Here is a 72,089-nt window from a genome sequence, read left to right as displayed (position 1 = left end):
ACTCATGGGAGATGCCTACCAATTTACAAGACCATCCACTTACTACATTTCAAAATACCTTATGATATACCAGCAGCAGTCAGGAATAGGTATATTCCCATTATGCTCAAACAACCTCCTACCCAATAGACCTGGAAAAGGAGGGTAAATAAAATACCTTTGATGAACCTCAGCTCTGGCTGGTAACACAACAGCCAAACCTCAACAGACCAGTACCCCATGACTCAAAACAGAGATGTACCTTAACACCCCACTTTGTATCACCTCAGATTGTATGCTTTCAAAACAACTTCTATTGAAGCCAGCCAGACAATCTCAATCTGAAGAGAACCATTCTCATACTCTTGAGAAGTAAGTTATCCGATCCAAACACATTATGGCATAATAGACACTAGTTCGAGTAAAGAGCGTTTTCAGTTCTGTTCTGTGATCTTGCAATTGGATGAACCAGTATTTTGGAAGGTAAACACATTATTTTAAACAAACAATCCACGCCGCGCGTTAATTGCTTGGCAACCGAGCTAAGCGGCGGACCAAGCATCGCGTCACCATGGGAACAAATAAAATAGTCCCAAAATGGCGCCCGCTTTCATTTTCGCAGCCAACGCGAGTGACTTCAGTTCTTGACAAGTAAGTGGCGTTTCTCGCTCTTGCTCACTGGGGATATATGGAACTTTGGTTCCGGTCGTATATATTAAGAGGTTTTTAACACATAGCATGAATAATGTACGTCTGATCAGGAGAGTGATTACAGACGCTATGTAAAGGAGAGAGTCAGGCTGTGCTTGCACAACCGTGCATTACTTAATTACGGCAAGCGGACTAGTGAATAAGATTACTTTAGGAAAATAGTTGGCTTATGATTTCCTTGTAACTGGGTGGTATATCCAAGCATTCAGAGATTACTCTTATAATACGTATGTGACTTTAATGAAATAAAGTCTGGAGCGTAGCGTTTTACATGTAAACACTTAGGACTCAAAAAACTTTCTTTATATCGTTTTTTTGCCAATAGATTACATTATAATGGGATTTGACCCAATACATTATTGATTGAATGTGGAACTATTGACCCCCGGTGTGGGTAAGTTATGGCATGTTGTAGCCGTGGTTTTAAATTTGCAACTAAGTATGAGGTAAACCGTGACTAACGTACTATCCGTTTCTTGTCTCCTGTTTGTCTGTAGGTCCCTCTCATCCTCTCGTTTCCCCTTCTTTCTCTCCTAATCCCCTACCCACATTTTTCTTCATGTTATACAAACCATAAATGTATGCTTTGGTAATGCCAAAATAATGTTCATGTTTGCATATGATGCTTTCTGTTTTTCATTATACTTTCCTATGGGGGATGTTTTTCTTTTTGAAATGTATGGTGCAATACATAACTTTATATAATTGCTATGTTGGATTGTTAATTTGTAATATGAAATCTTTCCGTGCACCATTTATATTTTAATGTACCTGCTTACCTGACTAGTTTGATTACACCAGCCCTGATTTGAAAAAGGCCGGCAGAGGCCGAAACACGTGTTATTATAAGGGCAAATTTATGACTATAGATGATAATAAAATGTATCTCTCTCAAACTCTAAAAGACGCAATGTTCTGGATCTTTTTGGATGCTTTTGCATATTTTTGTTACTATTTATGACGGGTTCCTTCTGGCTTACCGTCGATCCAGTGACCTGCGATAATACACGATTAATTTTGTGGCTATTAGGGGTTACTCCTGTCCCCATTTTTTGGATTTGGCTTAAGGTATTTTTGTCTGAATCTAATGCTGAATGAGTCGCCCAATAGACCAGCTGTACCATTAAGCCTTACATTTCTTTTCTAAACTTTAATACTGCAGCTTGGCAACCGGGCAGACCACCTGTTTTTGAACAGGATAACAATGGCAGCTTATCTCAAAAATAGATAAGAAGAAACTAAACATTTGTTTACACAGAAGGGAGATATTACACATGCATTTTCTAACTTAAATAAACGTCAAGAGGATCTTCGTAGCAAATTTATTTGCTTGGAAAGAATATCAAAGAAAGAAATCGATAAATATTGGGAAAAAGTCTCCTTGGAAAACTATGTTAAGAATGACCTAGTCCCACAAGGTCTAAGAATCCTCATTTTTCCTAACTTCAGTAATAATGAGGACACTGATTTAGCGGAAGCATGGGAAGCAAACCTAAGCAATAGCTCTATGAAAATGATCGTCTTACTAATAGAACATGCCTCAAGGGAACATAAGAGGGCAATAGAAGGGATTGGGAACATTAAAAAGGAAATTAAGGAGATGAAATCTAGCGAGGAGACGAAACTTAAGAACTATGAAAAATGTATGACATTCTGCAAATATATCAAGATGAGGTTAAAATCAGAAAACTAAGGAAAAACTATAGAGATGATGGCGATTATAAAGAAGACAGAGTATACATCTTTCAAATCAAGTATGACAGCTATACGAAACCATCATCAAAAAGCTCTACACCTAATACGTCAACTGCCAGTTCAGAGGCTGACTCTGAACCAGATATAGCTGATACTGAAGTACCACAATCTAAACAGGATAAAGGTTATATGAATCAAATCAAAAGATATAAAAAGGGTAATAGAACCCCACTACAAAAAACGGTCCATTTTCAATTACCTCCGATGGTGAACGCACCAATCTTACCACAAGGAGGAGAGGAAGGAGGGGGGGATGCAGGCAGCAGAGAACAAGAGACCACAGGAGAAAACAAAAGACAAACGAGGGCCAGCTCGAATGAATCCAACAAAAACAAATAAACAAAGATTTGGTGTTAAATTTTTCTAGAAGACTGATCTCAGAAGACGAGAGAAAGTTGCTCAATAAAGGATTGTCTTTTGCACCGACAAAAAAGTTAAATGAGGTTGACATACATATTGATTTGTTTAAATTCATACGTAAATTAAGATTAAAAAAATTCTTTGCAACTAAAGAAACATTGACACCTACGAGTGATCTCACCATACAGGACATAGAAGATACCTCTATCTTAAGATCACTAACTGAAGATGAAAATTTTGAGATGCACAATCTACTTCATGAACTAAGAATCAAACCAGATCTTTTGAGTATAAAAGATTTCAAAACAAAATCTAAATTTAATCCACAACTGTCATCTGATAGTCTCATTGACACTTTCTACAAATTGGTCACACAAGATTTATATGGATTATCTGCAAATACAAATAAGAACTACAACCAAAAACAATATGATCTAGACATCTCACTAAGGGGGAAAGACAAGCCCTTAAAAACTTTATCTGAGGATACATCAATAGTCATTAAAGAGGCCGATAAGGGTGGAAACATCATGATAATGGATAGAGAAGATTATCTACGCATGGCCACTAACCATTTATCATCACCAGGATGCTATAGACAACTGAATCTATCAGATCGACAAACAATTCTTAACCAAATTGATGAATCAATAATGAGCTGGCATAGAAAGGGCCTTATTACAGATGAAGAACGTTCCTACTTTATCACACAAAATCCTGTAACTCCAATAATGTACTTCTTACCGAAAATCCATAAAAGTTATCAAGGTATACCTGTGGGCCGCCCAATATTAAGCGGTATCGGGTGGGTCTCAGAGAACCTATCTGAATATCTAGATGAAATTCTGAAAGCACGTGCTACCCAAGTCAAATATTACCTACGGGACTCTTCGAGCCTTATACAGACACTCCAAACATTTGTTTGGCAAAATGCATTTTTACTTGCAACCCTGGACGTTAAGGCGTTATACACGTCCATACAACACAAATGGGCACTGGCAGCAATTGACCACACCTTCAAAGGTGATTCTGCATCCTACTACTGTCAAATTGAAATGTTGAAAGAAATGTTACAGATAACTTTGGACTCAAACCTATTTACTTTCAATAATTGCCTATTTCAACAACTGAAAGGAGTGGCAATAAGGGACTAAGGATGCCCCATCGTTAGCAAATATCTTCATGGGGATGTTGGAAGAGTACACAGTATTTCAAGACCCGGCATTTCAAGGTCAAGTCAAATTTTGGACAAGATACATTGACGACATTTTCCTTATATGGGATGGTTCGGATACTACATTAAAACAATTCACAGAAAGATTGAATCACAACCAATTTGAAATAGAATTCACAGGAGAACATAATGCGCAATCAATAAACTTCTTAGATCTCACTATTCACGTTAAAGGTGATCATTTGGAAACATGGACGTTTCGAAAACCCACGGAAGTAAATTCAGTTTTACATGCTTACAGTTGTCACCAACGCTCCACTATTCATAATATTCCATTTGGTGAATATATCCCAGCAAGGCGCAATTGTAAAGATGATCAGAAATTCAAAAAAGAATGCAACTTTTTGAGGACTCGTTTCAAGCAAAGAGGTTACCCCAGCAAGTGTCTACAAAAGGCATTTGAGAAAACAAAGAACTTACAACAAGAGGATACACTGATCCCTAAAAAACCTTCAAAAGTCAAGCAAATGAAACTCATGTTCATAACTCAATTCAACAAAGATCACCAACAAATCAGAAAAATTTAAAAAAACATTGGCATTTACTACATTTAGATGAACACTTGTGTGAATATATTGATGACAGTCCAACAATCATCTTCACAAAAGCAAATACTCTTAAAACAATTATCTGCCCATCCCTGTTACCAGATACACATATGGATAAAGAAATTACTTGGCTTACCAAAACTGATCCAGGTTTCAGAAAATGTGGTTTCTGCACGATGTGCAAATTTGCAGGTGACAAAATCAGAAGATTAGAGGGCCCTAATGGAAAAGTGTTTACAATTATGCATCCAATTAATTGTAGACCAAAATATATGTTGTTTATGCCATAAGATGCACCTGTTCAAAAATTTGTATTGGTAGTACTGAAAGAGAACTTAGAATTAGAATCCGTGAACACCTGGCCAAAATTGGAAGCCAAGATCCTAACCTACCTCTTGCAGTACATTGGCAGAAGAATCACCAGTTGGATGATAAGGCCAACATACAATTTATTGGTTTACAATATGTTACAATGAATAAGAGGGGTGGAGACAGAGTTCAAGCATTACGAAAAGCAGAAGCTAGAATAATTTGTCTTTTTAATACCACTGTGCTGGGTTTAAATCTAGACACTGAAATGGCATCATTTTTATAATAACAAAGACACAATGAATTTCATTATTGTGATTATAATGTACGGAAGTGACACTGTATTATTAACAGATAATTATTGTTCCAGTCTTGTATCTACAGTCTATTACTTGGGATTTTCTCCAGTAATGTCTATGTGAATAATGTGTTTATTTCCCTATTACACTCCTCAATGTTCTTGACATGACTGCCTGTAATTAGTATACAGTCGGGTACTGCCCCCATTGTACAGATGAGAATAATGTGCTTGTTTACCTATAACACTTATTAATGTTTTTTATATGACTGCCTTTAAATAGTATGTAACAGTAGGATAATGCCCGCCTATTACAGATGAGACATGACTAATGCTAATTATCTTAACCAAATTAGTGGTTCTATGCCTTTAAGTTATCCCTAATATAGACTAAGATGACGTATTCTAAGTAACTGATTCGATCCAAACACATTATGGCATAATAGACACTACTTCGAGTAAAGAGCGTTTTCAATTCTGTTCTGTGATCTTGCAATTGGGTGAACCAGGATTTTGGAAGGTAAACACATTATTTTAAACAAACAATCCACGCCGCGCGTTAATTGCTTGGCAACCGAGCTAAGCGGCGGAACAAGCGTCGCGTCACCATGGGAACAAATAAAATAGTCCCAAAATGGCGCCCGCTTTCATTTTCGCAGCCAACGCGAGTGACTTCAGTTCTTGACAAGTAAGTGGCGCTTCTCGCTCTTGCTCACTGGGGATATATGGAACTTTGGTTCCGGTCATATATATATATATATTAAGAGGCTTTAAACACGTAGCATGAATAACGTACGTCTGATCAGAAGGAGAGTGATTAGAGACGCTATGTAAAGGAGAGAGTCAGGCTGTGCTTGCACAACCGTGCATAACTTAATTACGGCAAGTGGACTTGTGAATAAGATTACTTTAGGAAAATAGTTGGCTTATGATTTCCTTGTAACTGGGTGGTATATCCAAGCATTCAGAGATTACTCTTATAATACATATGTGACTTTAATGAAATAAAGTCTGGAGCGTAGCGTTTTACATGTAAACACTTAGGACTCAAAAAATGTTCTTTATATCTGTTTTTTGCCATAGATTACATTATAATGGGATTTGACCCAATACATTATTGATTGAATGTGGAACTATTGACCCCCGGTGTGGGTAAGTTATGGCATGTTGTAGCCGTGGTTTTAACTTTGCAACTAAGTATGAGGTAAACCATGACTAACGTACTATCCGTTTCTTGTCTCCTGTTTGTCTGTATGTCCCTCTCATCCTCTCCTCTTTTCCCCTTCTTTCTCTCCTAATCCGCTACCCACGTTTTTCTTCCCCTTATACAAACCATAAATGTATGCTTTGGTAATGCCAAAATAATGTTCATGGTTGCATATGATGCTTCCTGTTTTTCATTATACTTTCCTATGGGGGATGTTTTTCTTTTTGAAATGTATGGTGCAATAGATAACTTTATATAATTGCTTTGTTGGATTGTTAATTTGTAATATGAAATCTTTCCGTGCACCATTTATATTTTAATATACCCGCTTACCTGACTAGTTTGATTACACCAGCCCTGATTTGAAAAAGGCCGGCAGAGGCCGAAACACGTGTTATTATAAGGGCAAATTTATGACTATAGATGATAATAAAATGTATCTCTCTCAAACTCTAAAAGACGCAATGTTCTGGATCTTTTTGGATGCTTTTGCATATTTTTGTTACTATTTATGACAGGTTCCTTCTGGCTTACTGTCGATCCAGTGACCTGCGACAATACACAATTCATTTTGTAGCTATTAGGGGTTACTCCTGTCTCCATTTTCTGGATTTGGCTCAAGGTATTTTTGTCTGAAACTAATGCTGAATGAGTCGCCCAATAGACCAGCTGTACCATTAAGCCTTACATTTCTTTTCTATACTTCCTGATCAATGTCTGCTTCAATACACAGCACAGACATCTACAGCTTGTTTTGTGAGAATAACACACTTTCTTTTCATTACCTACTGGACAATTACTAAGCTGGAAAAGGCCGTCCCACCAGAATTCAAAATTAAATTCATCAACCAACCCAGAAAATGTGGAGGACAGATTGCACTCTTGCACAGTCTCCATCGACACAAAAGTAGCACCCTTGACATCATTGACTGCGGATCCCTCCTATCACACTGCACCATCTCACACATGTTCACACATTTTTTTATTTAAGTTACATACCACCTTGCTGCAACCACTAATTTGCAGACAACTTTGTGGATGTGATAGCTAACCTCTCGGTCAACCTTACATTTCTTTTCTATACTTCCTGATCAATGTCTGCTTCAATACACAGCTCAGACATCTACAGCTTGTTTTTTGAGAATAACACACTTTCTTTTCATTACCTACTGGACAATTACTAAGCTGGAAAAGGCCGTCCCACCAGAATTCAAAATTAAATTCATCAACCAACCCAGAAAATGTGGAGGACAGATCGCACTCTTGGACAGTCTCCATCGACACAAAAGTAGCACCCTTGACATCATTGACTGCGAATCCCTCCTATCACACTGCACCATCTCACACATGTTCACACATTTTTTAATTTAAGTTACATACCACCTTGCTGCAACCACTAATTTGCAGACAACTTTGTGGATGTGATAGCTAACCTCTCGGTCAACCGTTAACATTTCACCCTCCGTAAGAGACTATGTGGTGGTCTAGGAATGAGAGCCTGACCAAACTGAAACATGGTTTGGCCTAAATACCTTTATTGAAAGAAAAACCAACCTAACTCTGCCTAACTAAGGTAAGTTCCCTACCAAAACAAACTAAACTCATGCCTGTCCAAATTAAAGCTCTGTCAAAGTCAAACTCCTCACCTATACCTACCACTAGAACAGAAAGTACTAAGGCAAGAGTCTTCACGACCCAGGAGAATGAATGCCTTCCCCTCGGTACAAGTCTTTAAAAAAAAGAAATGGGGTTCCAAACAAAGCAAATGCCTTTTCCAATTCAGAGGTGTCAAAGAGTCAGGAGAATGTGTCCATTCTCCTAACTTCCACACAACTTTTCTTTAGACTGATCTCCAGGCTACCTTAACCTGAGTCTGTGCATTAACTTGGGCAATTCCCTCCAAGGGTTGTGTTCTGGCTCCATGTAATAACTGTTCTTTTGACTGCCCCCACTGGGGCGAGACAGCGGCTTCCTGAGCACTCTTTGGTTCTTTACTTCTACAGTTTTGTAGAACTGCTCCAGCAGTTACTGCACAAAGTGAGTGACTTTGCTTTCTTCTGCTGACTTCACTTTCTCACGGTTCCCCCGGTTCCCTCCTGGACTTTCAACCATTCCTGTTACCTTGTTCCTGAAGAATGTTTCAATGGTTCTAACTGGGACCATATCTCGACCCATCTGCTTCTTCCTTCTTCCACGATGGGCAAGCTTGGCTTCGTGGCAAGGTACTGTAGGTGGTCTCGGCTCATCTTCAGGATGGGGCAGTTCACCCTTTACAGTTAACAGTTTCCTTGAAACAGGCAGAACTTTGTGCAAATGGCAGCTCCGGCCATACAGAGAGTGTACTGGCCAAATCAAACCCATTAGACACCAAATAGTATCATCTCAAAGCACCCAAAAAGAAATGTTCCAAATAGTCAATAAATTCAAGAATCCATCACCCTGACCCTATCACAAGTCTGGGATTCCATTTCTGCCCACCTCAATGAAACACATTCTACAGATTCAAGTCTACTTGTCCAAAAACAAGAAGCCTATAGCAACACCCAACCACAAAACGAAATCAGAACCCAACAAAGCACCCACACAGACTATGGGGCCTTCATGACTGCATAAGCCAAGCATTTTGTGAGAAAAGGACGACTGCCCTGCAGGAGTACATGTATTTGTAATGGTTTCTAAACTCCTACTCAGCCCAACACCACTAATAGAACAGCATTATTCTCAATCAAAGGTTAAACAGGCACAACATGAATGGCATACCTCCTTCGCCCCTTAAAAGTATCATGGGTTGAGGGCAGCCTATACTCTTCGTATGGGTGTAAGCAGCATGAAAGCATCCAAAACAACAATAGCATGGCAAGTACAAAAATAGCAGATATGTCCAATCAATGTTCTATAAAATTAAGACTTTAAAAGGCCAGACAAACTATGAAAAACACTAATTACCCACACATGTAATGAAATGCACAAAGAATACACACTTTGGAAGAAAAAGGCAGCCTGGGTATTCAAGATCAGATAACAAGTAATATAGTTGTGTAGAAAAGTCAATCAAATTGAAGAATATGCCTTTAAGGGGGAATATAGGGGGCTCTTAAATGTCATTAGGGCCCATAATACAAGGCCATGGTTACAACGAAGTAATATATGTCTTCTTATCTTCTTTCAGGGTCTCAACTGCGTGAAGTTGTATTTGTGCTGGCCAGCTGGCTCCACGGGATTCAGCAAAGTGATGCTTTTTGACGAGCGGCTTGTGGCTCAAAGATTGGGAGGAGGTGTAGTGCAAAGGCTTGATGGGTTCTCGATGCGTCTAAAGTGGAGATTCGGCTTCAGTGGGAGCTGGCTCGACTGGCTTCAACAACACAGCGGGTTTCAACATGCCGTAACAGCTAGCGGCTCAAAGGAGTTTGGAACAGGAAGCAATGTTTGGGTCGGCAAAGTTGAAAGAATTTCAAAAGGCAGCTCTCTTGCGTCTTTGCAGTGGCTCAAAGGTTCTCAAAGCACGTTCAGTGGCTTGGAACTAGAGAGCCAAAAGCAGCTTATTTATGTCCTTTGGTGCTGGGGGATGCTTCACTGGGACCCTGACGAAAGAGGAGTTTGTCGTCTGGTCTTCCAAGCTGGAAAGTTTGCCTGATGTTATTACAGGGCTTGCTTCTACAGCAGGCAGAGTCCTGGGTGCCAGTGTCCAGCTGCAGTCAGGCTGTCCCCAACAGGTCACTTCAGATATTCCTCTTACGCGATTAGGAAGACGGTCTGCACTTGCCTTAGGAATCACTGTTTTGCCAAGGAAATCACTACAATGTTATAGATACAAGAACAATTGGTCAGTAAAAAAAATGTTATGTGCCTGCATACATTTCACTACTGGTTCTCACGCAAGCATTCATTTCAATGGTGGATGTGAATTTCTGGAGCAAGGCTCCAGTGAAATCATCATCAAGATGGTTCTTTCAAGAGGGGTGTCAAAGGATAATCAATTAAGGGGGGGCTTGCCTCCTTACATAGGGCCTCATCACAAGTTGGGCTGTATTCCCGGCTGTAATACCACCGACTGTAATAGCCCTAGCACCGACCGGCCCAGTGGTATTACCACCAGATCACGGGTTGGGCCTTAACGGTAAATCCCCATTCCTGATTGGGTCCATTGGATCCAATGGGGAATTTTAGGTGGTAATACTGCGGGCTAATACAACCGGCTGTAATACCGCCAAAAACAGGGATTTTCACCTCCAGAAAAAAGCTGGAGGTAAAACAGACGATTTAACGCCCAACTCGTGATAGTGCCAGCCCTTAAATGAGGCGGTAATACCGTTACCACTGCATTTAAGGGCTACAGCCCAACTCGTGATGAGGCCCATAGTCTCTTTGCCACAGTGGATGAGTTAATTCCAAGTCTTCTGTAATCCTTGCCGTTGTAACAAGGGTGTCAGCTCCCAGAGTGCCTTGTCTGCAGGAAATTAGGAGGTGTGTGAGGAAGGAAGTGCAGGCCTGGCAAATCCAAAGTGGCTGGTCTCTTCCCCAGTTCTCTTCTCCAAGTTACACTGCCCTCTCCTCCTCCCACCTGGTCTGATTGAGATCAAAAGGACTCAAGTAATTCTCTTCTTGTTGCGACTTCTACATTGTGTTGCAGATACCCCTTTTAAGCTCCTAACTCACGCCCATCCCCTAGAGGAGCGATGCCATGTCAACACCTATCAGCAGAGAACAAAGAGCATCCTGGGAAAGGCTCACCAAACGTTGCGGATGAAACATCTACGCCACATGCAATACACAAATGGCCCTGCAGCTGCAGGCCAAGTGGAAACAAAAAGAGGACATCGGATTGGGTTGTACGTTTTAACTGTACTTCGTCTTCTGCCACTATATCAAAACTTGACATTGCTTTTTTTTCTTTAGCCAAAGCTCAGTCACCAGACAAATGAGGTCAAGTTTAAAGTATTTTGAACATGGCTGAAAGTATTTTTAAGGCAGCCTGTGGCTGTTGAAATTATCTTGGGTCCGGCAGGCTGTTTAAGGAAGGCACATGGTACTCTGTAGCTGCCATGTCGCCAAATGCCATTACAGCTGTTAATGTGTCAATAGACAGGGCCCAGCAAAGTACACTTGTGAACTAAACATTTCAGGATGTAGCATTTTGAAAGTGTGGCCCATTTAGCAGAGCCCACTTTTTAAGAGAGAAAACCACCATCATTTTGCATAGCAAAAATTCAAAATAGCGGTGGATTGCACACTCTTGCAGATGGCATCCTGAATATCACTGATCACCCTGCCAGCCACCATTCCATTTCTAACACTCCTTTCACAGCAAAAGTATTAGATGAGTTAATCTATCAACAACTTCGCGATCACATGTAGACCAATAATAGGCATGAATCACAACATAGATTCAGAACAATGAAGGGTACCAGAAATCAATGCCATCACCCCCATGGGGCACAGTTAAATATAATGCTGACACAGACACACCAAGTGCACTCATGCTTCTGTATAGATTGGTGGGTTTCAATAGCATCAGCCCCAAAGTCCTCTACTTTTGTAAAACAGGCTGGAGAGAGCACACTCTGTTGGGTGACGTCTTATTGTTGCAAATAGGACAGAGACCACCTACATGTCCATCTTTAAAGTACCCCTACACAATATCATCTGTTGAGTGCTATGGCGAGTTGTGAGAAGTCCCCATCTTATGTGAGGGGCACAAGCTGCTAGGCACTGGTTTTGCCCGGCTGCTACCCAATGTGCCTCTCAGAGGGTGGAAAGAGTAGGATCTTCTAGAGTAGCCACGCTAAATAAGGCTCAGTTTTACAACCGCCAAGGTGTTACTGACTCCTGCTGCTAAATACCTCAAGGGATTTCTAGCCAGGATTTCTTCAGAAGAACCAGAACAAAACTCTCAGGCAACTCTGCCTAGTACTGCTTTACTATCTGCAAGAAAGTCAGAGCATCAAGTGGCAAACTCTTCCACTGTTAGACCCATGACAACCACTGAAAGAATCTCACACAGGTTAACCAGCATAGAGGTTGCAAATTAGAGCGTGAAGCCCACGCAACTCAAACAAAGAAGTTATTGACCTTAACACTGCAGTCAGAGTTGCCACTATAAAGCCAGCGATTACCCTATGCACAAATTCAGAATAGCGTGGATGCCAGTACAGGAAACAGATGAATTTCAAGATGGTAAGAAACAAAGATTAGGTGAAAACCCAATCATACAGCCGCTCTCTGAAATCCCATACTGGGTTTTATATTAGTTGTAATTTCACTATGTATAGTTCCTTCGATCCAATTCTTGAAAAAATACAAAAGTCAAATTTATAGTGATTTTTCAATGTTGAAAATTATTTTATGGAAAGAAGTGACTAGTAGCCACCAAAATTGTTCTTTGTGAGGAAGAGATTGCCATAAATCACTCTATCTGAAGACTTATTTTTGTGCCAATGCATTTCGGAATATAACAAATTCCTTCATCAGGGCAAGTCTAAAACAATAAACACATAACATTCACATGCAATTGTGCCAACCATCCCAAGATTAATATCCAATATAGAATAATTCCCACATTAGAAACAACGTAAGTATATAAATATCAGTATGAACAATCATCATCCAAATAGTTGAAAAATATGAAGGTAAACACATACCCGACAATGTAATGAGCCGGATCAGAAGGCAGGTCAAAAGATATAAAATAAGAAACAAATCAGTACAAAGGCAAGTAAAGTTATCCTATAACAAGATGGAGGGAATCGGGTCCATTACCTGATGTAGGTGAGTAATGGCGAAATCTATGTTTCAGAGGTCAGGCTGCTCCACCGTGTACGGCGAGTAGGTGCTGTGAATGGTAAAGTGAATATATATAAAGGACCTATTCTGGGTACAGAGAGACCTGTTTAGTGACAAGAGTATTACCATTCATCCTGCAGATAAGGGAGGAGCCTTGGTTATTCAGAATACATGTGACTATGATGCTGAATGTAGAAGACAGCTCCAAGACCAGACTACATATGCTAGTTTGGCCCATGACCCCACCCTTTCGATTAAACAGAATTTGAAGAGCCTCCTAGATAAAGCATTTGAATTGGATTGGATCAACGAGCATACACAAAAATTTCTCTCGAAAGAACATCCTAGAATACCTAATTTCTATACGCTGGCAAAAATCCATAAAGATGCCATCAAACCACCAGGTAGACCAATTGTTGCAGGGATAGAGAGCATCAACCAACCTTTAGGGATTTATATAGATTTCTTCCTACAGCCATTGATACAAGAGACCAACACCTACACAAGGGATACCACCCACTTCCTGCAAAAGCTTAGCTCATTGACACCTTTGCCTGAAGATCTGTTGTTTACTATAGACGTGAAGAGTTTATACACCTCTATACCCCACGACCTGGGAATGGAGGCTGTAGAATGGCTGTTACTGAAAGCACCCGAGATACGGGCCCAGAAGGAATTCATACTGGCATTATTACAATTCATTGCTGAGAACTCCTATTTTCAATATGGCAACCAATTTTTTCTACAAACTGCAGGGACTTCAATGGGAGCTACCATGGCACCCTCATATGCCAACAGTTTCATGTATAAATTTGAAACAGACCATGTATTGAATAAACAGGAATGGAACAAGGACATCCGCATCTGGACGAGATACATAGACGACATCTTTGGAATTTGGAAAGGAACCAGAGAGTCTTTTGAAACATTTTTTGTGTATCTAAACAGCATCGACCAAAGGGTACAGTTCACTAGAGAGATCTCAGATGAAATCATAACATTCCTTGATGTACAAGTCAGAAAACAACTCACTATCTACAGCACTTCACTGTTTCGGAAAGAGACTGATCGGAATAATCTCCTGCACCGACTCAGCTTCCATCAGCCGAGCCTACTGAAGAATCTACCGTACAGCCAATTACTTAGGGTCAAGAAAATAGTGAGTGATCCTGAAGACTACAGAATGCAACAGATGGAAATGAAAGAAAAATTTCTGGCCCGGGGATATAAGCAGGGTGAACTCGATCTGGCATCTGACAGAGTTGATGCCATATCACGAGAGACTCTATTATCAGAACAGAATCCCAAAAGTAAGAGAGAATTGAAGTCACCAGTATTTGTATCCAAGTTCTCTACCCAAAGTAACAAAATCAAGAAAACTATTATGAAGCATTGGGAGATTTTCAAGAATGATATTCGAGTTCAAGATATTTTTAGTGAAAGACCAATCTTTGCATACCAACGCAGTAGGAACCTAAGGGATGAATTGGTGCAGACGAAACCTACAGTCAGGGAACCTATGACACAGCGAACTGGGACATATCCTTGTTTACAGTGTGTCAACTGTAATTTTGTTATTAAAGGAAACTCCATTAACCATCCAAGGACGGGGCAGAAGATTATGCTTAAGACTTTTGCTACATGTGACAGTAGTTATATCATCTACGGCATTAAATGCCCGTGTGGGAAATTTTATGTGGGACAGTCAACCCGAACAGCTAAATTGAGGTGGGGTGAACACCGATCTTGTATTCGTAATGCAAACATTAATTCAGCTGTGGCACGACATTGGATGGCCAATGGACATAACGTGTCCCAAATAAAATTTGTAATTTTGGAAGCTTTAACCAAGAACAGCCCTCATGAGGATTTATGCCAACGTTTGAGTCGCAGAGAGACATATTGGATTGACAAACTTGGCAGTCTGGCACCCAATGGGTTAAATGAGGAGATCAACTTTCACTGTTTTCTCTAATTGTTTTTTCTAATTGTTTTCTTACATTGCATTTAGCATCATTTGGTTTAGATTGACACCAGTACGTATATGACCTGAATGTTGAGGGTCACTTGAATGTATATGAACAAGAGATGTTTCCCATGTTTAAAAGATGTCCTGCATGCTGCGCATCCTGGAGTTCCCCCAGGACCCGAGGTGCCGTCTGTCTAGACGACACCACTAGCGGCATTAAGGCACATACTATTAATATAAGGTACAGCCCTAGGGTTGCTCCCTAGGCTCCATCCATCCTACTTAGGTACGTTCATAATTAGTATAGCCTCATCTGAGGTGCTCATATAACAGCCATTACTTTTATCCAAATGGGTTCATTCAATCTTAGTATTTTTTCTATGTCCATGGATGACAGATTACTTATTTCTTTTTTGATTCTTAGGCGATGACTTTTATCATTACTGCCCCAGGAGGTCCAGTAATTAGATATTTTGATCATATTGAGTTTATTGATCAGTTCTCGGACATGGGTCACGGCTCGTGTTCATAGAGCCGTGATCACGTGTCTTACACAACTGAGTTGCTTGGCTGCGCACCGATGCAAGGAGGACATTCTGCCTTCAATCACGTGTCTTATTAAACCAGGTTGCTCGGCAACGCGCCGATGCAACAAAGACAGTCTGCTTTGAGCAGACGCTGAGAGAACTTCTCCGCTTCGTTCTTTACATATGGTGAGTTACAATTCACGCCTGTTTATTTCTATTTAGCGTTTAGCTACACTTTGAATAGGTCCTTTATATATATTCACTTTACCATTCACAGCACCTACTCGCCGTACACGGTGGAGCAGCCTGACCTCTGAAACATAGATTTCGCCATTACTCACCTACATCAGGTAATGGACCCGATTCCCTCCATTTTGTTATAGGATAACTTTACTTGCCTTTGTACTGATTTGTTTCTTATTTTATATCTTTTGACCTGCCTTCTGATCCGGCTCATTACATTGTCGGGTATGTGTTTACCTTCATATTTTTCAACTATTTGGATGATGATTGTTCATACTGGTATTTATATACTTACGTTGTTTCTAATGTGGGAATTATTCTATATTGGATATTAATCTTGGGATGGTTGGCACAATTGCATGTGAATGTTATGTGTTTATTGTTTTAGACTTGCCCTGATGAAGGAATTTGTTATATTCCGAAATGCATTGGCACAAAAATAAGTCTTCAGATAGAGTGATTTATGGCAATCTCTTCCTCACGAAGAACAATTTTGGTGGCTACTAGTCACTTCTTTCCATAAAATAATTTTCAACATTGAAAAATCACTATAAATTTGACTTTTGTATTTTTTCAAGAATTGGATCGAAGGAACTATACATAGTGAAATTACAACTAATATAAAACCCAGTATGGGATTCCAGAGAGCGGCTGTATGATTGGGTTTTCACCTAATCTTTGTTTCTTGCTGTATTTTTTGGGTTTGGGTGTCTCCAGGCCTTTTTCAGCCAGCTCCTGCATAGAGGATCTAACTTCCTAACAAAGACTTATCACACTAGAAACTTTTGATAACGCCAGAAGGATTCGATACTCCTGTGGTGCCCACTCAAATTTGCTTCCTGCTTCTTTCCTTCCCTCTTTTGGTGAGACACACAGCAGTGGTGGCACACAATTTCAAAAAAGATTACCCAACATACTGAACATGTCATTTGAGGACATTGAAGGTTTATCCAACATATGTGCAGAAACTTTAGGTTTCTCAACTGAGGAAGCATCTGCCATTCTTGAACTCATTAGCGAAACGTCTATTGGTGCTCATGGTACTACACCAAAGGATCCGGCCAAACGAATTAAACAATTAGAGTATCTTATACGAAAGGAGATAAACAGGAAATTACACGCAATTACCCTTGGACGATATTTCAAAAACCAACGCATCCCAAGGGGGCTTCGCATACAGCTCCGACCGACCCTATGCAAAGAGAGTAAAGAGTTTGTTCGAAGGTGGGAATCTATACTGAATAAATGTTCACTAGACCTCATCTTGCTAACTATCCAAGAGTTATCAAAGAATTTAACAACCCTGGGTACAGAAATTCAGGAGATAGAGAAGGAATTAGTTGATACACTTGGAAGAGAGGAATATGACACTTTACTACTAGAGATTAACACTAAACTTGAGAACTACAAATCTGAATTGGAGCAAAAGAAGATTAAAAAATTCAAGAGGGATACCTATGATTATATCAATGACGAGGTATACACCTGGATGGACAAATACGGCCGAGCAGCACCAAAGAAACCTTTTGGATACACATCTGACAATACCTCCAGTTCCGATTCAGAAGCCCAGAGAGAGTCTGATATTCCAGCAGAACAAACCACAGAGAATCTTGCACAGACAACAAGCCCTTTGGCACAAGCTCTGTCTGCTGTATCTTTTTTAGGCGCCCGCCGAAAAGAACCCGCAGGGGGAGGAGGCAACACAAGAATCAAACCCCTAACGAGATTACAGCAGAAGAAAAGTTAGTCGTTAACATTTCGGGGAGGCGACTCAACAAGGCAGAGGAAGAGACTCTACAGAAAGGTCTCAGCTTCGTACCGACTTACGGTACCACCTTGTTTGACACGAAGATAGAACTATATAAGTTTGTTCGTAAACTTAAACTTAAAGTCTTCTTTAACGAGTTGGAGACACAAGAAAGTCCGACCGAGATTCCAGACTTTCAAGAATTTAGAGTCAAAAGTGGGTTTGTTCCACCCATTACAGTACCATCCATAGAAATATTCCAGAGACTAGTCACTCGGGACCTTGAACGTATCAGCTACAGAAATCCTCCGTACAGGAACTTAAAACCACACGAGATGAGATTGATTAGAGACCTGTTTAGTGACAAGAGTATTACCATTCGTCCTGCAGATAAGGGAGGAGCCTTGGTTATTCAGAATACATGTGACTATGATGCTGAATGTAGAAGACAGCTCCAAGACCAGACTACATATGCTAGTTTGGACCATGACCCCACCCTTTCGATTAAACAGAATTTGAAGAGCCTCCTAGATAAAGCATTTGAATTGGATTGGATCAACGAGCATACACAAAAATTTCTCTCGAAAGAACATCCTAGAATACCTAATTTCTATACGCTGCCAAAAATCCATAAAGATGCCATCAAACCACCAGGTAGACCAATTGTTGCAGGGATAGAGAGCATCAACCAACCTTTAGGGATTTATATAGATTTCTTCCTACAGCCATTGATACAAGAGACCAACACCTACACAAGGGATACCACCCACTTCCCGCAAAAGCTTAGCTCATTGACACCTTTGCCTGAAGATCTGTTGTTTACTATAGACGTGAAGAGTTTATACACCTCTATACCCCACGAGCTGGGAATGGAGGCTGTAGAATGGCTGTTACTGAAAGCACCCGAGATACGGGCCCAGAAGGAATTCATACTGGCATTATTACAATTCATTGCTGAGAACTCCTATTTTCAATATGGCAACCAATTTTTTCTACAAACTGCAGGGACTTCAATGGGAGCTACCATGGCACCCTCATATGCCAACAGTTTCATGTATAAATTTGAAACAGACCATGTATTGAATAAACAGGAATGGAACAAGGACATCCGCATCTGGACGAGATACATAGACGACATCTTTGGAATTTGGAAAGGAACCAGAGAGTCTTTTGAAACATTTTTTGTGTATCTAAACAGCATCGACCAAAGGGTACAGTTCACTAGAGAGATCTCAGATGAAATCATAACATTCCTTGATGTACAAGTCAGAAAACAACTCACTATCTACAGCACTTCACTGTTTCGGAAAGAGACTGATCGGAATAATCTCCTGCACCGACTCAGCTTCCATCAGCCGAGCCTACTGAAGAATCTACCGTACAGCCAATTACTTAGGGTCAAGAAAATAGTGAGTGATCCTGAAGACTACAGAATGCAACAGATGGAAATGAAAGAAAAATTTCTGGCCCGGGGATATAAGCAGGGTGAACTCGATCTGGCATCTGACAGAGTTGATGCCATATCACGAGAGACTCTATTATCAGAACAGAATCCCAAAAGTAAGAGAGAATTGAAGTCACCAGTATTTGTATCCAAGTTCTCTACGCAAAGTAACAAAATCAAGAAAACTATTATGAAGCATTGGGAGATTTTCAAGAATGATATTCGAGTTCAAGATATTTTTAGTGAAAGACCAATCTTTGCATACCAACGCAGTAGGAACCTAAGGGATGAATTGGTGCAGACGAAACCTACAGTCAGGGAACCTATGACACAGCGAACTGGGACATATCCTTGTTTACAGTGTGTCAACTGTAATTTTGTTATTAAAGGAAACTCCATTAACCATCCAAGGACGGGGCAGAAGATTATGCTTAAGACTTTTGCTACATGTGACAGTAGTTATATCATCTACGGCATTAAATGCCCGTGTGGGAAATTTTATGTGGGACAGTCAACCCGAACAGCTAAATTGAGGTGGGGTGAACACCGATCTTGTATTCGTAATGCAAACATTAATTCAGCTGTGGCACGACATTGGATGGCCAATGGACATAACGTGTCCCAAATAAAATTTGTAATTTTGGAAGCTTTAACCAAGAACAGCCCTCATGAGGATTTATGCCAACGTTTGAGTCACAGAGAGACATATTGGATTGACAAACTTGGCAGTCTGGCACCCAATGGGTTAAATGAGGAGATCAACTTTCACTGTTTTCTCTAATTGTTTTTTCTAATTGTTTTCTTACATTGCATTTAGCATCATTTGGTTTAGATTGACACCAGTACGTATATGACCTGAATGTTGAGGGTCGCTTGAATGTATATGAACAAGAGATGTTTCCCATGTTTAAAAGATGTCCTGCATGCTGCGCATCCTGGAGTTCCCCCAGGACCTGAGGTGCCGTCTGTCTAGACGACACCACTAGCGGCATTAAGGCACATACTATTAATATAAGGTACAGCCCTAGGGTTGCTCCCTAGGCTCCATCCATCCTACTTAGGTACGTTCATAATTAGTATAGCCTCATCTGAGGTGCTCATATAACAGCCATTACTTTTATCCAAATGGGTTCATTCAATCTTAGTATTTTTTCTATGTCCATGGATGACAGATTACTTATTTCTTTTTTGATTCTTAGGCGATGACTTTTATCATTACTGCCCCAGGAGGTCCAGTAATTAGATATTTTGATCATATTGAGTTTATTGATCAGTTCTCGGACATGGGTCACGGCTCTTGTTCATAGAGCCGTGATCACGTGTCTTACACAACTGAGTTGCTTGGCTGCGCACCGATGCAAGGAGGACATTCTGCCTTCAATCACGTGTCTTATTAAACCAGGTTGCTCGGCAACGCGCCGATGCAACAAAGACAGTCTGCTTTGAGCAGACGCTGAGAGAACTTCTCCGCTTCGTTCTTTACATATGGTGAGTTACAATTCACGCCTGTTTATTTCTATTTAGCGTTTAGCTACACTTTGAATAGGTCCTTTATATATATTCACTTTACCATTCACAGCACCTACTCGCCGTACACGGTGGAGCAGCCTGACCTCTGAAACATAGATTTCGCCATTACTCACCTACATCAGGTAATGGACCCGATTCCCTCCATTTTGTTATAGGATAACTTTACTTGCCTTTGTACTGATTTGTTTCTTATTTTATATCTTTTGACCTGCCTTCTGATCCGGCTCATTACATTGTCGGGTATGTTTTTACCTTCATATTTTTCAACTATTTGGATGATGATTGTTCATACTGATATTTATATACTTACGTTGTTTCTAATGTGGGAATTATTCTATATTGGATATTAATCTTGGGATGGTTGGCACAATTGCATGTGAATGTTATGTGTTTATTGTTTTAGACTTGCCCTGATGAAGGAATTTGTTATATTCCGAAATGCATTGGCACAAAAATAAGTCTTCAGATAGAGTGATTTATGGCAATCTCTTCCTCACGAAGAACAATTTTGGTGGCTACTAGTCACTTCTTTCCATAAAATAATTTTCAACATTGAAAAATCACTATAAATTTGACTTTTGTATTTTTTCAAGAATTGGATCGAAGGAACTATACATAGTGAAATTACAACTAATATAAAACCCAGTATGGGATTCCAGAGAGCGGCTGTATGATTGGGTTTTCACCTAATCTTTGTTTCTTGCTGTATTTTTTGGGTTTGGGTGTCTCCAGGCCTTTTTCAGCCAGCTCCTGCATAGAGGATCTAACTTCCTAACAAAGACTTATCACACTAGAAACTTTTGATAACGCCAGAAGGATTCGATACTCCTGTGGTGCCCACTCAAATTTGCTTCCTGCTTCTTTCCTTCCCTCTTTTGGTGAGACACACAGCAGTGGTGGCACACAATTTCAAAAAAGATTACCCAACATACTGAACATGTCATTTGAGGACATTGAAGGTTCATCCAACATATGTGCAGAAACTTTAGGTTTCTCAACTGAGGAAGCATCTGCCATTCTTGAACTCATTAGCGAAACGTCTATTGGTGCTCATGGTACTACACCAAAGGATCCGGCCAAACGAATTAAACAATTAGAGTATCTTATACGAAAGGAGATAAACAGGAAATTACACGCAATTACCCTTGGACGATATTTCAAAAACCAACGCATCCCAAGGGGGCTTCGCATACAGCTCCGACCGACCCTATGCAAAGAGAGTAAAGAGTTTGTTCGAAGGTGGGAATCTATACTGAATAAATGTTCACTAGACCTCATCTTGCTAACTATCCAAGAGTTATCAAAGAATTTAACAACCCTGGGTACAGAAATTCAGGAGATAGAGAAGGAATTAGTTGATACACTTGGAAGAGAGGAATATGACATTTTACTACTAGAGATTAACACTAAACTTGAGAACTACAAATCTGAATTGGAGCAAAAGAAGATTAAAAAATTCAAGAGGGATACCTATGATTATATCAATGACGAGGTATACACCTGGATGGACAAATACGGCCGAGCAGCACCAAAGAAACCTTTTGGATACACATCTGACAATACCTCCAGTTCCGATTCAGAAGCCCAGAGAGAGTCTGATATTCCAGCAGAACAAACCACAGAGAATCTTGCACAGACAACAAGCCCTTTGGCACAAGCTCCGTCTGCTGTATCTTTTTTAGGCGCCCGCCGAAAAGAACCCGCAGGGGGAGGAGGCAACACAAGAAACAAACCCCTAATGAGATTACAGCAGAAGAAAAGTTAGTCGTTAACATTTCGGGGAGGCGACTCAACAAGGCAGAGGAAGAGACTCTACAGAAAGGTCTCAGCTTCGTACCGACTTACGGTACCACCTTGTTTGACACGAAGATAGAACTATATAAGTTTGTTCGTAAACTTAAACTTAAAGTCTTCTTTAACGAGTTGGAGACACAAGAAAGTCCGACCGAGATTCCAGACTTTCAAGAATTTAGAGTCAAAAGTGGGTTTGTTCCACCCATTACAGTACCATCCATAGAAATATTCCAGAGACTAGTCACTCGGGACCTTGAACGTATCAGCTACAGAAATCCTCCGTACAGGAACTTAAAACCACACGAGATGAGATTGATTAGAGACCTGTTTAGTGACAAGAGTATTACCATTCGTCGTGCAGATAAAGGAGGAGCCTTGGTTATTCAGAATACATGTGACTATGATGCTGAATGTAGAAGACAGCTCCAAGACCAGACTACATATGCTAGTTTGGACCATGACCCCACCCTTTCGATTAAACAGAATTTGAAGAGCCTCCTAGATAAAGCATTTGAATTGGATTGGATCAACGAGCATACACAAAAATTTCTCTCGAAAGAACATCCTAGAATACCTAATTTCTATACGCTGCCAAAAATCCATAAAGATGCCATCAAACCACCAGGTAGACCAATTGTTGCAGGGATAGAGAGCATCAACCAACCTTTAGGGATTTATATAGATTTCTTCCTACAGCCATTGATACAAGAGACCAACACCTACACAAGGGATACCACCCACTTCCTGCAAAAGCTTAGCTCATTGACACCTTTGCCTGAAGATCTGTTGTTTACTATAGACGTGAAGAGTTTATACACCTCTATACCCCACGAGCTGGGAATGGAGGCTGTAGAATGGCTGTTACTGAAAGCACCCGAGATACGGGCCCAGAAGGAATTCATACTGGCATTATTACAATTCATTGCTGAGAACTCCTATTTTCAATATGGCAACCAATTTTTTCTACAAACTGCAGGGACTTCAATGGGAGCTACCATGGCACCCTCATATGCCAACAGTTTCATGTATAAATTTGAAACAGACCATGTATTGAATAAACAGGAATGGAACAAGGACATCCGCATCTGGACGAGATACATAGACGACATCTTTGGAATTTGGAAAGGAACCAGAGAGTCTTTTGAAACATTTTTTGTGTATCTAAACAGCATCGACCAAAGGGTACAGTTCACTAGAGAGATCTCAGATGAAATCATAACATTCCTTGATGTACAAGTCAGAAAACAACTCACTATCTACAGCACTTCACTGTTTCGGAAAGAGACTGATCGGAATAATCTCCTGCACCGACTCAGCTTCCATCAGCCGAGCCTACTGAAGAATCTACCGTACAGCCAATTACTTAGGGTCAAGAAAATAGTGAGTGATCCTGAAGACTACAGAATGCAACAGATGGAAATGAAAGAAAAATTTCTGGCCTGGGGATATAAGCAGGGTGAACTCGATCTGGCATCTGACAGAGTTGATGCCATATCACGAGAGACTCTATTATCAGAACAGAATCCCAAAAGTAAGAGAGAATTGAAGTCACCAGTATTTGTATCCAAGTTCTCTACGCAAAGTAACAAAATCAAGAAAACTATTATGAAGCATTGGGAGATTTTCAAGAATGATATTCGAGTTCGAGATATTTTTAGTGAAAGACCAATCTTTGCATACCAACGCAGTAGGAACCTAAGGGATGAATTGGTGCAGACGAAACCTACAGTCAGGGAACCTATGACACAGCGAACTGGGACATATCCTTGTTTACAGTGTGTCAACTGTAATTTTGTTATTAAAGGAAACTCCATTAACCATCCAAGGACGGGGCAGAAGATTATGCTTAAGACTTTTGCTACATGTGACAGTAGTTATATCATCTACGGCATTAAATGCCCGTGTGGGAAATTTTATGTGGGACAGTCAACCCGAACAGCTAAATTGAGGTGGGGTGAACACCGATCTTGTATTCGTAATGCAAACATTAATTCAGCTGTGGCACGACATTGGATGGCCAATGGACATAACGTGTCCCAAATAAAATTTGTAATTTTGGAAGCTTTAACCAAGAACAGCCCTCATGAGGATTTATGCCAACGTTTGAGTCGCAGAGAGACATATTGGATTGACAAACTTGGCAGTCTGGCACCCAATGGGTTAAATGAGGAGATCAACTTTCACTGTTTTCTCTAATTGTTTTTTCTAATTGTTTTCTTACATTGCATTTAGCATCATTTGGTTTAGATTGACACCAGTACGTATATGACCTGAATGTTGAGGGTCACTTGAATGTATATGAACAAGAGATGTTTCCCATGTTTAAAAGATGTCCTGCATGCTGCGCATCCTGGAGTTCCCCCAGGACCCGAGGTGCCGTCTGTCTAGACGACACCACTAGCGGCATTAAGGCACATACTATTAATATAAGGTACAGCCCTAGGGTTGCTCCCTAGGCTCCATCCATCCTACTTAGGTACGTTCATAATTAGTATAGCCTCATCTGAGGTGCTCATATAACAGCCATTACTTTTATCCAAATGGGTTCATTCAATCTTAGTATTTTTTCTATGTCCATGGATGACAGATTACTTATTTCTTTTTTGATTCTTAGGCGATGACTTTTATCATTACTGCCCCAGGAGGTCCAGTAATTAGATATTTTGATCATATTGAGTTTATTGATCAGTTCTCGGACATGGGTCACGGCTCGTGTTCATAGAGCCGTGATCACGTGTCTTACACAACTGAGTTGCTTGGCTGCGCACCGATGCAAGGAGGACATTCTGCCTTCAATCATGTGTCTTATTAAACCAGGTTGCTCGGCAACGCGCCGATGCAACAAAGACAGTCTGCTTTGAGCAGACGCTGAGAGAACTTCTCCGCTTCGTTCTTTACATATGGTGAGTTACAATTCACGCCTGTTTATTTCTATTTAGCGTTTAGCTACACTTTGAATAGGTCCTTTATATATATATTCACTTTACCTTTCACAGCACCTACTCGCCGTACACGGTGGAGCAGCCTGACCTCTGAAACATAGATTTCGCCATTACTCACCTACATCAGGTAATGGACCCGATTCCCTCCATTTTGTTATAGGATAACTTTACTTGCCTTTGTACTGATTTGTTTCTTATTTTATATCTTTTGACCTGCCTTCTGATCCGGCTCATTACATTGTCGGGTATGTGTTTACCTTCATATTTTTCAACTATTTGGATGATGATTGTTCATACTGATATTTATATACTTACGTTGTTTCTAATGTGGGAATTATTCTATATTGGATATTAATCTTGGGATGGTTGGCACAATTGCATGTGAATGTTATGTGTTTATTGTTTTAGACTTGCCCTGATGAAGGAATTTGTTATATTCCTAAATGCATTGGCACAAAAATAAGTCTTCAGATAGAGTGATTTATGGCAATCTCTTCCTCACGAAGAACAATTTTGGTGGCTACTAGTCACTTCTTTCCATAAAATAATTTTCAACATTGAAAAATCACTATAAATTTGACTTTTGTATTTTTTCAAGAATTGGATCGAAGGAACTATACATAGTGAAATTACAACTAATATAAAACCCAGTATGGGATTCCAGAGAGCGGCTGTATGATTGGGTTTTCACCTAATCTTTGTTTCTTGCTGTATTTTTTGGGTTTGGGTGTCTCCAGGCCTTTTTCAGCCAGCTCCTGCATAGAGGATCTAACTTCCTAACAAAGACTTATCACACTAGAAACTTTTGATAACGCCAGAAGGATTCGATACTCCTGTGGTGCCCACTCAAATTTGCTTCCTGAATTTCAAGATGGTGGCAATGCTATAGGTCGCAATTGTAGACGTGGGATGAAAATTTGAGGTAGATCGCCAAATGTATTATTTCAGTCCAGGTTCCACTCTTATAGTACAGAAAGTGCTGTGATTGGTATTAAAGATAGACTTCTTGGCATGACGGCTCAGGGGGATCAATAACACAACTCATGCTACTGAAGCTAACCGCTGCATTCGACACTCTGAACCACTCAATTCTCATACTTCGACTGCGTGAGGTATCTGGAGTGTCAAATCATGCTATTAAATGGCTGCCAGCATTTCTAAGTGGAAGAATGGCTCAAGTAAAAGTTGACGATCAGGTTTCTGAAAGTTTAAACATTGAGCATGTGGTGTGTGAGCTTGCCTCTTTCATCTACTGTTCAATGTGCATTTTAAACCCCTGTATGACTGGCTACTGTCACAAAATATTATCTTCCAGAATTAGGCAGATGATATGCAATTTATCCTTCCTCTGCATAAGGAAGCTATCTCCAACTTGAAATATATTTAAAATATTTTTCAAACTATAAAGAGGGACCAGCCTATTTGATGGGCCAGATATTACACAGCCTTAATGCCTGTAGAAATATTTATCAATGGATTAATGTATTGATTATGCCAGGGCAACACTATTAGTTTAATCTTCATAATGTACAATACCACCCCATAATGCTGGGCAATAAACAGACCGGTATTGCTCAAAACTCTAAAAGTGTATTTAAAAATTAAAATAAAATTAAAGTAAAGTGGGTCTTCAGCTTTACACCAAGGAAATCATTGCAGTGTTATAGATACAAGAACAATTGGTCAGTAAAACGAATTGGATGTCCCTGCATAAATCTCACTACTGTTTCTCACGCAAGCATTAATTTCAATATTCAATTCTACATATGTATTATACTCTAAAAGATTCTAGGCATTTTAAATACACTCCTAGTTTTCCTTATATCTATGCAACAAAATTTACTTCAGTGATTCATTGCTGCTTTCTGGCCAGCATCTGCAGTTATTAATACATATTCATTTCACTTGATTCCCTTGCATGTGTGTGGGGTTCTGAATGTATTGCTTATGTGTAAGTCCTTTACATGTAGACCAAGGCCAGCTTGCATACAACTCCTACAGGTTTGGATTAGTAAAATAATGCTGAAGGATGTTTCACTCTTCTCTGAACACGTGAACAGTCTCATCAGAATATGTATGTGCACTTTTCAATCTACAAGTGCTTTTGGGCTGGCGATGTACTATTCTCCAGTAACAGATACTATGTTAAAATACCCCTGCCCTTTCACATTACACACAGCTCTGTATTCATTCAAAGATAAGGGACTGTAGGGGTTCAACACACTACACGCTTTTCCATGAATAGGATGAATTCTGTGTGCTAAGTTTGGTTTGACAAAAATCTAATTTAAGACTAGGGTCACAGTGGCTGCAAATTTGCATATCACAGAGAATAGCTTGTTGCACACACTATGAGCCAGATTCTACATCAGCATGATCCAAGGATTCTATTTTGACTTGATATGCAATATGCATTCAAGTGCATAAACTGCTGTCAATTTTAAACTGCACCTCTATATAAAAACGCATTGGGTTTTAAGGAAATTACACTTTATAATCAATATAAATGGGAGGCAGAGTCATATTTAACACGGCACCCGTATCTTTGCCAAATTAGAATTTCCCTTTAGTTCCCAGGATTTTACCCTGGATAATACAAGGACAATTTGCATTTCAAATGTGGCTGCTCAGTGGGAAATCGGTTTAGACCCTCAATATGGATTTGCTGCATTAAGCAAGGCCCTTTTCAGCTGGCTTCTGGAACCCAAGCCTGCTCATCTCTCCAGTCTGTCCGCCAACCAGTCCCCAGGTCTCGGTTCTCCCAAGCCATCTCCAGTTGTATATAGAAATAGGATTCTATATCATTCCTTCATATTTTCCTAATCGTCTCGTTCCCTATGTGCATGCTATTTTATATCTTTAACTCCTCTGCACACTTGTGACCTGAAAGGAGGGACCCTTCCCTCTGAGTCCAATGACTGAAAAGTTGGAAGGGTACGCCCCTCCTAAACATATGGACAGGCTTTTCTCTCATGTCAAATAACTCTGTGTGAGATTAATAAAATCTACATTATTCTAACCTGCATGTCTGAGGAACCAATTGAAACGTTAACTGTTCCCATGTTGAGATATTGCCAGAGATAATTATTTCCCCATTTATCTCCACATTTTTCCATTACGCCACAAGTGGATTTTATGTAGGTTGGAAAGCTGCACACTGCAATTAGTCTCATGTTTGGTGCCTAGAAACACTTGTGTACAGGCCCATTATAAATGCCATATCATGTTTCTAAAAGCTTCCCTTATAAAATAATCATTTTTCAAATGATTAAAGATTTGGGTTTACAATGCCATATGTAGCTTTACTATTCAGTTTGAAAGTGAAGAAATTCTGACTATGGACCGCATATGGTATTGTTGGTACATCTCTCTGCACAGTCTCCTTCCTGATATGAATACATGTCAAGGCAAAGTGTCTTTTGCTTGATCACAGGGATCAATCAGCTCTCTTTTGTGACCTGGGTTAATGGGTTTATAGGATGCCTGGGTTCGATAAATGGGGCCAGTCCCTTTGAAGCTGTACACTAGGCCTGACATCTGGCCATGGTTTATTTGTCTAATGTTCAGAACCAGTTTCAACATGATGAATATAGACAGTGCTGCGTGGCCTCATGTCTTGTGATGCAAATTCCTAAACTGGGGTTGGACATTAGAAAGGTGAATTCTTGTTCAGTTGAAGTTAAATCCAGCACCACGTTCAAGCAAGCCTCATTTCAAATTAAATGAACTACAACCTTATTCAAAGTGAAGTGCGTGCATGGCAAATGACTTCAAATGAGGTTTAATTTTTTTACCCTACATTTCACATTATTTTAGGCAAACAAAATAGATAGCAAGTACAGTGACTGAAAAGAAAGAAACACATTTTAAAATTGCAGATAATGTTTTCTCTAGACATGGCATACAAATTATAGGAATATGCAGAGAGGTAGAATGCTGCTTAAGCTTCAAGGCTGTGAATGTAAGTGTTCTGACACCCCGGCTGAGTTCCTTTGCTGATAGCCACATGCTTGGGCCTTAGTATTTTTTTTTACTTCTAGCAAACACACTCTTTTTACATGTGCACAGTTTCAACCTTCCTGTGCATTTTTCTTCATGCCCTTCAATATTTATCGGGCAATAATTGAAGAGATGTGCAATATCCATTTGCGTCTTTTAAGCATTAAATCAATCCTTTTATATTTCTACATGTAAAAGTTCCTGTTTGGTTCTCGGCCTGTTCTGCGCATCAACCAGACAATCTCTGGAATGAAATTTCAAGGCCTTCTAAATTGTTGCAACTGATACGGTTCACTTTTACTCTTAATAATTTTTCTCGGGTACGCATGCATATTTATACATTGCATTTTACAGGGGAATCCTTTTTATCGTGGCTGCGAGCAAAAGCAGAAATCTCCTACACAAAACAAGCTCTTTCTGGCAATGCCTTTCTCGCTTTCTCGCTCTGCAGACCGACCTTTCTGTTGTCAGTTCACTTTAGGCACTTATATCCTCTAAGTCCAAAATGTGAGATGCTGCCAAGACCGAATGCCTTATTACATCCATTAGTGCCTCCGATACTAAGCGTATAGACCCATTCACTGTGATTGCTCTCCACAACATCAGGGTTAGGATAAAAAAAAAAGTTTGTAACTTAGGTTGTAACTCTGTTTTTATTCCTCATTAAATATCTTGAATTGGGTGACTAAAATGATTAGCTCGACTATCAATTGGTGATCCTTAGACAGATTAGACCTTTTCTGTCCGACCGTGCCGCTGTTGCAAGAGCAATCATAGGCTTCCATATTGATAATGGAAACACTATTTTTGGGTGCCCCCCCGATGTTATAAATTGACTCCAGACATTACAAAATATGGCTGCCCCGACATTGACCCGCACCACCAGAAAAGCTCACATTACCCCTATCCTTCAAAGTCTATGCTTGTTGCCATTTACATCCCAAATTTAATGTAAAGCTCTAACAACTGTTTTCAAATCACTACATTCAATAGGGCCACACTATTTTCAGCACAGGTTTAAATTGTACTGCCCTCAACGATCATTGCACTCCTAGGACAGCAACATTCTCAAGATCAGATTTAGAAAGACATGGGCTCTTCGCAGATCTTTTCAAGTTTTAGTAGCCCAACTATGGAATTCAATACCGAAGCACTTCGTAGCTTGAAAAATCTCAATTTGTTCAGACCCAGACTTAAGACATTCCTGCTTTGACAACAATCTGTGTGAATTCATACTTTTGATGAGCAACATCTTCTGTAGCTTATATGACTGGTAACAGTGCTCAGATGCCAAATTGGTTGCAGGTACTATACAAATATTCAAACCAATGTAAAGCAAGCCCCACACAGAGATTCAAATATCCGTTAAGGGATGTACAAGCAAGGAATCAATTTAAAAAAACTCAAACGAAACCACAAAGCCTGTAGCCAAGGGCCAAAACAATTACTAATTCCATGGCTCTGCTATAAAATAAGAGAAGAAAAGGAGTTTGTAAGGAAGCAGTACACTCCCAAAACATGCTTGGATACACTGGGACCATGCTACCTGAGAAGTGGTAGTCCAAGCCTTGGCCATCTTATAGCAGCTACTCTGGAGAGGGCCAACCCAAAGCCGCTACCAACAAAAGGGCTGAGTCCTAGAAGAGAAGTGGGCTTGCGGATGACCCTGTGCAAAGGGGAAAGAGGCCAGAAGGTAAGTGCTTCCTTGATCAGGGAGACCTGTGGCAGGAGGTTGACATTAATATTGTATGCCTGAAAAGGACCCTGAATTGGATGCCCTGGAACCCATGGTCTGAGGGAGACATTGTGAAAACAGGTGAAACCCAATGTCTGGGAGAGATCCAATGAGAATGCTGATGAAACTCAGAGTCTGGGAGGGATCTACTGTAAACATTGATAAATCCCAAGATTGGAGAGAGACCAGAGGTACTGAAGGAGTGTTGTGAGGAGCATAGTACATACTGAAGAAATAAGAGGACGCAGGAAAGACTAAAAGAAGGAGCACTATAAAGGAACTATTGAACGTATAACCTGGGAACGTGCTTCAGAGAGCTGGTAAAAGGAGGATTGGAGAAGAATCCAGATCGAGCATTCTCAGGAGTATTGTTTTGTTAGTTAAAGGATGGACATTTGAGGCTAGGATTTATTAATTCTTTTGTTGGCTGAACTTTGGAACATTTTGTGTTGAAAGCGTAGGGTAGCTAGGGTAGAGGCCAAATGACTCACTAAGATTAAGTTTTGGAATGTTCCATTGGTCACTGTTTGGACATTTGCTTTGTAGCGTAGTGTTCTAGAGGGGAGGAAATCACTGACGGGCCCATTGGTCAGCGCTCACCCTCTGGAACTTGTGACTCAAGATAGCTGCACCATGTGAGGATTGGGGGTGCAGGATTCACTTACTCCGACACAACTCAATGACGATAACTCAGTAGGTTGGCAAAGGGAAGTCCATTTAATGATACATACATCAAACAGGGAAACCAATGAGTATCAGCTGTAATGCGGTCACCGGTCCCGCTCCGACTTCCAACTTCTTCATGCAAACAGGAACCTTTATACCAGATTCTCGTCATAATTGACGTCTAACTCTATAAAAAATCATCATGCAATACAATTGGTTAGGAAAGGTAACTTAAGTATAGGTGCTATATCTGTATATGGAAATTGAGCATGCAGATTGGATAACTCTTATCAGGTGGGCGTCTACGCCCCACCCACTACATCACACGTGATTGACGTCACTTTTAGTATGACGTCCTATTGGTTCTACTACCTATAGGACCCTAGATTACATGGTCCATTGTGATTGGGTGGGTTACACCCCTAGACATAAATCCTTATTTTAATTAGCAGCATGCAGAATGGACACCCAGGTGCCTGGTGTCCCAGGTTTCACCCTGCCTCCCTTACATCAATCAGTATCTTAGGGCTATGTGTCAATTAGTTGGCTGAGTATGGCCTCGGAACTGTAGTCTCTTATCAGGAAAAGTTATGGCGTCCTCTGGTTCTGGATGAAATCAGGCGATGGTACTTCTCAGCGCCTGGCTGGTCACGTGTCTGTTCACAGTGAATCTGCTTCGGTTTTCAGTTTTTATTGTATTTAAGTCTGCTTCGGCTCTGCCACCTGCCTGGGCCTCTCTTATCTTGACCTTCATGGGTGAGCTGGTATGTTCCGGGGTCTGATTCTTGCGAGTTGACGTTCTCCTCCCATTCTCTGGGTGACCTCGATTTCCCCGGCATGAGCCGCTCTCTGTTGAGTTTCGATTCAGCTCTTCCTCGCTATTCTGGCTGGGTTATGAAACTGGGCCTATTAGGCCTTAGGCAGCCTGGGCACATTTCTGCTTTACAAAATAGAGTCGTACTTGTATAATGTACTTCTTGAGGTAGATATAGTTGGCGCATGCCGCTTCTAATGTTCTACTAAGCATAGCAAGCAGTATCGGTTCTTTAGTTTCTTGCGTTCCAAGCCTATTTACACAGGTTCAACTGGTTGGTTACTGTCATCCTGTCTTGTAACATGTTTCCAAGCATTTCAGCTGTGTCTCTCTCCTGTGTTCATTTCATCTATTTTCATAATTGTTCGCTCTGGCGTGTTATCTTCGATCAGCGTATTTGTTCATTTGTGAGTCTTGTTCGGCACTTATGTAATTTCTACTGTCTTTCCATTAAGGCTCTTGGGGTCTCTTCGTGGACCGTGTGTAGGTACTCCTCATTTCGTAACAGTGGCTGGTACGGCTGTCTAATAGGGTACCGTGTTGCCCTGGGTTGTCTGGTTATGGGCGCCTCAACAGGTACTGATCTTCTAATGTACACTGGGCAGAGTCCCAGTGCAGCTCTCTGTTGGTTAATTTGCTCTTCATACGTCACGTACCTTGGCGAGTACCTTCTTGGTAGCTCGAACTGGGGGGCAGGGGCATAGGTCATGTCTGTGACCTCCTCTACACTCCCCCCTCTGGTCGGTTCATCGACCACTTCTGCTTCATTTTTCACCTCTTTCTTTTGATTCTTCAGTGTTTTCTTCATCATCTTCAAGGTTGGCACATGATGGTGTGAACATGTGTGTCTTTGGAGTCCATATTTTTACCACACCCTTCAAATTCCCTGCTGTTTTCACATGTTCGTCCTTGTTCCAGGTCATTAGCTGACATTGTCCATTTGGACTGCAGTAGATCCATTTTCCCTCATATCTTCTTCGTTTCTCAGGATATGTGAATTTTGTTCCGTCTGGCGCAAATTTGCTGGCTTTTATAAAGTCTTTTATTTCTTCATCAGTCAGGTCTCTGGGCTTCCAGCCTGGCTCGACGTCGACCATTATTTTCATCCCTATGGCTTTCTTTGCAGTTTTCTGACACTGTGTGATGATTATCTTGATGACACATACTCCTAACAGTACCATTGCTAGTAGGGCTCCCAGAAACTTGAAAATATCTGCCATCCATTGTGGGACCCATGAGAACAAGGCTCCAAACCAACTGTCATCGCCTACTTTGTCCGTCTCATCAGTCATATGATTTTTCAAGCTTGTCAGCATACTTATGGCCTCTGTTAGGGTTCCATTTTCTTCATCGTGAGACGGTATAAATGTGCAACATGATTCTCCGATCTTTGCGCAAACACCTCCATCCATTGCAGTGATCATGTCAAGCACATATCTGTTCTGGAGAGTCATCGGTCTGATTGCCCTTAGCTCTTCTTTGATCGCGTTGAATCCTATTATGGTGGTATTGATGGTCTGCAATAATTCCCATCTGGTTATCTGCAACCATTTAGAATTTACTCCAACTTGGATGTGGGGCAAGAGCAATGTGGTGAACACTGTTGAGGTGAGGCTGAACAGCCGGTGTTCATATGGAATCGCATGAAATGCCTCCTCTGATTTAGCAGGAAAGTAATTTTCTCTCTTCATTCTGGTTGGATCTCCTCTTCCTTAGATGAGCATCTGCTTTCGGGAAACGGTCCAGTTTTAGATCATTCTTTGGAATCACTAATGCTGGAACATGGACGTTCACCAGAGTGCATATGCCTCCCCAATTCTTTGGTAATCTTATATATTCCTTGGATCCACACGCCCAGTAGTGGTCCATTATTTCTGCAGTTCCATGCACCATTCCTGGGGCGTCAAAAACTCTTCTACAGTTCTGATTCTCTCCCATCTTTCTCGTACAATTGTTTCTGAAGCAGAGTTTTGGGTTTTCCAATGGTACTATCTGCAGGGGTCCTCCTCTGTCTTTGACCCATGTGAGCAGTTTTGCAAGTTTTGGCCATAATGGCTTGCATCCGTTCAGCACTATGTTAATAGTAGGTTCGTATTGTCCCATGACCATCCAGGCTCTGCAGATGTCATGATGCCTACCCCCGGAGCACCAGGCCAGGCCCAGCACCCGCAGGAGCAGGCATCACGCCCCCGGGTAAAAGCCCAGCGGCCCTTTATAGGGGCTCTTTGGACTCTGTCCTGGCGCCGTTGGTGCCAGGCTCATGTTGGACATCAGTCCTGGCGCCATTGGCGCCAGGCTCATAAGGGGAAGTGTTTGGTGCACTTAACTGAAGCAGACCATGCTGCACACTCACCTGATGCAGACCATGCTGCATGAAGAACCAAGCCAAATGAGGCTTAGGAGGGACTATTTTTCTGAAGGAACTATTTTGTTACTTGGGTGGGGCTGTGGAAGAATACTCACCTAGAACTTCTTCCAAGGCTATTTAAGCCACGCCCGGACAGCCACACGTGCTTCGCGTTGTTCTGCATCCCAGCAGCTGAACGCTCACCGTGTCTGCTCCTGCACCTGGACTCCAGCCACGCCCGCCTCGAACCTGGAACTTGTACGGGAATAAGAGAAGAGAAAGGTGAAAACCAAGAACTTATTCAACCTTCTTACCTGCATCTGGAATCTTCACGCCAGCATTCCTGAAGGAAGGAAGACTTCCATTTAAAAGCACCGCGTTGCTCGCTGCAGCGCCGCGCTTCACTCACCTGTTCCCGAGACGCCGCCCGGCTCCATAGCGGCTCTCAGCACCGGTCGCCACATCTCTGCACCTACGGGAGAGAAGAAGAGACAAAAGGTGAGCAAGGGAACACAAGAGGAAAGCCGAATTTTCAGCCATATTACTTACCGGCTTTTCTTGGTGAACCATTCCACATCTCGGGTCGGCGCCGCATCTTTGGCAGGTACCGCACCCCGGCCCCTAAGGGGAAAGGACAAAAGACATTACTGGGGAATTATAAACACATTTAGAGGGGTGGCCCTCATCACTAACTCACCTGATTTTACCACCGGCAATTAAACCCCTCAACGCATCGCCTTTGTTCTGCACCTGAAATAAAGGACAGAGAAAACAACATAAAAGGAGGCTCACAATTGAACTTTTGCATCTTCATACTTACGGCGTATCGCTCAGAAAAGTCAAGTGGATTTGCCAGCGCCATTCTGAAAACCAGTGAAGTAACTGGACAAACGCGCACCCCTGCACCAGAAGCAGGATGGAGAGTTCATCCTTCCAAACCATAAGGTGAGCTTAAACCGGGGGTTTTGGAGGAAGTCAGAAAAGAACGAAAGGGAAAGGGGGGAGCAAGCACACTATTCAGCAGACAGTTAATCCCCTTTCTCATCTGCAGAAGGATATTCCTACGGGCCAGACAAGCAAGATTTGGGGGTCCTGTTCAATCGGTGGTCCGAATTCTGCGCATCACGCTTGAAGAGGCCACAGCAACCCAGACCAGACCAGCGCCTCCGTGGGAGCCAGGTGAGCGTTACAGAACGCGAAGCCTTCCTACAAATTCCCACCCAGGCGTTATGGAAACTGCTGAGACTGACCAGTTGGCCCAACTACTGGGGGAATTACGGGCAGAAGTACACGCCGCTCATCAAAAGACTAATGCTCTCAGGAGGGAAGTGATTGTAACAAAGGAAAGAGCTGATGACCTGGCTAGACAGCTTTTGCAAGGTCAAGCTGGACAAACTCCTTTACCCGGTTCCGGAGGGAACCCCGCTCCTGTGCTTTCCAGTAACCCGGTGCAGATTAATCTACCTGGAAACATGCCGCTGGCCCCACCCGAACGCTTTGCTGGGGACCCCAAACGATTCGCCGTATTCATGAATCAGTGTTGTTTGCATTTCATGTGCAGATCTGGGGCCTTCCCTAATGACCAGACCAAGGTAGCCTTTGTATTGTCATACCTCAGCGGCAGTGCTGCCGATTGGTCAGTTCCACTGGTAACTCAAGATGACCCGATTCTTCGTGATTTTCAAGGATTTCAAGCAAGCATAGGAAGGTTATTTGCTCCTCACTCCCAGGGGCAGGCACTAGATGACGAACTTCTATCTCTGCGACAGGGCAATCAAGACCTCCTTTCCTACATTGCAACCTTTAATAGACTAATTGTGGAAACTGGGTGGCCAGAGGATAAAAGAATCACTTTATTTTATCGAGGTCTACGCGGAGAACTTAAAGATGTCCTGGCCCAAGTTGTAAATCCGCCCCAAGAATGCTCAGAATATATAGACTTAGTGGTCCAATTGGATCACAGACTGCAAAACAGAAAAGCAGATCGGTCCAAGTTTGAGACCCGGGTGTTAGTCAAGACCCACGCTAACCTCAAGGGGGCTGAAGCCTCTGAGCCAATGCAGATCGGAGGAGTTAAAGGACCTTTAACGCAAAAGGAACGTGAAAGAAGACGGCAAATGCACTTTTGTCTTTATTGTGGGTCCTCTGGACACTTTCTACGAGATTGCCCGGCAAGGCCGCCCAGGAAGGTGGTAGGAGCCAGTGATAAAATCCATGAAACCTCTGTATCGGGAAACGACCCCTGCCCGACAAGCATAGGGGTCCACTTGCCGAGCTTGAAAACAAACTCTCAGACCTCGCATTTCACTGTGCCAATCGTCCTTGTAGATCCAGAACAGCCAAAGCGGTTGCATGCAATAAAGGCATACATCGATAGTGGGGCTATAGGAAACTACGTGGATCGTGAATTGGTCTCCAGGATTAACCTCCCCCTGCGTCCTAAAACTAGCAAAGATGTCATCACCACAGTTGATGGAACTGAAATTGCCTCGGGACCGGTAACACATTCCACAGCTGAGGTGACACTTGTAGGTCCGGACGGCCATCGGGAGGCAGTTGTGTTTGATGTAATCAAGGCTCCACAGTTTCAGGTTATTCTCGGAATCCCTTGGTTAGAGACACATAATCCTCGAATTGATTGGCGAGCGAAGAGAATAACCTTTCCGGAGTGTGCACGAACCTGCTACCCAGAAAATCTGAAGATCAGTCTAGCATCAGTAACCTCTGTCTCCATGCAACTACCTCCGGAATACCAAGACTTTCAGGACGTCTTCCAAAAGGAACATGCCAACACGTTACCTCCTCACAGATCGTACCATTGCCAAATCGATCTGGTGCCCGGTGCACAACCCCCTTGTAGCAGGATTTATGCCCTTACTGAGCCGGAGAATCTGCATTTGAGACAATATTTAGATCAATACCTAGCCAATGGTTTCATTCGCCCGTCAAAGTCTCCGGCATCCTCGGCTTTGTTCTTCGTGCCAAAAAAAGAAGGCGACCTTAGAACTTGTATCGATTACCGCGCATTGAACCAGATAACTGTTAAAAATCGTTACCCTCTGCCTTTGATCCCTGAACTCCTTGACCAGGTGAAGGACGCTTGCATATACACCAAGTTAGATTTCCGGGGGGCTTATCATCTGGTACGAGTAAAAGAAGGCGACGAATGGAAAACGGTCTTCCGTACAAAATATGGACTATTTGAATACCAGGTAATGCCTTTCGGGGAGTGTAACGCGCCTGCTGCCTTCCAATTCTTCATGAACGATGTCCTTCGGGAACTCATCGATGTCTGTGTTGTCGTGTATATCGATGACATTCTGGTGTACTCCTCTTCGGAATCAGATGACAGAAGACATGTCAGGGCCGTCCTTGAGAAATTGCGCCAGCACAAACTGTTTGCAAAGCTGGAAAAATGCGTTTTCCATACCACCGAGGTTGAGTTTCTTGGATTCATCCTGACACCTAAAGGAGTCCGAATGGACTCACGGAAAGTGGATGCCATCCTCAAATGGCCATCACCTAGTTCAGTGAAAGGTGTCCAAAGCATGCTTGGTTTTGCCAATTTTTATCGCAGGTTTATCCCGGAATTTTCACGGGTGGTGCAACCCATCACTGCACTCTTGCGGAAGAATAAACGTTTTGAATGGACCGAGGAAGCTGAACAGGCCTTTCAGGAATTAAAAGCTAAATTTACGTCCGCACCTATTTTGAAACACCTGCGTCCTGATCTCCCATATATAGTTGAAACCGACGCATCCAGCTTAGCCATGGGAGCTGTCCTATCTCAGAGAGACCCCGAAACCAACCAACTGCACCCCGTAGCATTTTGGTCCAGAAAGTTCTCGCTGCCGGAGATAAATTATGCAATCACCGATAAGGAATTATTAGCCATTGAGTCCGCCTTTAAGGCTTGGCGGCATTATCTTCTTGGCGCCAGGCATACCATCACCGTGATCACTGATCACCGAAATTTACAATATTTAAAAACTGCCAAGGCTCAGTCTTCACGACAGCTCCGATGGGCTTTATTCTTTGCTGAGTTCGATTTTGTAATCACTTACCGTCCCGGCTGTAAGAATGGCAAAGCTATCTCGAATTGGAATGGGAGAAATGGACACAAACTCAGAACCTGTGCCGATAATTCCCGAACAAAGAATCTTGGGGATAACCACTTTACAAACCCTTGAAGACATTCAAGCATGGGTAAAACTATTCCTGGACTCTTCAGCCTTGCAGGATTGGATCAAAAGGGGGTCTGCCTTTTCAATCAACGATGGCTTACTTTACTTCCAAGGACGTTTATTTTTGCCAGAAAAGGAATTGCAAGAACTGGTTATTTCCCGTAATCACGATACTCTGATGGAAGGACATCCTGGCATTGCCAAAACAGAGGAAAAAATTAAACGACAATTCTGGTGGCCGTCCTGGCGAAAGGATATTAAATCTTTCGTGATGTCCTGTGGAGTTTGCGCCCAAAACAAAGGTCAAAAAACAAAACCCGCCGGTCTTCTTCAACCCTTAGACATTCCACCAGCACCTTGGCACACCTTGTCACTAGATTTTATCACGGACCTGCCCTCTTGTAATGGATACAATACTATCCTGGTTGTGGTGGATTTATTTTCCAAGATGGCCCATTTTATTCAGTTGAAAGGATTACCTTCAGCTTTTGTTCTTGCCAAGGAATTCCTCGAAAATATCATCCGTCTGCATGGATTCCCGTCCATACTAATCTGCGATCGGGGAAGTCAGTTTATTTCTCATTTTTGGAAAAAGTGTTGTCAACTGGCACAAATCGACGTAAGACTCTCAACCAGCCACCACCCACAGACCGATGGTCAGACGGAGAGAACGAACCAGACCCTTGAACAATATCTACGATGTATGTTGCACCAATCGGAGGGTAATTGGAAGGATATTTTATGGGTGGCTGAATGTGCATACAATAACTCGATACACTCTGGAACTGGTCAGAGCCCCTTTTATACCCGATATGGACATCACCCTCGTACTTCAGACTTGGACTCACCTTTGAGCCTCGAAATGCCCGCAGTGGTCCATTTGCATTCTATGATTACTCAAGCCTTCAAGGATGCTACTGCACACTTACAACATGCGAAAGGGAAATACAAAAAGAATGCGGATCTGCATCGAAAGGAGGCGCCTCCATACCAAATAGGGGATCAAGTATGGTTGGCTACCAAACACTTATCGCTCAAGGGACCTCGGACTTTTAATCCAAGGTATTTAGGCCCTTACTCGATCAAAGCTATAATTAACCCAGTGGCAGTCAAGCTAGATCTACCAGCTAACATGCGGATTCACCCCGTTTTTCATGTGTCGCTTTTGAAACCAGTGCAACCAGGAACCAGATTAATAAAGCCACCAGAACCAATCCAGATAGATGAGGAGCCTGAATTCGAGATGAAGAACATTTTGGACTCTAAGATCTCAAAATCAAAACTTTTCTATCTAATTGATTGGAAGGGGTACGGGCCTCAGGAAAGATCTTGGGAACCCAGCGACCACGTACATGCACCTCGGCTAGTAAAAAGGTTCCATCGGAATTTCCTGAACAAACCGAAACCTCCTGGGGAAACGACCTTGGGAGGGGCCCTGGGGGGGAGTGCTGTCATGATGCCTACTCCCGGATCACCAGGCCAGGCCCAACACCCCCGGGAGCAAGCATCACGCCCCCGGGTAAAAGCCCAGCGGCCCTTTATAGGGGCTCTTTGGACTCTGTCCTGGCGCCGTTGGCGCCAGGCTCATGTTGGACATCAGTCCTGGCGCCATAGGCGCCAGGCTCATAAGGGGAAGTGTTTGGTGCACTTACCTGAAGCAGACCATGCTGCACACTCACCTGATGCAGACCATGCTGCATGAAGAACCAAGCCAAATGAGGCTTAGGAGGGACTATTTTTCTGAAGGAACTATTTTGTTACTTGGGTGGGGCTGTGGAAGAATACTCACCTAGAACTTCTTCCAAGGCTATTTAAGCCACGCCCGGACAGCCACACGTGCTTCGCGTTGTTCTGCATCCCAGCAGCTGAACGCTCACCGTGTCTGCTCCTGCACCTGGACTCCAGCCACGCCCGCCTCGAACCTGGAACTTGTACGGGAATAAGAGAAGAGAAAGGTGAAAACCAAGAACTTATTCAACCTTCTTACCTGCATCTGGAATCTTCACGCCAGCATTCCTGAAGGAAGGAAGACTTCCATTTAAAAGCACCGCGTTGCTCGCTGCAGCGCCGCGCTTCACTCACCTGTTCCCGAGACGCCGCCCGGCTCCATAGCGGCTCTCAGCACCGGTCGCCACATCTCTGCACCTACGGGAGAGAAGAAGAGACAAAAGGTGAGCAAGGGAACACAAGAGGAAAGCCGAATTTTCAGCCATATTACTTACCGGCTTTTCTTGGTGAACCATTCCACATCTCGGGTCGGCGCCGCATCTTTGGCAGGTACCGCACCCCGGCCCCTAAGGGGAAAGGACAAAAGACATTACTGGGGAATTATAAAGACATTTAGAGGGGTCGCCCTCATCACTAACTCACCTGATTTTACCACCAGCAATTTAACCCCTCAACGCATCGCCTTTGTTCTGTTCCTGAAATAAAGGACAGAAAAAACAACATAAAAGGAGGCTCACACTTGAGCTTTTGCATCTTCATACTTACGGCGTATCGCTCAGAAAAGTCAAGTGGATTTGCCAGCGCCATTCTGAAAACCAGTGAAGTAACTGGACGAACACGCGCCCCTGCACCAGAAGCAGGATGGAGAGTTCATCCTTCCAAACCATACGGTGAGCTTAAACCGGGGGTTTTGGAGGAAGTCAGAAAAGAACGAAGGGGGAAATGGGGGAGCAAGCACACTATTCAGCAGACAGTTAATCCCCTTTCACATCTGCAGAAGGATATTCCTACGGGCCAGACAAGCAAGATTTGGGGGTCCTGTTCAATCGGTGGTCCGAATTCTGCGCATCACGCTTGAAGAGACCAGACCAGCGCCTCCGTGGGAGCCAGGTGAGCGTTACAGCAGATCACCACTCCTTTCTCCCATCCGTCTGGTGATAGCACTGTCCCCCAAATCTGCATTTGGCCTTTGTTCTTCCAACTTCGAGCCTACTCTGGAGTCTTTCCTTGAACCTTTAGCTTCTGATTCACTTCCCATCTGACTCCAGTCCCTTTTATTCCAGGGTTCTCGTACCTGATTACGTGATTCTTAGTATGGGCTCTGTTTCTTGTCTTTATGTCTTGAACATAGTCATCTTCATCTGGGTCAGTTGCTTCTGTAGCCCATTTCAGGGAGGCGTCACTACCCATGAACTGGCCTCTGGTCTTGCACATTGCTACGTGAGACATACAGTGTGCTGTTTGGACATCCAATTTCTACAGCCACAAAGATCTTGGACTTTCCCATGCTGTATGGTAGTAGAGCACAGACGAAGCATTCTCCCCCTGACTGCCTTCGTCCTACTTCCTTCATGTGCTGGTACCATATGTTGTTTCCAAGATGGGCTGTACTGTCAAGGTAATCGTTAAGTTCATTGTTATCTTCATGAGGGCTTCTCTTGACCCTAAGTGTTTTTCTGTAATTCTCTATTACTACATCTCTGAATGCGTCGGTGCTGCTTTTCCACTTCGGGTATCTTGGTGGAGCTGGCTACCTCGACTGCATCGCTGTGGTAGGGGATGGGTTTGCGCTTTCTTTCTTTCCATCTTGTAATCTGCCATAAGCTTCCCCCGACCACCTGCTGGTTGTCGACTTCCCCACACATGGCTGTGTTGTGAGTTGTGGGTCTGTGGTGCGCCCTTTGCGCTGGAGCTGGTGTATTTGCTGTCATAGTTTCTGTAATCCTGTTTTTCAGATCCTCATGCAGTTTCTTTGCTTTGATTATGAATGGGAAGAAATAATCCATTAGCATTTGTGTCTTCTCTGCGATTTCTTTCGCGATTTCTTTCGCGGTTTCATTCGTTCTTTTGAGGGATTTTGCTATTTCTTCCATCTTTGGTGTTTCGCTGGGCTTTTCTTGGTCATTTCCACTATCTGGAATTACTTGTTCGACAGGCAGTTTCTCCTTCTCTGCTGCCTTTGTTGGAGACCTGGTAGCCTTTGACACTTGCCCTTGTGTATGTACATTCCGTGTTTGGGTGCGTGTCGTGTTCAGTGCTGCATTACCAATCATTCCATGCTGACCCTGTCTCCAGCTTTTCTCACCATTCATAACCTCAACCGTGTGACCGTCACTACTTATTATATTCAATTTTAGTTTGTTTGCTTTACCATCAGCTTGTCTAGGAACAAGGATGACTATATAAGGTCTGGGTGCTTTTGTGGGACCCAGACATTCATCACCTGATGGATGCACAGACATTGAGACGTTTCGTGCACCAATAAAAAATGCAGTTCTGATAATTAGAGACAAAACACAACACTAATCACTATACATTTACATACAATGGCTTTGAATGATAGCTTGCAGCATCTCCATCCAGGGAAGCAGGGGCGCCTCTCCGCTTGGGGCAAAACTATGTTACTTTTCTGGGCCCCATGGCGATTGAGTCCATAGTCAATTATTTATTTCTTTTCTTATTCGGATCTCACAGTTCAAAGTTTGTTATTACTAAAGTGTCGAGTGCTATTCAAATGTTCCTTCTCATTGGTGACGATAATTTTCTCTGGATATGCAGTACAATTCCGGTTGCTCGATTATGGAAAAAGGTTAGACTACCGTTTTTTGCACATAACATTCATTTTACATTTCTACGATAAACATAGTTCCAGGGCATTCTTCCAATTCGCCTCGGCCCTGGGGACATGCAGGAATCTGTTCACTGTGACACCATAAAAGATGGAATCGCTAGAAATCACGCAAGAATAAAATATTGAAAAAATAAAAATAGAAATAAAAATAAAACATATGAGAAGGTAGGAAAAAATAAGAAAGAGGTTGAAGAAGGTAAACAGGGAGGTGAAGTTCATGTCTCTGTTCCTTTCAATTGGTCTTTCGACGACAAGTTGATGAACAGTGTCTCTCTCCCCCATTTATTCCACTGTGGAACGATGATGGAAAAATAGAAAAATAAGGAAAAATAAAAACAAAATGTTATTCTCCTCGTTTCTGCTCTTCTCGACCTGTCCTACATTAGAAGCATGAAGAACTGTCTCTTTGTTTCCTTGCTCTGTCTCGGGCGGAAGGATGCTAAAAAGTTTTATCGTGAATCTCCCCCTTCTAAGGCTCTCCTCAAGAGTGGATGTCCATAGTTGCTTCTTAGTTGTGATGCAATAGCCCTCAGGAGCCTGTTCAATTGGGCATTTTTTGCTGGATCATTGAGGAAGGCGGACACATCAATGTTGCGGGGTCTACCCACTAGTTCTGGAAAGTTTTCAATGAGGTGGGAGAAAACACGAAAGGCATATTTGCTGTCTTCCGGTGTTAATGACATTTGCTCAGGTTTTCTAGTCTCTAGATCTTAGGCCTTCCTTGCAGCATTAACAGTCTTTTGTCTCCTCGATCTGTCCCTCAGTGAAAGGTCTCACTGGAATCTCCTTAGGAATTCTCGCTGGAAGTTGGACAGCTCTACTTGGAGCATGATTCCTTTGAGGAGTGTGCCCATGTGTAGGGTGTTGGCCGGATCCCTAAGAAAGGTGATAACGTCCACACCTGCTGACCTCTCTACCATTTCCGGATAGTATGTGACTAATCTAAGCAGGACATTGTGCGCCAGCCAGGTGTCCTCGGGTGATAGGGACATTTGCCTTATTTACTGAGTCTTGATCACAGTCCCTTCTTTTGGTGCGAACAGTTTTTACACTTCCCTGCTACGTGGATTGCCACCAAGTAATTTAGTTTATACCAGATTTGATTCAGGTACTCGTTATTTTTTGGGTCCCTAATAAAGGTTAAGGTATCTGTGGTTCTTCCGACGAGTCCTGGGCACTCCTCTATGATTCGGAAAAATATTGTATAGGTCAGCTCATCGATGATCATTTGCGGTGGAAGCATCTGTGCCTTTTTCGCTGTGCTCTGTCAGTTTGCTGAGAGCTTCTGTGATGACAGTCAGTAGTAGAATAAAGTATGTGGCATTGGTTTCTCTCCCTATGAGCGACGGGTAAGATAGCACCACAAGTTTAAAGTAGGTAAGTACATCCCACTTTAGACTTCTACTGGAAGGTACCATAAGTTCTGTGAACAGTGTCTTGATACTAGATGCTTCAGGATAGTATTTCTGTTCTCAATAATGTCTCGTTTACAGTCTATCAGAGTCCTGGAGCCTTTTCGGTGATTTGTGTGACTCACAATGTTCATACGAGCAGCATTTCTGCAACCTTGGATGTGCGATATTCTTCTTTACCCTATACCTTTGGTTTCATAGAGTGTCCGTTATATTGTCTTTTACCCTTTCAATGCTTAGAGGAAATGTTCAGTATAACCCCTAGGTTTTCACATTGAGTTCTTTCGTTTGTCTTTTCTGCCCATGCGTCCTTCTTCCTTGCCATAGATCTTGTCTGCACGTGCTGAGGTCCTTCCCCGTTGTCCGTAGGTTCCTCTGCGGTGGATGCAGTAGGAGTACTCTCTCCTATAAATGGCTTGATGTCGTTTAGGAAGATCCAGGCTCTTCTGCCCTCAAGCTTGACAGCAGACGGGGTGCAATCCTCTACGATGAAAGGGCCGTGGAACCTTGGTTCGTCCCATCTCTTTCTTGTGAAATTCCTCACGAGGACGCTGTCACCAGGGAAGACAAGGGGTGTACAGAGGCTGTGAGCTGCGCCCGCATCAGCACTCTCTGTTGTGGTTTGTGCTGTGCTGTCCCCTTTCCGCCGTCGCTGCAGCTGGCCTGAAATGATAGAGGCGCTGGAGGTCAAACAATCCAGATAGGCTTTCATTTCTGCTCCTAGGACCTCCCTAGTTGACTGGGCATCACATCTAGCTCGATCTCAGGGGGTAAGATGGGTCATCATCCTCCTGCCTGTGACTACCTCGTGCGGCGTGAGGTGATGGTCGGAGCCTGGTTGGTTCCGAAGTGCATACAATGCCAAGGGTAGACAGTGCAGCTATCCCTTCTTTAATGTGAGCTTCAACTTGGCTATCCTCTCCTTAAGCAAGCCGTTGATCCGTTCACATACCCCATTCCCCTCAGGATGATACACCAACGAGAACTTGTGCTTTATACCAAGCAACAAGCTGATCTGTTCGAAAACTGAATTTACAAAGTGAGCCCCGTTATCAGATCTCATTACTTCGCACACCCCCCATCTAGGAAATACCTCCCTTACCAGGAACTTGGCAGCACAGGTAGCATCGGGGTGTGTACAGGGACCTGCTTCTATCCATCTAGAGAATGGACACACCACCCCAATTAAATACCTGTACCCATTACACACCTGGATCATGTCGACATCATCGATATGTAGGTGCTGGAACGGTCCATTTGGTCTGGGAATTATTCCTCTCATTTCTTTTAATCAAGTCAAAGTGGAAGAGCTTTTGCCTTCCCAAGCCGGGCTGGCGACGCTGTGTGCAAGTGAAAGAACCGCAGCACCCATGCTGGCGCCTGCACAGAGGGAGGAGCTAGTGGTAATAATTTTACATAACATGCTTTTATAAGGATTTGCATGCTACCAGGTTGCTGCAATGTGTGTACTTTGCAAATAAACGTGATAAGACAATATTATTGTAAGCCTTCAAATCCCAAATTTAAATATTTGGACCAAGTAAAACGTGGAAGGTGTGTGATCAAATGTTTAAATTGCATGGTGGGTTAAAATCCCTGCTTCACTGTTTAGCTAAACCGTGTTTCCCTGTGCAACTAATGTAAACTCACCCTCAATTAACTGAACAAATTGGAGTTCTCATAAGTGATTAAGTTCACACTATAAGAACAACAAACCCTGACAATGTGGCAGATCTAGTGATTTTAGAGATAAGACCGTGTCCCCTCATGATCATCTGTTGGCGGTCATCTAGAATTGCATTATCCCGTAGTCTCATATCACTTGCTTTGACAGGAAGATATATAGTCCTATAGTGGCAGAACCTACATTGGGCCTGGCTCTCACCTCTCCAGATCTGCTGTGAGCTCTAGGAAGCTCTTATGTAATCTCCGCGCCCCCATGTCAGGCGGTTCGTCCGAATACACTGCATGCAATCAGCGACGGTCTCTCACAATGGATTGCACAGCAAGAACTGCACTGATTGCATGCAGTGTAATCTGCCCAGCCATCCAAACACAGAGACATAGGGGAGGAAACCACATAAGCGCTTTCCATATGGCGATCGTTTACATACATGCCAAAATGCTCCCATATGGAGATCTCTTACAAACATGCCCCATTTCATTCGGGAGATACTAGTCTATGGCATTTGCATGGCCTTAATGCTAGATTTCAGAGAGTGGTGCTTTGACACTGTATCCTCCTAATGGATATTCTGGAGGTGAAAGGGGGATGTCATGTCCCCAGCAGAGGAATCCCTGGACCGTCCCACAGGACGCACATGCTTTCTGCTGACCCACTTACCATACCTTTTCGAATAATCTCCTCTGCTAGGAAAAGTAGCCAAATATTGGTCAACTGGCACATGCTTGTTTTTCTTAAAAGGGCAACGGCAATTTTGTTTTCACTGGGGTGCTGCCAGAACTGAGGCGGTCCCTGTTTTAAACATTCCCCTCAACCCACTCTATAAGAGTGGGCACTCACCAAACCACTCCCTGTTTTTCATTCTTTCCTCCAAACAACAGATTCCTGGGAGACTTACTGGGCTTGTTCTCCGGCAAAGATGTGGAGGTGTCCTTCCGACTGGGCTGTGAGGGGCATGAAGGTGGCGATCTCCTACTCCCAGACTAAGGTCGGAGGGTAGTCGAAGTCGTGACGGCTGCCCCGGTTAAGTAAAGCTCTTTCATCCACCAAAGATGGAGTGCCTGGGTGCTTTTTCCCCCAGAAGAGGGGCCAACATGGGACCTGTGCATTGCGACTGCCTTCTTGAAATTCTGAGTCCTGCTTGAGGTCTTTCATGCAAGGCCTTGCGTTTCCGCACAGTGTAGTTTCCTTGGGTAGAGTGCGTTGGGCTGCTCTATTCCTCGACAGGCCAAAACATAGTTAGAATGGGCAGGCTGCAGGAACTTCGCTCCAAGGAGTGGGGCTGGTAGTGTCCGCAGTGAATGTACATGTCTCTGCCCTCCCCTTCTACCAGATCCAAGGACGAATGGCCGGGGGTGGGGCCGGCCTAGGATCTATTTTGCCTCTGAGCTTTTGTGGAGGCTTGCTATGCCCTGTAGCAGGAAACACGGGTATAGGGTCCTTTAAACGCACAGTCCCATACACAACATTGCTCCGACACGTGGTTACATGTCCTCTTCAATTTCCGAACCAGTAACCAGCACTTGGTACTCTCCTCTTCCTTTTCTGAAAGCTCAGACCATCTCCTTGCTAAAAAGAGGAAATGAGAAAGGCCAAGAGCTGCTGAACAGTTGTTCAGTTTGACCAGAGAAACTTGCAGAAGAGAAAACATCCAGAAAGAGGACGAATAAGCATAAGACGGACCACTCTCCTTCCTCTTCTTCTGCTTCCTCGACCTCCTTCAGTTCTGAGGAGGATTTATCCAAGCCCAAGAGTAAACTGCTTGGTCAGAAGATGGTGGCTAGCTCATGTCCTGGCTCGTGTGGCCATCTGCAGGGAATTCAGGATGCCAGCTTCTGACATGTAGGAGGACCCACTGGTGCAACAGTTTGAGGAAGAAATAAAAAAGAGTCTTCCCCCATCATTCTTGCTATCAAGAGGAAGCTCCTGCAGAAAAGTTTGAGGAATACGTAAAAAATATTCTTCCCATTATTCTTGCTATTAAGAAGAAGCGCCTGAAGCAATGGGGTGGCCAAGAGAAGATTGTGGTCCCTCGCTTCATGAACAAGCTTTATCCCTTTGGAACGGGAAAGGTGTCCTGTCTCCATTGAAGTAGACTCCTTGTTATCCAGCCTCAAGGATAGACCATCCATGGCAGCTGAGGAAGTAGCCCCTACCAATCACAGGGCAGATTTCTACTTAAAGAAACACTTTGCAGGTGCACGTTTGGTGATGCAAGCTTGTACATACGCTTCTTAAACTGCACAATCGATACTCAAGGATTTTCAGCAACTGTATGATTAAGGTGGAAAAAGCAGCGACCGGTAAGCTCACAAAAAATCTACCAATGAACACAAAAAAACGTAATCAACTGCGAGGCTATTTACTAACATTTCCTAACAGAGAATATAGAGAGACCTTCTTGAGGAGGCGCCTAAACCTGCTCCCGACAAATGAGATAAATGCGAAACGTGGAAAATCTGCAACAAACATCTGCACATTTTGCACAGAACAGGAGCATGTCGAAACTATCAAGCACCTCTGTATTTCCTGCCTAGGATTGAGCAAGGAACTGAAAAAGTTCTTAGAACCCCTGATGAGCGACTTCCAAACAATTGACGACGAGGGACGGTGGGAACGATTGATAAATGGAGAAAAGACTGCGTGGGTGATAGGCGCTGTGTCATTCACCCGTGCGTTCACCCTTTTTGGAGAGGCTCCTGTATGACAGACGAAATCTAGAACCCCAGCGAAGCTCGAGAACATAACAACAGGCAATAAGCATCACGGACTAGGCATTCCTAAAATGTATGATGGTTTTAAATTGATGTTTTGGTCGATTTGACCGATCAGGAGGAACCCTCCAATGATATTAAATGCTATAAGTGTATTCATTTTTTAATCTTCTTGAGCTTCTGCTCTAAAGTGGATTACTGGTTGAATGCTGTTTACGTTATAGGAATTTGCTGTTTTATTTTTTTCCTATCTTTTAAATGAGTTAAAATGTTTGTAAATGTTTTTTTAAACCATATACACATTTTAAAAAAAAGAAAAATAATGAAATGCTGTAAATTGTAAACATTGTGAAAACAATTAAAACAATTAAAAACAATAACAAAAAATATTAAGGTGGAAGCTGGGGAGGACCGTTCAGGATTAATTGAAGCTAGGCATCTTCAGGCTGACTTCCTACCTGATCTTGCTTTTGATGGGGTGCGAGCAGCAGCCCTTATCCTGGGGATAACCATTTCAGCTAAATGTCAGGTTAGGGCCAAAACTAGAAGATGGACAATGCCCAGAATATGGTTATCCTTCATCTTCCCTTCTTAGGCTCCAAGCTGTTTGGGGGAAGATTTGGAGGAAAAGGAGGACAAAGTCCACAAAAATTACAAACACACGTGCACTCTCAGGCAAAATCCCCACCCCCATCCTCCGAGGATCAGATCAGGGCAACAGCTCCTGCTACCAGGCCTCGATGGGACAAGGGCATCCCATCCCCAAAGGCACGCGTAGGCTTGCACCTCCTCAAGGCACTGAGCCAAGCTGGACCTCGCCCTGCAAAAAATCTGTGATCCCGACTGGTCCAGGACTCTTCATGTGGCAGCCATATTGACTATTGTTTCGCTAGCAGTGGGAAAAGTACATTTGAGACTCTTGGGTTCCCTTTCTCATCAGAGAGGGTTACTTGATGGAGTTCCCAGATACCCCACCAGACACAGGTCCTCGAGCCACTCTAGCCCAGAAGAACAACAAGAATATGATGGCCCTCAAGGAGGAACTCAAGATCCCTTCTTCAGAAAGGGCCATTCAGGGTGTTCCACCGCTGGAGAGGTGGAGGGCTGCTACTACCTCATCTCTCTCGTCCCCAAGAGCTCCCCAAGAGTTCAGGCTGGTCATCAACCAGAAACAGATCTATGGCTAAAAACAGACGATTACATTTAATATGGAGACCTTGCAGAGAGTAATACCTCTCATCTGGATGGCTTCCCTAAATGTCATGAATGTTTACCTCCACATTTCAAATCATCCCTCCCACAAGTGACTTTGTTTTTCAATGTACCCCGAGCACTTTCAGTTGGTAGTTCTCGCCTTTTGCCTGAGATCAGATCAGCACCAAACGCTTTTACCAAAGACATCGCTACTTTGATGGGATTCATTCATGAGGAACGTGTGAGGGCTTATCCTTAGTTCTCTGGCTGGTTGATACAGGGGGCATCTCAGGAGGTGGTGGTGAGGAATGTCGACCATACTTTCATCTGTTTCGGTCACATGACCGCCTGATCAATGGCCCAAAGTCCCACTTGACTCTGACACAGACAGCAATTAATAGGCGCTGCCTTCAATGTAGCTAAAGGGTTAGTTCAGCTGCCAGAGGACAGAGCACACCCTTGGAGAAGAGAGCTTTGCAACTGGTATCATTTACCCACTGCTTCTCCCAGGGCATATCTGAAAGTCTGGGTTTTGATGGCTGCCACTTTGCTCATCACCCCTTGGACTTGCCTGCACCTTCACTCTGTCATGTCCAACCTTCTTTAGCTATGGTGCCCTTGTTCCAAGAATTTCGAGTGAAAAATTCTTATCTTGGACGAGCTCCGTTTTCTGCTTCAGCGATGTCTGGTGCCGGTACGTCTGCTGTGGGGTTTTCTCGTGATCCTCCTCTTCCCCTGGTCTTTATGGGTAAAGTACTGGGACAGGTAAGAGTAGGACAAGGAGTAATGAAGATTTACAGTAAGTAGACGCAGCATTATTGTCTGAGGTAATTTAATAATATAAGGGGGTGATGTGACCCTCTTTTTGATAAGGGGGGCCTAAGTCATGAGGGAGTCTAATATAATAGAGAAAGGGGACTTAGGCTACCCCACCTGTCAGATTCTGGCCTGGATTGGATTCAACACACTCTATACAAATCCCAAGTGGTGATCTGTGCATGAGAGAACACCCAAGTTACTTTTCGTACAATAATACATTTATTTATGTGACTCATAAAAATAGCATTACAAAGCTATTATCCGAAACCTTTTTGTTTACCCTTGGTTCTTGGGTAGTGATACACTGTTCAAGGCTTCACACATCAACCTTATACAATTGAAATTCGCATACAGTTTGTGCAGTGTGAGTGAGTACATCTGGTGACTTTTAAATGTGGTATGGCTGTCTTCACATTTCTCTAGTCGACACTTAGTGGTGTTTCTGGCACTCTGTGGGTTGCTGGTATTCAGGTGCCGTCTTCAGGACAAGTGTGGGGGACTTGGTAGTGTCCGTGATGTAGCACGCTGGTGGGACATCTAAAGGTAAGGAGGTATAAATTAAAAACTGTGTGTCTCTTCAGGGACCGAGGTGCCTAAAAGCTGTGTTGAGCTATATCCTACCTAAGGCATTTCTTAGCAGTGTCACAGGTGGTGAAGTAAACAATGCGAGTTCTTCGCTCCAAGCACCTTCTGTGCGCTTTATGTTAATATTTGGTCATGTATGTCTAGGACTGGGTCCGCAGCTGGGTAACTGTAGAACAAGAGAATGGATATCTTACGAGATGTTCCCTTAAAAACAGATGTATGCACCAAAATACATAGTGCACGTGCCGCCATTACTGGCTGTGGTATGTGCTTGTGGTGGGTACATAGAATAGGCTATAGTGCAGTGCTGGGAACCAGCTATTGACTAGGTACCTCTGTGCTGGAACTAGAGAAATGTGAAGACAACCATACCACATTTAAAAGTCACCAGATGTACTAACTCACACTGCACAAACTGTATGCAAATTTCAATTGTATAAGGTTGATGTGTGAAGCCTTGAACAGTGTATCATTACCCAAGAACCAAGGGTAAACAAAAAGGTTTCGGATAATAGCTTTGTAATGCTATTTTTATGAGTCACATAAATAAATGTGTTATTGTACGAAAAGTAACTTGGGTGTTCTCTCATGCACAGATCACCACTTGGGATTTGTATAGAGTGTGTTGAATCCAATCCAGGCCAGAGTCTGACAGGTGGGGTAGCCTAAGTCCCCTTTCTCTAATATATTAGACTCCCTCATGACTTAGGCCCCCCCTTATCAAAAAAGAGGGTCACATCACCCCCTTATATTATAAAATGTCTTAGGACAACCGTACGGTTGGTGGGTGCCACTAACAGAGACAAAACAACCAATGGAGAATGTAAATGTAGTGTCATTCTCCGACGACCAATATTGTCTTTTTTTAGACAAACCATCACTGCTGGGACAAACGCCGCCCACAGCAGCAGAGGCAACAACACCTCCACAACGGAATTGGATAAACTGCTACAGAAAAAGAAGAGGTTAGTACGCAGAGTCCCATGGGCTCCTAATTTTGGAATACCTGAAAGCCGGAGTTATCCCAGAGGGTCTCCAGGTAAAGAACATAGCGCAGGTCTTCATCGACAATCCCAGATTTCAAGTCAAATTCAGTGGAGTGGGCAATAAATGCTCCAGAGACTGGGTCCTGTTAATAATAGAGACAGCGGAAGAAGAGAGCAAGCAGCAAACAGAGGACCTCAAACAACTAGAAGACAAGATCAAGACTGAATCCATCATCCCAGACATAAAGAAACAGCTGGAACAAATAGAAGAAGAAATCAAAAAATTCAAAGAGTTTACACTGGATAAAAAAATCTGGAAACTCAAAAAAGACATACAAAACTACAAAGAAGAGAGGACATATCCCTACCTAGTCCCAGGGTTCTATCAGCAACAAAATAGTGGTAACCCCAACAGGTCTGGCAGAAGACCATCAAGAAAGTTCGTATCATTCTCCAACTCTATTCTATTATCTTGTTCTACAGTTACCCAGCTGCGGACCCAGTCCTAGACATACAGGACCAAATATTAACATAAAGCGCACAGAAGGCGCTTGGAGCAAAGAACTCGCATTGTTTTCTTCACCACCTGTGACACCGCTAAGAAATGCCTCAGGTAGGATATAGCTCAACACAGCTTTCAGGCACCTCGGTCCCTGAAGAGACACACCAGGTTTTTAATTTATACCTCCTTACCTTTAGATGTCCCACCAGCGTGCTACATCACGGACACTACCAATTCCCCCACACTTGTCCTGGAGACGGCACCTGAATACCAGCAACCCACAGAGTGCCAGAAACACCACTAAGTGTCGACTAGAGAAATGTGAAGACAACCATACCACATTTAAAAGTCACCAGATGTAATAACTCACACTGCACAAACTGTATGCGAATTTCAATTGTATAAGGTTGATGTGTGAAGCCTTGAACAGTGTATCATTACCCAAGAACCAAGGGTAAACAAAAAGGTTTCGGATAATAGCTTTGTAATGCTATTTTTATGAGTCACATAAATACATTTGTTATTGTACGAAAAGTAACTTGGGTGTTCTCTCATGCACAGATCACCACTTGGGATTTGTATAGAGTGTGTTGAATCCAATCCATGCCAGAGTCTGACAGGTGGGTTAGCCTAAGTCCGCTTTCTCTATTATACTGAGGTAATTTAAGAAACAGAGAATATTGCAGCTGTGATAAGGCAGTCTCGCATAATGTGGCATCCTCAGGAGAGCAGATTTTCAAATATTATACAGTGGCCCTCATTACAAGGTTGCCGCCCGGCAACCTCGGCTCACTGTTTCTGCCACACGATATCCCGGTAATACCAGGATATTATGGGCAGCGGCGGAACAGTACGTTCCCATTCCTGTGGAGTCGCATAGGACTCCACAGTAATGGGAACACTCAAGCACCAGCACCATTAGTAACAGTGATGGTGCTTCAGTGAATTATCTACCGGTATGGGCCTGGAAAAGGTGTTACCGGCACCTTATTTCCTGACCAGCTCACTCTTAATGGGGGCCAGTGTCACCCAGTGGCCAGGTTGAAAATGTCAGCTGACAAGTTAGCGCCCTGCATACTACCCTATCACTAGCATTTTGAGAGGTTTTCGGTGTGTTTAAAGGAAATGGGCAGAAAATATTTATCATCAACCTGTAAATATAACATCCAACAAGAAATTCCCCCCAAAAAACGGGCTAAAAGAAAATGGTAGCACGCGTTGATCCTTCTGTAAAGTAGCGTTTTCATGATGCTCGGACAAAGAACCATTAGCAGCCCAGCCCCAAGTACAAAAATGATGCTTCTGAAATCTCTGGGTGTAGTTTCTGCATGTTGCAATACACTACAATACAGGGTACTATGGTGAGAGGATGAGTTCGACAAATATTTCCAAAGTAAATACATTCAGCCTCATTACGAGTTAGGCGGTAAGTGGTAAAATTGCCAGTAACTGAGTTACCTCCAGTTTTACCACTACGCCAAATTATGAGTTTGTGTTTTGAGTGGAGGATTTACCTACAGCAAAACCCTGGAGGAAAACCTTCCCACAAAATGGCAAAAAATAAGCGCTGCAGTGAACAATCAAACTCAGCCCTCACCCCCTCCAGCGTCATGATTTTCTCTTTACTCGCCCAGACCGCTTCCTCTTTCGATATTTGCAGATTTAGGGTCACAGATGAGGGGACCTTCGCAGCAAAGGGCATGTTAGTACCAGGTATAATTGTAGGGACTGCTACCTGGTCAGTATCAGCAAGTTGCTGTATTGCCTTTTGCTGCTCATTCAGGAGTACCAAAGCGTCTAAAGGTTCGTACGGCAAAACCTGCTTCTTTGGCTGTTCTCTAGAGGTAGATACAGTCTCCCGCAACTGAGATTTTCGATATTTCTTAGCTATAGCAACTCTTGCTAACCCAGCTGCCGATTTTGGCAAAGCCAATTTTTGTATAAATTGACGTGTTCCTGTAATTTTATTTCCAGCAGTCACTTTCACATTTTTAGTCTTTTTCTGCAGCTGAGTGGCAACAGAAGTATTCTTTTTGATTTCAAAAATATTATAGTGAGGGGCAATTCCCTGGTCGCTATTCCCCTTATCATGGGAACACCCCCACCACCCCCCTCTAGATCAAAAACTGCAATTTCTGGATCCTCTGAACTAGGCTGATTGACATACTTAAGTTTTTGCTTTTTTTTTTCATACATGGTGGACCATGCTGGCAAATGGACTCCTGGATTTTATTGACAGCGCCTTGTAGATCTCTATTAATTTTGGACTTTTTCTGGGAGGACAAAGTCACAAATCCTAAACTTTTAGTTTTGGACTGATTAGCAGCTTGCAAAAATTGTGATTGTTGAGTTGGCGAACAACCTATTAGAAAAACCTCCTAGCTGTCAGCACTCGTAGACACAGAGGTATAGTCCTGAGGTAGAAGTAAAACCTCTGTTTGAATGGATACATTCCAAACGGAGGACTGCACATTTTTAGCCGATGCCAGAAGGGTCAACAATGCATGCTGAGCATCTATTTTATTAGCAAGGGTTTCATACCATCTAGTGAGCGAGAAGAGCGCCGCATTCATGGATTGAAGTGACGTGTCCACACCCACAACATACTCACTCCCCACTGGCCTGGCCAAATCCCCTTTAGGCGCCAGACTGCTCCTTGCTGTGGGCTGGGTAAAGGACAAGGATAGGGCAGAAGAGTTCAGGTGCGTGGGGGAAAACATCACCAGAGATTGGGACAAATCCCTGTTTTGCTGATTTGCATGATTTGTAGGAGCAATCTGTATGCTGACACTACCTCTTGTACCTAAATCAGGAGTTACCTCCTGTTCGGTATTCAGCAGATACTTTGTGTGGATTCAAAACCCTCCTTCTTACCGTAGCCTCGCCATTCACTGGGATCTCTAATTGGGTGGGCTCCCCCACGGGATCCCCATCATCACCTTTTTAAATGAGGCTTCCAGAAGGAACACAAGGAACAAGAAACAGGAACTAGGAACTGGGCACAAAAGCTAGGAACCAGGAACAAGGGACCAGTCAAAACAGGAACACTGCAACAATCACCAGCACTGGACTGAAGCAAACTGAGGCTTTTAAAGCTGCTTAACGAGCACACCCCTCAGGTGTGCCGCCTGCTGCACCTGCAGCCACAGGTGTTGCCTATCCTCCACCCAACCTTGTCCTGCAATGGAGGAGGTGAAGCAGTGAGCCAGGCATTCTGGGAAGCATAGTCATTAGATTAAAGTAGCATGTTGGCTGCCAAAAACCTGGAATGGATCCGGAAGGGAAGTAACTTGGAAAATAAGGTTTTAGCGCTCCCAATTCATCACAGCACTGTAGCATAAGGTTCGGAGGAAATGTCCAGTAGGGAATGAACCCCAAAACATGCCCCCAAGGGGCGGGAACGGGAGCAAAAGGGAGCGAGCCGTGACAGTATACCCCCTCCCACGGCCGACTCCAGGCGACCGTCACCCACACAAAACATCTTCCTTCCATGACAGGAGCGCTTTGTCTTCGGAGGTGGCACTGACGGAAACGATGACCCGCGGGCAAAAGCAGAAGGACTGGAGTGAATAGAATCAGGCCGCAGTCTAGAAGAGCCATAGGCAGGTTTTCGGTGAGGAAGAGACTTATGGGTCGAAGAAAGGCATGAAGGACTTGCAGGACCCGAAGCAGAGTTGGAAGGTCCAGGAAGCTCAGACACTGGGAGCGAACACTCATACATCATTGAGGAGGGAGGCAGGCTGGTGCAACATGCTTTAGACAATGGCAGATGCTCTGTTAGCCTCCCTGCCGAGAGCGGACACACAGGAGATGAGAAAATAGCAGGTTTCAGGAAATGTTCATGTTCAGAAAAAGAAGGTGGCGGCCGAGGTAGAGGTTCGGATCTTCTCCCGTCATCCATCTGGGTAAAGGCTTGTGGTTGAGGGTGACTAAGGTTCGACTGCATCTGTTCCACGCCTTGGGGGCCTGGAAGTCCAATGGGTTGTACGAGGCTGGCACCCCTGGTGTCAGTCATGTAGCCACCTTGTTGCACGTGGGATACAACCGCAGGGACGTTTGGCATACCGATAGGAGTGATAGACGCAGTACTTGGTACATCAGGCACACTCGCAGCAGGAGCAATAACAGGCACATCTTGAACTGCAGCAGTCATACCCTTCCATTGGCTACTAGCACCCGACTGGTGCTGCAGCTGGGGGGCCGTGCCCGTCCCCTCCCTCAGGCTCATGTGGGATCCGGCAACAGAAAAGCTGTCAAGTGGCTGATCCAAACCGGCCCCCAAATGCAAACCGTCCAGCCCGCTATCCTGGTCGGCTACTTGTTCGGTGACTGGGCCATGGCGGATGGTATCCGTCTCCCTCTCGTAACACTCCAGGCAAGTCCAACGGCCTCGCATGTAAGGCCCTCCCGAGTCGTGATCCAGCTTGATGTTTCTGAAGAGAGAGCTGGCAGAAGTCTCAGACTCAGATGTTGCATATTCGGGAGGCGCTGATGCAACAGTCAAGCAGTTGGGAGAATCAACTTGTGTAAAAGGCAGGCATTCTGGTGATCCCCCTGAAGCATAAGAAGGGCAGGCTGGACGTTCATCCGTAATACATGGTTGGGATTCAGGAGGTAACTCTGAAGTAGAAGAATATGCAACATGATCAGACAGAGTAGACAGGTGCACCTCCGATATTGGCAGCGAGGCTGAGCAGGATACAAGTCTCTCATGAACTGAAGCCAAACTAGCAGTAGACTCTGGGACCGAAGACATGCACTCAGGATGTGCTACCGGAGGCTCCAGGGCTGAAGGATAATCTGCTGGATGAGTCACTGTAGCCGAAAACAGGCATGCCAGAGGAAATTCTGAGGCTGAGGGCATGCAAGCTGGAGCCGTCTCGTTAGCTGAAGAGAAAATTGTCAAGGTCTTTGGCTCTGACCACGTACATGGTGAAGGCTCTTGAGTGACTGGCAGACATAGCAATTGTTCATTGATTGAAGACACGTGTGTCAACGATGACTGCAGAGCCGTGGACTGGATAATCGAAGAGTCAATGGTTGTAGGAGGACAGACTGAAGTCCCAGAAGTCGACAGACACATTTGTGGCTCAGGAATGGAAAGCACCTTTAGGGCGGTTGACTCCTTGGCACCAGTAACCAAAGACTGAGCTGTACCCCTGCCGTCCCTCTCCTTAGTGGATGACACAGAGTCTCTTCCTTTGTAGAAGTCAAAATCAACCAGAGGAATCACCATAGTAAAGTCTCTGTTAATCAGGATTTCGTCAAATGTCCATTCCTCTGTCTTAGCTTCTGAAAGTGGCATGTTAACAATCAACAGTTCAGGAATTGCCTGCCGGGTCTTTGGTTCAGTATACTGTGGAATGAGTCCATCAAAACATGAATTCTGTACTGTCGTTGACTGTTCATTGTGACACAAATTGGCAGAAGGAGGAGCGAACACAGAGGTAGCATCGTTTTCCACATCAGCTTGAATGTCTACTTCAGTCTCAGCAGCTAGATCAAGGGCAGAACCTAAGCCTACAGTAGTGACTGATTCTGTGTATGCCACCATTGTGGATTGTGTTTGGAAATCAGAAGCATGTATGTGTTTAAGCTCAGAATTATGACAAACTGCTACACAGGAAATCTTAGGTAAAGGAGTGGCTTGTAAATCTTCAGCTAACAGCAATTCCTGACAAACGGTAGGACAATTGTCAGAACCTGTGCCCTGAATAAGTGCTGTGCTAGAAAAAAGACTTTCACTCCCAATAGATTTTACATATTGACAAGTATCATGACCTACAAAAATCTCTGCACTCAGGGAATGAACAGTATTCACTTCATCAACGGATAAAGTTTGAGGTGTATTCAGAAAAGACTGTAAGGTTTTATTCTCCTCTTGTAAAGTAATGTATTCTTGTTTTAACTCCTCAAGTTCAGCTTTTAGCATGCCCCGCCTTAACTGTACATCCCTATCAGTAGGCACAGGGGAAGGCATGGTGGCATCAGGGCTGGATCCTGCCCCAGCCATCCGGATGTGCACTGATTGTGCATTGTCATTTACTGCTTGCAGGTTTTGTGATCTATACTCTCTCTTACCGACTTGGTCGGTGTTTCCCTTAAGCAGACTATTGACATCAGACCTCTTGGCATTAAGGACTACAGTAAGTACTTGTGCAGAGGAGTAAGCTGTAGACTGAGGGCTGAAAACAGAAGATATGCAAGGAACCCCTCCATTCTTTATGTTTGAATCATGAAACTGTTCAATCTGAGGTAAAGCACAACCGGAATCATGGAGTTCAACGACAGAGGTACTCGTGTGTAGTAAATCTAGCAGTGTGTTGTTTTCCGCTGCTAAGGCTTGTGCGGACATAGAATCTGGATCAAAATTAAAGACAGAACTAGGATCAGGCAATGTACGATGGGCCATCCTGTGGGAAAAATACTTTGCACGTAAATACCCATTCATGACAAGGAGTTCATTTAAGTCAGGATCAGTGATTTCATTGTCACAGGTAAACGTAAGGGAAGCTTTCTGTACAAACGTGTTAGTGACCTTGCTGCCTTTCTTTCTTAAACTGGCCATATTCAAACGGGAATAACGGCTGGTCATTCTGTTAAGAAAGGAGGAAGGCAATGAATATGGCAAGGGAAATGTGCACGGAATCGCACAGTGAACAACTTTGAATCTAACAACGTGCATACAATACCCAAGACTCGTGTATACTAAAACCCAGGAGTGCAAATAGAGTGAAACAATAACACCAATATATGAAAAGGGATGTAGGGTAAGCACTTAGAACCTCCTTATGACTGAAAGGAAAGTCGGCAAACTCCTTACCCACTATGCTATTACAGATACTGACAGCGCTAAGCCTACGTAGAGGGCAAGCAAGGACAGGATCTGTGAGCTGACACTCTGGATGATACTGAATAAGGAACTTAGAAAGAGTACTCACGAGGACCGGAAAGACCACCTGAATGTCAGTAAACCCACGAACCCAGTTGATCAAACAGGGACCCAGAAGGCTATAACAGCAATGGGTGGAGGATAACTAAATACATAAGACCCAAGTCAAGGGGCAAGTAGGAATTGTGATTATAGAATAGTGAGGAAAACAAAAGGCATTCACACAAGAGCTAGTTACAACAGCACCTCACACCTAATAATCAATGGGAAATAAATGCAGAAGTGCAATGTAAAACATGGAATGGATCCCAATAGAAAGTAAGGATCAGGAGCAGGGAAAATGATATCACAAAAGGAAACCTTTCCCACCCATCCAAGGAGAAATGGCAGGAAGCTAAATCTATAAAGGGAAAGACTAATGCATCAAGTTTTTCAGTAGCAAAGGACAGCATCAAAGAAACAGAGAACACAGGCAAATTGGGCTGCATCAAAGGGTAAAGCACTGAGAAAGGCTGCCTGCAGACAGGGGAAGACAGAAAGGGAAATCCAGAAAGCAGAAATCAATTAAGCACATAAATTTGACATCCAGGGCAGAGGAACAAGAAACAGGAACTAGGCACAAAAGCTAGGAACCAGGAACAAGGGGTCAGTCAAAACAGGAACACTGCAACAATGACCAGCGCTGGACTGAAGCAAACTGAGGCTTTTAAAGCTGCTTAACGAGCACACCCCTCAGGTGTGCTGCCTGCTGCACCTGCAGCCACAGGTGTTGCCTATCCTCCTCCCAACCTTGTCCTGCAAGGGAGGAGGTGAAGCAGTGAGCCAGGCATTCTGGGAAGCATAGTCATTAGATTAAAGTAGCATGCTGGCTGCCAAAAACCTGGAATGGATCCGGAAGGGAAGTAACTTGGAAAATAAGGTTTTAGCGCTCCCAATTCATCACAGCACTGTAGCATAAGGTTCGGAGGAAATTTCCAGTAGGGAATAAACCCCAAAACATGCCCCCAAGTGGCAGGAACGGGAGCGAAGGGAGCGAGCCGTGACAATAGTTAAAGTTAATAATGAAAGGGTAGTTTCTTATGTAATGTGCTTTGCTTCCAAGGCATTGCTATAAATAAAGTATTATTTAAGCAGATGAAATGCAAAGGGAAACATTAATAAATATCTATATTAACTAAAACTGTGAAGATGTACTCAGTTGCTTAAATTGTCCACATCCCAGTTTCACCATTTAGCCAAAGTGTGTGATCTTGGGCAGACCATATAATCAGACTGCGTCTTATCTGCAGCTCTGTAATTGATTCACTTCAAAGCTTTAATATATCATGCTGTTATTTTTTTTAAAAAAAGCCTGACTTGCTCCATATATAACAGTGCAAATTAGGTATTTTGCACAACAAAATTATTTGCCACTTGGCTTACTTATGACAACTTATTCTAAAGTCAGTTGCATGGCGCCTCCAAGTATCAAAGACTGATGATGCTCCTTGCGATTTGCTTTCTGTGAATTAATGTTTGTTGGTGCAATCCATATGCAAATTAGTTGATGTGTATGTATTTTGCCCCAGAGCGCCTGGACAGAGCTCGATTAGATGAGTTACCTGCATCTGTAATGATTCTGCTGTTTTTTTTTTTGTTGTGTTAAAATGCGAGATGCCACTAGTAAAGTTACCAAAAAAATAGATTGGGGCAGGGGTGGGCGGTTTGTGGGCGCGAATGAGACAACCTGGAATTGCGTGCACTGCATTTGAGGGGAAAGTAGTAGGCGTTTCACCATGGTTGCCCCCTCACCACATCTTGCAATGCTGAATACTCCACTTACAGGATAATATAGGGAGGCTTTTCATAAGATGTAATTGTCTTGTTATTACCACAAAGCGCCGCTCAACATTTCATGAACTGTAACGAGCCATTAATGGCTTCAGTCGAAGCCTCGTATTTTAATGACAAGTTAAAGTTTATGCAATGCCCAGCTTCATTCCGTTGTGGGTATAGATTAATCACTGTTTAGTACTCTGAGAGAAAGCTTTACATCAGCGGCTTCCTCAAAGACAGCCTCTCTTTTTAATGCTAAGTTTTCTCTCAGAATGAACAGTGTTCTATCTATTACAGCAAGGGAGGCCGCGCGGGTGCTCTGCTGCTTATGTCTGTGACAGCTCGGAAGAGGGGTCACTGCTCAGGCTTAATGCAGCCAATCAGCAATGAGCCGAAGGCAGCCGAAGACCAGGGGATACCGGATCAGTATGGGATACCGAATATTACAGAACACCGCCCCTCGGTACTGGCTGATGTTTTGTCCCTTTCAGAGCTTTAATAAGGGGGACCTATAATGGATGTGTTGCTGCTGTGTTTGATCACCAAAACATCAGTAGCTATAGAGGAGGCTTTCAGAATGGACCAGTTGTGACACAATAACGACCGACACGATGCAGTATCTTCAAACTTCTGTATTGAACTGAACTTCCTTCTTCTTCTTAATTATCAGATGCATGGACGGACCCACGCAGGCGCTTCCCCATCCTAAAGGAGTTCGCTCTTGTTTGGCGGTAACTCCGCCTTACTATTGCCCCGCCCCTTAACCCATGAATAAAGAAAGGGCGGGGACAGGAGGCTGTTTGTCGCTAGCAGTTAAAGACAGAGGACAGTACAAGTGTTTCCTCCACCTGCACGTCGAAATCCCTGCTTGAGGATTGTCAGGCCTTGGTTGCTGCTATCGAGGAGAGGACTGACTTACCATAGTTGGTGAAGATTTTAGAGAAGGAATTTATTTGTAATTCTGCATCACTTGCAATGAGTTACTACGACCTTTCCCATTGGAAGTTGTCGCGTGAAAAAAAATCCATGAATCGGCCCCTGTGAGCCTCCATGGGCACTGGTTGTCACTACTGCGCAGGGCTCTTTCACTTTCAGCCACCTTAGAAATGCTGCAAGACATCTATGCTAGTAAAATAGCAGCGCAATTCCCCATCTGCAGGGACTTGTGTGTAATCTTTCAGGCTGCAAGTTGCACCTGAATGCACGAGCTCTACTGTCGCAAGGCAAACTTTTTGTTGTCTTGCTTCTGTTTAGATCACAAACGCATCCAACCAAAAACACAGAAACAGCGTCTTTTCCCAGGATGCTGGGAACATTGCATAGGTCGTGGCCGAGGTTTACGCTACATTTAGTCCATGATCTGAATATATTTTCCTGAATGTTTCCTATTTTTATAAACATTCCTCCTCCACCAACCTTGTTAGTTGCCGTGGAATATACTCCAGTCACCCTATAATTTATGACTGATCCCAGAGATGGCAAGTTGCGCTGTCCAATTGATGGTAGAATGGGCTTCAGGTTTGAGCGGTATATGCAATGTTATAAGTGGGATGTGAAATCGAGGGGTAGAGGGGTGGTTCTGACAAGAGGCATGGCTTAAAGGTTACTGGGTGTGGCCAAAAGTGTAAACTGCAACCATAGATAAACATTTTGGGGGGATGGAGGCAGGCAACCCACACATTTGGAAACAAGATGTTATATGCGCACTGAATACATTGAAGACAAAAAAATGTCAATGTCCACAAGCCATAGCTGTTGGTTTTGTCAGTGCTACTCTGTAGTCTAATAAACCAACTGTATCACTTGTGGAGACACTCAAGCATAGCTCTCAACTCACACGCTTTTGGCGGGTGTCACCCGCCTTGTAAAGGGCTGACTCACCCGTCAAGACTCGTGCACGCCCATTCATTCCAATGGGCGTCTCACCCACCAAAAACAAAATCGGGTGATTTCACCCGCCTTTGCGTCACAAATGGTTGAGGGCTATGCTCAAGTTTGGAAGCCGAGACACAGTGAGAATAAATAATTTGCCCATGATCACACACACTGGGGAACAGGTGAAGTCAGGATTTGAGACCCATCTGCAGTGTGCGTACTTTTATCAGTTAAATTCCAGGTCTGGTTAGTTCAACTGTGTGTTTACAGGGCTAATATACTTTTGAACATTATAGAAATATCTTGACAAGTGGACAAATTGCATAATAAATTAGCATGAAAATATACAAGTAATTTCTCCTTCTGCCCTTCACCCCATCTGTCTCTCCTTCCATTCTTAAACTGTGTCTGTTTTCACTCCCTCGCTTTCTTTACCTCTCTGCCCTACCACAGGCCTCATTCCCTTTACCTGTGACAAATGATATGGTACTGAGGGACACAGAAGGACAACATTCTCTCCAAAAAAGCTCAAGTAAGTAGTTTAATGTCTGGTTAAAATAATGTAACAGTCATCAGGGCACTCTGTCAGTCTTTGTGGCTGTCTTTTTATATGTCAGAGGGACTGCAGGTCTTCAGTTGGAGAGGATGGCGTATTTGCTATCCTTCCTTTTAAACCCACTGCTCCTTTTGTTCCTTATTTGCTGAACCGGCCCCAGGGTAAGCGTTCCTTTCACTAGAGGGAGACAGCGATCATTGCCCTCTCACTCTCTCCCTACTCAACAGGTCACACTGCTAACAGCAAAGACTTACTGCCTGCAGCTCTCCACATATGGTAGAATTCAGCTTACTGTGCATTATACTGCAGTCTATATACAAGGGATGGAAACGGCACATTCCTGAAACACGTGGAGTTGGGGCACAGTTTCCACACCCTGCTGCTGGCTGCACTAAGAATAGAACAGCAAAGAGTTGTACCCCATTCCATATGCAAATATACCAAACACATTTAATGTACCCATCTTTCCAATATATGAATTTTAATATTCATATTATGGGCTCTGTTTCACAAGATGAAACACAAAGTGGTTGACAAACAGTTCCAATTCCTTTTTGAACAAATTAATAACTTTTGCACATAGGAGGCAAACACCATTCCTCCACCGTCTCCCACATCTTATCAACTTCCTTCCTTCTCCTGCTACTCCTACCAGCACCTTTCTGACTCCTCCACCATCTTCATCTTCCGCCACCTCTCTGGCCCCCTCCTCAACCTCTCCAACTACTCTGCCATCTCCTTCTTCCTCCTCTGCCCACTCTTGGGCCCCTCTACCACTTCCGCAGGGCATACCTCAAGCCTGTACCCCCCCACGGAAGTCTTTCAAAAGTGTCAACCTGCTCCACGTCGCTACTCTCATCTTTCATTATGCTGTCAAACACTCCTCTGACATCTGCCACCTCCTTGAAGAATTGACCTGGATGTCCTGCTCTCACTGAGACATGGTTCACGTCCAGCTCTGTCACAAGTTTTGACACTCTGCTCCCTGATGGCTACAAGATCCTCTCCGAACCCATAACCAATCACCCCAGAGGTGGAGTAGCTGTGATCTTTCCAGAGTGGATCCCTGCTTCTCTCATCCCTACGCAGGCCTACTCCTCCTTCGGATGCCTGTTCTGCAGGCTTTTTATCTCTCCTGGCCCCAGTCTGACTGTGGCCACCTTCTACAGGCCACCTGGCCAGGTATCCCTCTTCCTCTCAGAGTGGACTGACTTCTCGCCTCTACCTCTCAACTTCTCCTCCTCAGAGACCTCAACATCCACCTGGATACTTCAAACCCCTCCTTGGGGCTCTTCCGCAAAGTCTGCGATACTCTCTCTCTTACTATTCTACCCTCTGGCCTGACACACTCTGCCGAGCACACCTTGGATGTTCTAATCTCCTCAGACATCCCCCTCGCTAATCCTCTCACCACTCCTCTCTCTCTGTACTGATCACTTTCTGTTCTCCCACCAGAAGCTCTCTATCCCCCAGGTGAAGCCAACCCAAGTACTGCAACCTACCTTCTCGGTCATCCGGCCCATGAAGCATGTAAGTGGAGGCCTTTGCCACTACTTTCTCTCCTTCACCTGCGGCTCACTCACACTCTGGCACAGCCCTTTCTAACCTGCATCTTTCTATCTCTAACACCCTGGATTCCCTTACCCCTGTCATGAGAATCTGCCTGAAGCCTACCTCCAAGTGCAACTTTTGGTATGACTCTCACCTCACCACCATGAAACGCAAGTGTAGGGCGCCCGAGTGAAGGTGGAGGGCATCAGGCACATCCTCTCACAAACTGGCCTGCCACCTGCTCCAAAGCCAATACAGACTCTGTCCGGTCCATGAAGCGAGCCCACATCCAAGCCTCCGTCTCTGCGGCTCCTAACAACACGGCGGAACTCTGCAATCTACAAGGAGCTGGCCAATCCTACTGCCGTCTCCACCACTCCTGTTCTCTCCCAGGCCATCTGCACAGCTCTGGCTTCTCATTTCACCACTAAAACTCAGGACATCCTTTCCTCTCTCTCCACTTCGACTACCTCTCTTGGCCCTCCTCTGGCTGCTTCTCCATCTCCTCCTCCTTTCTCCTCTTTGTCTCCGATCACACCTGACAATGTTTCTGGACAAGCATGATCTATGAAAGTGTCATCCAAGCAGGGGCTCCCCTGCTCCTCCAGAACCATCAAAGACCACATCCTCATTCTTGCTCCAGTATTGGCCGACTTCTGAAATTACTCTTTTGCCACTGGAACTTTTCCTTCCCCCTAAACCACTCCCTTGTGCACTCCCTCCTTAAAAAACCTTCTGCCGACCCTTCCAGTCTAGCAAACTACCTCCAGATCTCTATCACTGCTTTCCTGGGCACATGTCTGAAAAAGCTGGCCATCTCCCAACTTACTCTCCACACTGTATCGGTTGGTTGTCTTCATGACCATCAGGCTGGCTTCAGAGTCGCCAGAGGCACAGAAACTGCTTTCCTGAACACCTGTGAAGATCTGCTCACTAATCTCAACTCTAGCCTTCCCTCTGCCCTCATCCTCCTTGGTCTTTCCTATGCTTTTGGCACGGTCAATCATGCCATCTTGATCAATCATCTCTGTGAGAACCTGGGCATCATGGATCAGGCCCTGGCTTGGCTGACCTCCTTCCTCCTGAACCGACCCTCCCAGGTCAAACTTGGGACCTTTCTCTCCACCACCTCTCACTCCACATGTGGTGTTCCCCAGGGCTCTAACCTCTAGCCCTAGCTCTTCAGCGTCTACTTGGCCCCTTTGGCCCTCCTCATCTCTACCTTCTCCTTTAACTTTCACTGTTATACAGATGACACCCAGCTCTCCTCTCTCACTCATTCCTGAATGCCGATCCGCCATTCAACAGTGGTGCACCTCGCCGCGTGCTGTATAAATAAACGGGGCATTCCCGGCCACGGAATAGCGACCGGGAAGCCCGAACTGTGAGGACGTTTGCAGCGTGTGGTCATTACAGGGTGGGGGCTTACGGGACCGCATGGGGGCACTGATAGACCCCCAACAGTGGCGACGGGTGGATGCGGATGCCCGGGCCCGGCGATGACGAATGCCACAATCTTTCTTCCCTGAAACGGAACGGAGGACATTTCGTTTCACGCCGTGGCTGCGGATCGCACATGCGGCTGGTGGCCATTTTGTCAGCAGGGCCGTGGAACTTCACCAAGCTCCGGTTTGGATGGTGAAGGTGATCCAGGTCTAATTTTTGGATACACTACTTGCAGGCAGTCTTACCGGCATGCACATGCCCAATTTTTGGTTTTTCATCCATATCTGGGCCTCCTACATCGAGTGAGAGCAAGGAGAAGGGCTAAAATGGCTGGACCTGCCTAGCCCAGTTCTTTTCTTCTTCATTCAATTTTTGGAACTCCTACACCTCTAAGTGTTACTGCAGTGAAGGGGCACAGTGCTTCTTCATCCTCTTCATCATCAGGCTGCTGTGGCCTCTTCTTCGTCCTCTTCATCATCGGGGTGGATTACTGCAGTGGTGGATCCTCAAGTTGGCGGTGTTTCTTCTACTTCTTCAAATCTGGAGGCAGGCTCAAGAGAGCTGAAGGCAAGATTCCACCATCCCCTCCCCAGGTTGGACTGTTGCTTTGCCTCTGGGGGGGGGTATCCAGTTTGTGAGGTGGTGGTGGGTGACTGAGTTGCGGCCCCCAAGTTCCGGTGTGGGGGTGCCTGTGCCCTCAAGCCCATGAGTGACTCTGATGAGCAGGACGGTGGGCGCCCTGCGGCCGCACTGCTTCCCCAGGATGGTGGCCAGGCGGCACTTCAACAGCAGGCTCTTCAGGCTCCGGTGCTTCCAGTTCTACAGCCAGTGGCCACTCCACAGCTACCGCCTCAAGTCCAAGTAGGTGGTCAAGCTCCTGTGCCTCAGGGGCCACTGGTGGTGCAACCAGTTGCCCAGCAAGCACCTCCTATCATGGCCCATGCACGAGCCCATGCAGCCCTGCAGCCCATCCCCGAATTTGACGCATCGGCCCACCATCCAGCATGGGGCCCAGGTGGAGGAGGTGGGTTGGTCGCCTCGATATGTATTTTAGGGCCGCCCAGGTGACGGATGACGACAGCAGGGTGGCAATGATGCTGTACTCCGCGGGGCCGTCGGTCCAGGACATTTTTGAGTCGCTTCCTGCAGGGGATGGCAGTTACGATGCAGCCAAGGCGGCACTCCTGGCCCACTTCCTGCCCCTTGCCAACGTGGACTATGAGAGGTTTTTTTCTGCTGTCGGCCAAGCAAAAGGATGATGAAACACTAGACACCTTCTATGGACGCCTACGTCGCCTCTCCCAGGGCTGTGCGTGGGGAGACAATGCTAATTCAGGCATGCTCCTCAGGCAAACTCAGGAGGCAGGTCCTGAGAGAGCAGGGTATCACTCTACCCCGCATCCTGGAACTGGGCCGCTGCCATGAGGTGGCGGAGGCTCGAGCAACCAGGATGGAGGCGGGGTCCCGCTCAATAAAGTCGGAGGAGGTGTGTGCCATGTGGCGTGGTGGTAGAGGAGTGAGAAGACCTGGGGTGGGACCCCGGAACAGAGCAGGGAGAGCGGGGGAATCGTGCCAGAAGTGTGGATACGACCTCCCTCACCCGACGGAGTGTCCGGCGGCTGGAAAGACATGTGGTAGGTGCGGCCTGCCTGACCATTTTTCAAGGGTGTGCAGGGCAGCCCTGCGCGTGTTGGTGCTGAGAGGCCAGGCTCGAACTTGGGTCCCGCGCCAGAACCGCCCACCAAATGTGGCACAGGTGGACCAGGGCGGGGAGGATGCCCAGGTGGACGAGGCCGAGGAGGAAGAGGAAGAGAACATTTTCTTTGTTTCCAGTGTGGGGATTCTGAAAGGGAAAAACAGGAGGCAGCCGAGGTGTGTGGTTGAGGTCAATCACTCGCTGGTCCCGGTGCTGGTGGACACGGGAGCCTCGGTCAACGTGATGGCCCTGGGCATTATGATGCCCTTGACTCCCCGCCAAAGCTACTCACACCGAGAGCCCGCATATTTGCGTTTGGGGGACTGGAACCAATACCACTGGACGTGGCGAAGGTGGAACATGAGGGCTCACAGATCAAAGCCCGGTTCTATGTGACGCCTGTGAGCAACAATACTCTGCTGAGCTGTGCTGCTGCCGGGCTCTTGGAATTGTCAGCTTCGCATACTCTGTGTATCTCGAGGACATCAATGATCTGCTCGACAAGTATGCCGCCCTCTTCAATGGCATTGGAAGGATGACCGGCGACCCGGTGAGGTTGCACATCGATGACTCTGTGCAGCCTATCGCCCTGAAACACCGGAGGGTACCATTCCATCTTAGGGAGCAGGTTGATAAGGAGCTGGATAACCTGGTGAATCTGGACATTATCGAGAAGGTGGAGGGCCCGACCCCCTGGGTGTCCCCGATTGTTGTGGCTAGGAAGCCCAAGCAACCTGACTCTGTCCAGATCTGTGTAGATATGAGGCTGCCCAACAAGGCCATTAAGAGGGAGCGGCATCTCACCCCTACCATCAATGACATTATTGCGGAAGTACAAGGGGCTTGGTTCTTTTCCAAATTAGACCTCCGAGCAGGCTATCATCAGGTCGTCCTCCATCCGGAGTCTCGGTATATCACCACCTTCACTACTCACCAGGGACTCTACCGGTACAAGAGACTGAGCTTCGGGTGTCATCGGCTGCAGAGGTTTTTCAGAACATCATTCGGGGCACCCTCACAGATCTGGAGGGAGTCCTAAACATCAGCGATGACATTCTGGTGTTCGCAAAGACCGAGGTGGACCATCTGAGAAAGCTGGGGAAGACCTTTGAGAGACTGCAATCGCTAGGTCTCACCCTTCACAGGGACAAATGTGAGTTCCTGCGCCCCTCCATCGAATTCTTCGGATTTGTCTTTAAAGAGGGGGGGGTGTCACCGGACCGGAGGAAAGTCCAGGACATTAAGAAGGCACAGCCCCCCGAGTCGGCCTCCGACGTGAGGAGCTTCCTCGGCATGGTGACCTACTGTGGGCGTTTCATCCAGAACCTTGCCTCTAGGTCGGAACCGCTTAGGGCTCTGACGAAGAAGGAGTCAGTCTGGCAGTGGGGCCCGCTCGAGCAAGCGGCCTTTGAGGACATTAAGAGCGCCCTGACAGCTGAGGACACCATGGCGTTTTTCGACCCGGCGCTGACATCAGAGATCGTTGTGGACGCCAGTCCGTTTGGTCTAGGGGCCGTGTTAACACAGGTGGACCGGGACGGGAGCATCCGGCCAGTGGCCTATGCCAGCAAAGCGCTCTCCGAAACTGAACAAAGATACTCACAGATCGAGCGTGAGGCACTGGCGTTCCTCTGGGGCTGCAGACATTTTCGGCTCTATGTCTTGGGGCGTCCAGTGACGGTGGTGACAGACCACAAGCCCCTGCTGCCCATTCTGGCAGGGTCATCCTCGAAGCCACCGGCCAGAATCGAGAGGTGGATGCTCGCTCTTCTCGAGTACGGAGTTACCCTGGTGTATTGGCCGGGGGCCAACAATGCGGCGGACTATCTCTCCCGACATCCAGGAGTGCGTGGGGGAGATGAGTGTGACACTTGTGCGGAGGAGGCCGATGATCACGTCCGAATGGTGGTGGAGGCGGCCACGCCGAACGCAATGCCCCTGTCAGAGCTGGAGGCGGCAGCTGCCGAAGACGAGTGCTTCCAGATCCTAAAGCACTCTATGCAGCAGGGCTCCTGGAAGTCTGTCCTAGAATCCCTGGCGGGACGGACCCAGGAGGCCAAGACAGGACTCGAGCAGCTGTGGAAGGTCAAAGAGGAACTCTCCTTCTCAGCGTCGGGCCTGCTGCTGCGAGGTGACCGGATAGTGGTCCCACAGTCCAAGGTAAAGGACGTGATCGCCCTGGCTCACCATGGACACCAGGGCGCCGCGAAGACCAAGGCTAGGCTGCGGCTGAAGGTTTGGTTCCTGAACTGGAGCGGAGAGTCGATGACTTTGTGGCGGCCTGTATATGGTGCCAGGCAGCATCTCCTGTACAGCGAGAGCCCGCCATCGAGGCGATGCCCCGGGGCACGCGACCCTGGGAGGTCGTCCATGCCAACTTTGGGTCGACATCTGTAGGCACCCACTTCCTTGTAATCGTCGGCGAATACTCACGGTATCCGGAGGTGGAGTTTGTGGAGTCGGTAGCTTTCGAGCACGTGGTCGTGTCCGTGGAGAAGGTGTTCGCGGCCCATGGTTTCACCCACACCTTGTGCTCGGACAACAGGTCGCCGTTCCAGAGTGAGCGGTTCTCGGAACTCATGGAGAGCTTTGGGGTCCAGCACAGGAAGGTGTCCCCATTGTGGCCCAGGGCAAACGGAGATGCTGAGAGACTGATGC

Source organism: Ambystoma mexicanum, chromosome 11, assembly GCF_040938575.1.
Source record: "Ambystoma mexicanum isolate Mex_15411 chromosome 11, UKY_AmexF1_1, whole genome shotgun sequence".
In the NCBI taxonomy this organism is placed as follows: Eukaryota; Metazoa; Chordata; class Amphibia; order Caudata; family Ambystomatidae; genus Ambystoma; species Ambystoma mexicanum.
The sequence above is the reverse complement of the archived record's forward strand: the minus strand, read 5'-3'. Positions refer to the sequence as shown.